At 44.8% G+C, this 70,311-nt stretch overlaps 5 protein-coding genes across 12 annotated transcripts; 2 read left to right on the top strand and 3 right to left on the bottom strand.

The window, feature by feature from the left end:
* The first annotated feature begins 14,473 nt into the window (after positions 1-14,473).
* Positions 14,474-20,768, top strand: LOC147974655 (AMSH-like ubiquitin thioesterase 3). Its single transcript, XM_087517650.1, has 14 exons — positions 14,474-14,955; positions 15,147-15,211; positions 15,303-15,396; positions 15,552-15,725; positions 15,864-15,970; positions 16,431-16,536; positions 16,628-16,674; positions 16,785-17,109; positions 17,263-17,352; positions 17,431-17,493; positions 18,072-18,146; positions 18,897-18,959; positions 19,991-20,043; positions 20,484-20,768. Exons 1-14 carry the CDS (start codon positions 14,827-14,829, stop codon positions 20,662-20,664), a joined length of 1,572 nt encoding a protein of 523 aa, XP_087373776.1. The 5' UTR covers positions 14,474-14,826; the 3' UTR covers positions 20,665-20,768.
* A 2,242-nt stretch (positions 20,769-23,010) lies between these two features.
* LOC125530956 (GDP-mannose transporter GONST1) lies at positions 23,011-27,506 on the top strand. Of its 2 annotated transcripts, XM_048695366.2 has the most exons (10): positions 23,011-23,427; positions 24,303-24,470; positions 24,614-24,839; positions 24,952-25,091; positions 25,586-25,715; positions 25,909-26,007; positions 26,193-26,347; positions 26,632-26,748; positions 26,831-26,928; positions 27,021-27,506. In XM_048695366.2, the coding sequence occupies exons 1-10, from the start codon at positions 23,423-23,425 to the stop codon at positions 27,077-27,079; spliced, it is 1,197 nt and encodes a 398-aa protein (XP_048551323.1). In that variant the 5' UTR covers positions 23,011-23,422; the 3' UTR covers positions 27,080-27,506. The 2 variants fall into 2 exon arrangements, with proteins under 2 accessions (XP_048551323.1, XP_048551324.1); XM_048695367.2 differs by lacking the exon at positions 23,011-23,427 and having other exon boundaries at positions 24,337-24,474.
* A 1,164-nt stretch (positions 27,507-28,670) lies between these two features.
* LOC125530957 (EPIDERMAL PATTERNING FACTOR-like protein 2) lies at positions 28,671-29,937 on the bottom strand. The gene is made up of 2 exons (XM_087519530.1): positions 29,416-29,937; positions 28,671-29,301 (listed from the first exon to the last, which is right to left on the bottom strand). The coding sequence occupies exons 1-2, from the start codon at positions 29,495-29,497 to the stop codon at positions 29,006-29,008; spliced, it is 378 nt and encodes a 125-aa protein (XP_087375656.1). The 5' UTR covers positions 29,498-29,937; the 3' UTR covers positions 28,671-29,005.
* Positions 29,938-32,064: 2,127 nt separating this feature from the next.
* Positions 32,065-37,346, bottom strand: LOC147974656 (putative lipase ROG1). 2 transcript variants are annotated; one of them, XM_087517651.1, is made up of 10 exons: positions 36,612-37,346; positions 35,683-35,750; positions 35,425-35,495; positions 34,832-35,092; positions 34,172-34,332; positions 34,027-34,082; positions 33,859-33,911; positions 33,660-33,783; positions 33,292-33,389; positions 32,065-32,471 (listed from the first exon to the last, which is right to left on the bottom strand). In XM_087517651.1, the coding sequence occupies exons 1-10, from the start codon at positions 36,821-36,823 to the stop codon at positions 32,400-32,402; spliced, it is 1,176 nt and encodes a 391-aa protein (XP_087373777.1). In that variant the 5' UTR covers positions 36,824-37,346; the 3' UTR covers positions 32,065-32,399. The 2 variants fall into 2 exon arrangements, with proteins under 2 accessions (XP_087373777.1, XP_087373778.1); XM_087517652.1 differs by having other exon boundaries at positions 35,683-35,745; positions 36,612-36,785.
* A 133-nt stretch (positions 37,347-37,479) lies between these two features.
* LOC147974657 (zinc ion binding protein) lies at positions 37,480-40,325 on the bottom strand. 6 transcript variants are annotated; one of them, XM_087517657.1, is made up of 10 exons: positions 40,101-40,325; positions 39,902-39,978; positions 39,460-39,538; positions 39,273-39,347; positions 38,981-39,153; positions 38,840-38,911; positions 38,339-38,472; positions 38,119-38,242; positions 37,889-38,009; positions 37,480-37,759 (listed from the first exon to the last, which is right to left on the bottom strand). In XM_087517657.1, the coding sequence occupies exons 1-9, from the start codon at positions 40,227-40,229 to the stop codon at positions 37,937-37,939; spliced, it is 936 nt and encodes a 311-aa protein (XP_087373783.1). In that variant the 5' UTR covers positions 40,230-40,325; the 3' UTR covers positions 37,480-37,759; positions 37,889-37,936. The 6 variants fall into 6 exon arrangements, with proteins under 6 accessions (XP_087373783.1, XP_087373781.1, XP_087373782.1 ...); XM_087517655.1 differs by having other exon boundaries at positions 37,908-38,009; positions 38,828-38,911; XM_087517656.1 differs by having other exon boundaries at positions 37,480-37,771; positions 37,908-38,009; positions 38,828-38,911.
* Between the last annotated feature and the right edge of the window lie 29,986 nt (positions 40,326-70,311).

A 70,311-nucleotide genomic window follows, 5' to 3' on the forward strand; every position in this document is an offset into this window, starting at 1 on the left:
TCACATCGAGTATGACTCCATCAACCCCGTTCTCTTGAACGCTTCCACGCGCGATCTACAAGGGTATGTAGATGCACTCCTCTCTCCCTCGTTGCTAGATGACTCCATAGATTGATCTTGGTGATGCGTAGAAAATTTTAAAATTCTGCTACGTTCCCCAACGGTGGCATCATGAGCCAGGTTTATGCGTAGTTACTATGCACGAGTAGAACACAAAGCAGTTGTGGGCGTCGATATTGTCAATTTGCTTGTCGTTACTAGTATTATCTTGATTCAGCGGCATCCTGGGATGAAGCGGCCCGGACCGACCTTACACGTACGGTTACGTGAGACTGGTTCCACCGACTGACATGCACTAGTTGCATAAGGTGGCTGGCGGGTGTCTGTCTCTCCCACTTTAGTCGGATCGAATTCGATGAACAGGGTCCTTATGAAGGGTAAATAGAAATTGGCAATTCACGTTGTGGTTTTGGCATAGGTAAGAAACGTTCTTGCTAGAAACCTATAGCAGCCACGTAAAAACTTGCAACAACAATTAGAGGACGTCTAACTTGTTTTTGCAGCAAGTGTTCTGTGATGTGATATGGCCAAAGGATGTGATGAATGATATATGTGATATATGAGATGATCATGTTCTTGTAATAGGAATCACGACTTGCATGTCGATGAGTATGACAACCGGCAGGAGCCATAGGAGTTGTCTTTATTTATTTATGACCTACGTGTCAACATAAACGTCATGTAATTACTTTACTTTATTGCTAAAGCGTTAGCCATAGTAGTAGAAGTAATAGATGACGAGACAACTTCAAGAAGACACAATGATGGAGATCATGATGATGGAGATCATGGTGTCATGCCGGTGACAACAATGATCATGGAGCCCCGAAGATGGAGATCAAAAGGAGCAAATGATATTGGCCATATCATGTCACTATTTGATTGCATGTGATGTTTATCATGTTTTACATCTTATTTGCTTAGAACGACGGTAGCTTAAATAAGATGATCCCTCGCAATAATTTCAAGAAAGTGTTCCCCCTAACTGTGCACCGTTGCGAAGGTTCGTTGTTTCGAAGCACCACGTGATGATCGGGTGTGATAGATTCTAACGTTCGAATACAATGGGTGTAAGCCAGATTTACACACGCAATACACTTAGGTTGACTTGACGAGCCTAGCATGTACAGACATGTCCTCGGAACACGGAAGACCGAAAGGTCGAGCATGAGTCGTATAGAAGATACGATCAACATGAAGATGTTCACCGATGTTGGCTAGTCCGTCTCACGTGATGATCGGACACGGCCTAGTTAACTCGGATCATGTTTCACTTAGATGACTGGAGGGATGTCTATCTGAGTGGGAGTTCATTGAGTAATTTGATTAGATGAACTTAATTATCATGAACTTAGTCTAAAATCTTTACAATATGTCTTGTAGATCAAATGTCCCACGTTGTCCTCAACTTCAACGCGTTCCTAGAGAAAACCAAGCTAAAAGACGATGGCAGCAACTATACGGACTAGGTCCGGAACCTGAGGATCATCCTCATAGCTGCCAAGAAAGATTATGCCCTAGAAGCACCGCTAGGTGACGCACCTATCCCACAGAACCAAGACGTTATGAACGCTTGGCAGTCATGTGCTGATGATTACTCCCTCATTCAATGTGGCATGCTTTACAGCTTAGAACCGGGGCTCCAAAAGCGTTTTGAGAGACACGGAGCATATGAGATGTTCGAAGAGCTGAAAATGGTTTTTCAAGCTCATGCCCGGGTCAAAAGATATGAAGTCTCCGACAAGTTCTTCAGCTGTAAGATGGAGGAAAATAGTTCTGTCAGTGAGCACATACTCAGAATGTCTGGGTTGCATAACCGCTTGACTCAGCTGGGAGTTAATCTCCCGGATGACGCGGTCATTGACAGAATCCTTGAGTCGCTTCCACCGAGCTACAAGAGCTTTGTGATGAACTTCAATATGCAGGGGATGGAAAAGACCATTCCTGAGGTGTATTCAATGCTGAAATCAGCAGAGGTGGGAATCAAAAAGGAACATCAAGTGTTGATGGTGAATAAAACCACTAAGTTCAAGAAAGGCAAGGGTAAAAAGAACTTCAAGAAGGACGGCAAGGGAGTTGCCGTGCCCGGTAAGCAAGCTGCCGGGAAGAAGCCAAAGAACGGACCCAAGCCCGAGACTGAGTGTTTTTATTGCAAGGGAAGTGGTCACTGGAAGCGGAACTGCCCCAAATACTTAGCGGACAAGAAGGCCGGCAACACTAAAGGTATATGTGATATACATGTAATTGATGTGTACCTTACCAGTACTCGTAGTAGCTCCTAGGTATTTGATACCAGTGCGGTTGCTCACATTTGTAACTCAAAGGAAGAGCTGCGGAATAAGCGGAGACTGGCGAAGGACGAGGTGACGATGCGCGTCGGGAATGGTTCCAAGGTCGATGTGATCGCCGTCGGCACGCTGCCTCTACTTTTACCTACGGGATTAGTTTTAAACCTTAATAATTGTTATTTAGTGCCAGCTTTGAGCATGAACATTGTATCAGGATCTCGTTTAATTCGAGATGGCTACTCATTTAAATTCGAGAATAATGGTTGTTCTATTTATATGAGAGATATGTTTTATGGTCATGCTCCGATGGTGAATGGTTTATTCTTAATGAATCTCGAGCGTAATGCTACACATATTCATAGTGTGAATACCAAAAGATGTAAGGTTGATAATGATAGTCCCACATACTTGTGGCACTACCGCCTTGGTCACATAGGTGTCAAACGCATGAAGAAGCTCCATGCAGATGGACTTTTAGAGTCTCTTGATTACGAATCATTTGACACGTGCGAACCATGCCTCATGGGTAAAATGACCAAGACTCCGTTCTCAGGAACAATGGAGCGAGCAACCAACTTATTGGAAATCATACATACTGATGTGTGCGGTCCAATAAGTGTTGAGGCTCGCGGTGGCTATCGTTATGTTCTCACCCTCACTGATGACTTGAGTAGATATGGGTATGTCTACTTAATGAAACACAAGTCTGAGACCTTTGAAAAGTTCAAGGAATTTTAGAGTGAGGTTGAGAATCAACATGACAAGAAAATCAAGTTCTTGCGATCAGATCGTGGGGAAGAATACTTGAGTCACGAATTTGACACACACTTAAGAAAATGTGGAATAGTTTCACAACTCACGCCGCCTGGAACACCTCAGCGTAATGGTGTGTCCGAACGTCGTAATCGCACTCTATTGGATATGGTGTGATCTATGATGTCTCTTACCGATTTACCGCTGTCATTTTGGGGCTATGCTTTAGAGACTGCCGCATTCACTTTAAATAGGGCTCCGTCGAAATCCGTTGAGACGACACCGTATGAATTATGGTTTGGGAAGAAACCTAAGCTGTCGTTTCTAAAAGTTTGGGGATGTGATGCTTATGTCAAGAAACTTCAACCTGAAAAGCTCGAACCCAAGTCGGAAAAATGCGTCTTCATAGGATACCCTAAAGAAACTGTTGGGTATACCTTCTACCTCAGATCCGAAGGCAAGATCTTTGTTGCCAAGAATGGGTCCTTTCTAGGGAAAGAGTTTCTCTCGAAAGAAATAAGTGGGAGGAAAGTAGAACTTGATGAAGTATTACCTCTTGAACCGGTAAGTGGCGCAGCTCAAGAAAATGTTCCTGAGGTGCCTGCACCGACTAGAGAGGAAGTTAATGATGATGATCATGAAACTTCAGATCAAGTTACTACTGAACTTCGTAGGTCCACGAGGACACGTTCCGCACTAGAGTGGTACGGCAACCCTGTCTTGGAAATCATGTTGTTAGACAACGGTGAACCTTCGAACTATGAAGAAGCGATGGCGGGCCCGGATTCCGACAAATGGCTGGAAGCCATGAAATCCGAGATAGGATCCATGTATAAAAACGAAGTATAGACTTTGACTGACTTGCCCGATGATCGGCAAGCCATAGAAAATAAATGGATCTTTAAGAAGAAGACAGACGCGGATGGTAATGTGACCATCTATAAAGCTCGGCTTGTCGCTAAGGGTTATCGACAAGTTCAAGGGGTTGACTACGATGAGACTTTCTCACCCGTAGCGAAGCTGAAGTCCGTCCGAATCATGTTAGCAATTGCCGCATTCTATGATTATGAGATATGGCAAATGGACGTCAAAACGGCATTCCTTAATGGTTTCCTTAAGGAAGAATTGTATATGATGCAGCCGGAAGGTTTTGTCGATCCTAAGAATGCTGACAAGGTGTGCAAGCTCCAACGCTCGATTTATGGGCTGGTGCAAGCATCTCGGAGTTGGAACATTCGTTTTGATGAGATGATCAAAGCGTTTGGGTTTACGCAGACTTATGGAGAAGCCTGCATTTACAAGAAAGTGAGTGGGAGCTCTGTAGCATTTCTCATATTGTATGTGGATGACATACTGTTGATGGGAAATGATATAGAATTCTTGGAAAGCATAAAGGCCTACTTGAACAAGTGTTTTTCAATGAAGGACCTTGGAGAAGCTGCTTATATATTAGGCATCAAGATCTATAGAGATAGATTGAGACGCCTCATTGGTCTTTCACAGAGTACGTACCTTGACAAGATATTGAAGAAGTTCAAAATGGATCAGTCAAAGAAAGGGTTCTTGCCTGTATTGCAAGGTACGAGATTGAGCATGGCTCAATGCCCGACCACGGCAGAAGATAGAGAAAAGATGAGTGTCGTCCCCTATGCCTCGGCCATAGGGTCTATCATGTATGCTATGCTGTGTACCAGACCTAATGTAAACCTTGCCGTAAGTTTGGTAGGAAGGTACCAAAGTAATCCCGGCATGGAACACTGGACAGCGGTCAAGAATATCCTGAAGTACCTGAAAAGGACTAAGGACATGTTTCTCGTGTATGGAGGTGACGAAGAGCTCGTCGTAAAGGGTTACGTCGATGCTAGCTTCGACACAGATCTGGATGACTCTAAGTCACAAAATGGATACATGTATATTTTGAATGGTGGGGCAGTAAGCTGGTGCAGTTGCAAGCAAAGCGTTGTGGCGGGATCTACATGTGAAGCGGAGTACATGGCAGCCTCGGAGGCAGCACAAGAAGCAGTCTGGGTGAAGGAGTTCATTACCGACCTAGGAGTCATACCCAATGCGTCGGGCCCGATGACTCTCTTCTGTGACAACATTGGAGCTATTGCCCTTGCCAAGGAGCCCAGATTTCACAGGAAGACCAGGCATATCAAGCGTCGCTTTAACTCCATTCGTGAAAGTGTTCAAAATGGAGACATAGAGATTTGTAAAGTACATACGGACCTGAATGTAGCAGATCCGTTGACTAAACCTCTCCCTAGAGCAAAACATGATCAACACCAGAACTGCATGGGTGTTCGATTCATCACAATGTAACTAGACTATTGACTCTAGTGCAAGTGGGAGACTGTTGGAAATATGCCCTAGAGGCAATAATAAAATGGTTATTATTATATTTCTTTGTTCATGATAATTGTCTATTATTCATGCTATAATTGTGTTATCCGGAAATCGTAATACATGTGTGAATACATAGACTACAACACGTCCCTAGTGAGCCTCTAGTTGACTAGCTCATTGATCAAAAGATAGTCATGGTTTCCTGACTATGGACATTGGATGTCATTGATAACGGGATCACATCATTAGGAGAATGATGTGATGGACAAGACCCAATCCTAAGCATAGCTCAAAGATCGTGTAGTTCGTTTGTTGTAGCTTTTCCGAATGTCAAGTATCATTTCCTTAGACCATGAGATTGTGCAACTCCCGGATACCGTAGAAGTGCCTTGGGTGTGCCAAACGTCACAACGTAACTGGGTGACTATAAAGGTACATTACAGGTATCTCCGAAAGTATCTGTTAGGTTGGCACGAATCGAGACTGGGATTTGTCACTCCGTATGACGGAGAGGTATCTCTGGGCCCACTCGGTAATGCATCATCATAATGAGCTCAATGTGACCAAGTGGTTGATCACGGGATCATGCATTATGGCACGAGTAAAGTGACTTGCCGGTAACAAGATTGAACGAGGTATTGGGATACCGACGATCGAGTCTCAGGCAAGTAACGTACCGATTGACAAAGGGAATTGTATACGGATTGATTGAATCCTCGACATCGTGGTTCATCCGATGAGATCATCGTGGAGCATGTGGGAGCCAATATGGGTATCCAGATCCCGCTGTTGGTTATTGACCGGAGAGTCATCTCGGTTATGTCTGCATGTCTCCCGAACCCGTAGGGTCTACACACTTAAGGTTCGGTGACGCTAGGGTTGTTGAGATATTAGCATACGGTAACCCGAAAGTTGTTCGGAGTCCCGAATGAGATCTCGGACGTCACGAGGATTTATGGAATGGTCCGGATGTGAAGATTTATATATAGGAAGTCAAGTTTCGGCCATCGGGAAAGTTTCGGGGGTAATCGGTATTGTATCGGGACCACCGGAAGGGTCCCGGGGGTCCACCGGGTGGGGCCACCTATCCCGGAGGGCCCCATGGGCTGAAGTGGGAGGGGAACCAGCCCCTAGTGGGCTGGTGCGCCCCCCTTGGGCCTCCCCCTGCGCCTAGGGTTGGAAACCCTAGGGGTGGGGGGCGCCACCCTTGCCTTGGGGGGCAAGGCACCCCCTTGGCCGCCGCCCCCCTTAGGAGATTGGATCTCCTAGGGCCGGCGCCCCCTAGGCACCCTATATATAGTGGGGGGGAGGGAGGGCAGCCGCACCCAAGCCCCTCGCCTCTCCCTCTCCCTCCCGTGACACTCCTTCGTCTCCTTGTGCTTAGCGAAGCCCTGCCGAGATCACCGTTGCTTCCACCACCACGCCGTCGTGCTGCTGGATCTTCATCAACCTCTCCTCCCCCCTTGCTGGATCATGTTGGAGGAGACGTCTTCCCAACCGTACGTGTGTTGAACGCGGAGGTGCCGTCCGTTCGGGACTTGGTCATCGGTGATTTGGATCACGTCGAGTACGACTCCATCAACCCCGTTCTCTTGAACGCTTCCGCGCGCGATCTACAAGGGTATGTAGATGCACTCCTCTCTCCCTCGTTGCTAGATGACTCCATAGATTGATCTTGGTGATGCGTAGAAAATTTTAAAATTCTGCTACGTTCCCCGACATATATATATGATCATACCTAGATATTCTCATAACTATGCTCAATTCTATCAATTGCTCGACAGTAATTAGTTTACCCACCGTAATACTTATGCTCTTGAGAGAAGCCACTAGTGAAACCTATGGCCCGGGGTCTATTTTCCATCATATTATTCTTCCAACACTTAGCTATTTCCTTTGCCGTTTATTTTACTTTGCATCTTTATTTCTCTTTATCATAAAATACCAAAAATATTATCTTATGATATCTATCAGATCTCACTCTCGTAAGTGACCATGAAGGGATTGACAACCCCTTTATCGCGTTGGTTGCGAGGTTCTTATTTGTTTGTGTAGGTGCGTGGGACTCGAGCGTGATCTCCTACTGGATTAGTACCTTGGTTCTCAAAAACCGAGGGAAATACTTATGCTACTTTATTGCATCATCCTTTCCTCTTCAAGGGAAAACCAACTTAGTGCTCAAGAGGTAGCAGGGCCCATCGCCCATTGCACACCTGCACGTTGCATGGGCGGCCGGAAGTAGACCTAGCCTCCCTAATACAAGAGCAGGCGTTCCAGTCCAATCAGGCTCGCGCCGCTCAGTCGCTGACCTCAAGAAGGCTTCGGCTGATACCACGACATCGAGTGCCCATAACTGTTCCCGCGTAGTTGGTTAGTGCGTATAGGCCAGTGGCCAGACTCAGATCAAATACCAAGATCTTGTTAAGCGTGTTATTTTGAAGTAACCGCGGGCGCCGACCAGGGCCAGACCCACCTCTCACCTAGGTGGTCTCAACCTGCCTCGTCGCTCCGCCACAAAGTAACGATCGAGGGCCGCCAGGAACCCAGGCCCACCACTACCGGGATGGAACCACCTGCCCCTTCAGCCCCCACATCGGAATCACTTGCGGGTACTCTACGAGCCGACCCGACTTTAGTCACCACATGTACCACTTATTATGTATATAAGTATATACCCGTTATCACCTCCCAAGTGATCACGACTTGATAGTATAGCATGGCAGACGGACAAGAATGTAGGGCCACTGATGGAATACTAGCATCCTATACTAAGCATTTAGGATTGCAGGTAAAGGTAACAACAGTAGTAGCAAGGATATGCTATGCATCAGAATAGGATTAACGGAAAGCACTAACATGCTACACTACTCTAATGCAAGCAGTAGAGAGAAGAATAGGCGATATCGGGTTGATCAGGGGGGGGGCTTGCCTGGTTGCTCTGGCAAGAAGGAGGAGTCGTCGTCGATGTAGTCGATCACGGGGGTATCGGCAGCGGTCTCGGGGTCTACCGGAAAGAAGTAATGGAGGGGGAACACAATAAATAACAGAGCAATCAAAGCATCACAAAGCATAACATGGCAATACACGGTGCTAGGGGTCACCTAACGCAGTACTAGGTGATACCAGCAAAGGGGGGAAACATCCGGGAAAGTATTCTCGGTGTTAGGCATTTCCGGACAGATGAAACTGAGGGGGGTTGTTGCATGTTCACTATGCTAGGGATGTGTGGCGGATGAACGGGCCGCGTATTCGGATTCATCTCGTCGTTCTGAGCAACTTTCATGTACAAAGTTTTTCATCCGAGCTACGGATTGTTTAATATTAATTTCTAAAGTTTTAATTCATTTCTTTTAATTATTAGAATTAATTTAAATCGAAAAGCATTTATGACGTCAGCGGTCAAAGTTGACCTTTGACCAGTCAACTGATGGGTGGGTCCCGTCTGTCATAGACACATTACCCTAACTAACAGATTAGTTAGTTTTAATCAGATATTTAGGTTAATTAAGTTTAATTGGGTTATAAACTAGATTAATTAAGTTAATTAATTAATTATGTTTTTATATTACATTTTGTTTTTCACTTTTTTATTATTTTCTAGGGCGCTCTGGCCCATATGTCATAGGCCCAGCGGGGCCTAACGGGCGCACGGGCGTTGCAGGTGCCTGACCCAGGCGACGACCAGCGGGCGCGGAGGGGCGCCGAAGCAACGCTGGCGCCGGAGATGGCAGCGGCGAGGCCATGGCTGGGCGGCTAGGGCGCGGCTGCCGGCGCGCGCTGGCCTAGCGCGGGCGTGATCGGGCGGAGCCAGTGCGGCCAGGGTGGGAAGCGGGCGAGGGAGCTGGGCGATGCGAGGGCCGGCGGGTGCGGCAGGGCGCCGCCGAGGCGGGCAAGGGCAGGCGCGACATGGGGCGACCAGCGGCGCGCGGCGGTAGAGGAAGCGAGCAACAGCGGGCGGAGCAGGAAGCGGCGACAGTTGCTGCAGGGGCGAGGGGCGGGAGAGAGGGGCGCGACCTGGCACCGGTGCGGGGTTGCACGAAAGGGCCACCGAGCGCGCCGTTGGAGTGGGGGGAACGGCGGGCGCGGGGAACCGGGCGAGCTACGGACGGCGGCGACACAAGCCAAGCAGCATCAAACAAAGTAGCGGCAACGAGTACAAGCAGAGTAGCACCAAGAGCAGCGGCATCAACTAGGCGTAGCGCGGGCGTCAGCGGGTGGACGGGTGCGCGAGGGGGGGGACAACGGGTGGACGGCCGCGCGCTAGCGTGTGTGGGTGTGCGCATGCGGCAGCAGGCGCGCGTGGGTGCGGGGTGGCTCGCGCGACGGGGCTCAGGACGGGCGCGGTCATGGCAAGCTCGGGGATGGATGGCGGCGACTGAATCGAAGCGGGGAAAGGGGAACCGGGAGGAGGAGCTCACCCTGGTTCTTGTGGATGAGGTTAGGAGGTCGGGGGAGTCTCGCAGCAGCGGCAATGACGACGAGGTGGTGGCGGCCGTGCGGAGAAGATGAAGATGACGATGGCTATGCAGCGCCTCGGCTCGAATCGATGCCCGGAACGGACGAAGGTGACCTTGGTGGCCCTCCTGGACGTGCTCCCGAGGGACGACGATGATGGTGGCCGTGGTAACAAGGGCGAGACAATGGTGACCGCAGAGCTTTCAAGCTCGAAAACGAGCAGATAAGGAGGGGGTGAAGGGGGATCCAGGGGGCTGGACAAAGTGGGGGCTAGGGTTTCGGTCGACGTAGTTATAAGCCTAGGCGGGCGATGTGGAGGGCATCCACGGCCATGGTCGTCGTGGATGTGTGCCACGCACACGCTTTGTTCTGTAGCGGGAGGCAGGAGAAGGTTTGGGTGGGCTGGGCCGTGTGGCCACTTATGGCCCAGTGGCACCTTAGTTTAGGTCTGTTTCGCCTTTTCCCTTTTCTTTGTATTTTTAGATCCTATTTTGAATTAGGTTGGGCCATCAAATGATTTTTGTTATATATGAAACTTGGCACCTAATTCAAGCACAATATTTTAGAGTGGCACATAAAGTTTAGAGGCAATTGGAGTTAAATAAATAACTAATAATTTTGCAAAGGCCATTTTATTTACTGTTGGAGCATTTATTAATTTCCTAGGGTTTTATCTGTGATTCAAATGATGTTGGTTTTTACATGGTAATTCCTTAGTGAATATTTGCAACCTAACGAACATTTTTAATTCACTGTTTTATGAAACTATACTTTGACTTGTTTTTGAATTTGTGTTTGAACTAATTTTGAAACGAGTGTGGTTTAGCAAAATTTTAATTACGATGACCTGGCATCATTAATAGGGGTTTACTGTAGCTTAACTATCGGGGTGTCACATATTAAGGGTGCACCGGACCCTGGACCAAGTGCAGGACGCCGACGCCAATACGAGATTTTCTGGGAGCGAAGTGGTGAGCTACCCGAGTTGGTGCAGCAAGCATGGGAGTCAGCATGATCAATTGGGAACCTTGAACAACTACAGTCAGCCCTAAAGAAGACCATGTCTACTTTAGGCATATGGAGTAGGAAGAAGTTTGGTAATATCACCCGTGAGCTTGCCAAGTCCAGGTCACAACTCAAGGAATTGATGAATATGAACGCTGACCATCAGGATATCCGGCGAGTAACTGATAGAATGAACGAGTTACTATATCAGGAAGAGATGTTATGGCTCCAAAGGTCGAGAATAAATTGGTTGAAAGAGGGGGACATGATCACAGGAACACGAAATACTTTCAGAGTAAGGCAGTTTGGAGAGCTTGCAAGAATAAAATCCGTGAACTTGTTGATGATAGTGGGGTTGCCCATTCAGACAAGGAGATAATGAGAAAGATGGCTAATGAGTACTTCCAAGGAATGTACACGGCTGATCCTAACCTCATCCACACTCCGGTTTTGAGTCTGTTTGATGCATTGATAACTGATGATGATAATGCTAAGCTATGTGCTCCTTTCAGTGACAAGGACATTGCGGATGCCCTCTTTCAGATCGGACCGTTGAAGGCCCCGGGTCCGGATGGATTTCCTGCACGTTTTTTCCAGCACAACTGGAGTACGTTGCGGGACAGTGTAATCTCGTCAGTGAAGGATTTTTTCAACTCATGTGTGATGTCGGAAGGGGTTAACTCAACCTCAATCGTTCTTATCCCAAAAGTTCCTAATCCTTCAAAGTTGACCGATTTTAGGCCTATTAGCTTATGTAATGTAATCTATAAGGTCATATCAAAGTGTTTGGTTAACCGGCTGCGGCCAATTCTAGATGATATTATATGGCCGGAGCAAAGTGCTTTCATCCCCGGATGGATGATTACGGATAATGCACTCATTGCTTTCGAGTGCACCCATCATATAAAGCAAGAGAAAGATCCTACCAGAAGTTTTTGTGCCTATAAGCTCGACTTATCAAAGGCATATGACAGAGTTGATTGGGTTTTCTTGAAGCAAATGATGCAGAAATTGGGTTTCTCTCATCGTTGGGTGGACTGGATTATGACATGTGTCACTTGGGTGAGGTATTCAGTAAAACTTAATGAAACCCTTCTAGATTCGTTTGCACCGTCGCGTGGGCTACGGCAAGGTTACCCGTTATCACCCTTCTTATTCCTTCTTGTTGCTGACAGGCTCTCTGCCATTCTGAAGCATGAAGTTAATATTGGAAATATCACTCCTGTAAAAATCTGTAGAAGGGCGCCGGGAATATCACATATTTTATTCGCATATGACTCTTTACTGCTTTTTGAAGCAACACAGGATCAAGCCTTGAAAGTCAAAGATATATTGGACCTGTATGCAAGTGCTACTGGCCAGAACATTAATATAAATAAGTGCTCCATATTATTCGGACATGCATGCCTAGAGGCTGCCCAGAATGCAGTCCGAACTGTCCTTGAAGTTACTAAGGCAGAATTTGAAGAAAAATATTTGGGTCTTCCTACACCTGAAGGTCGAATGTCTAAGGGACGGTTCCAAAATTTGCAAGCTAGTCTCACTAAGAGACTTATACAGTGGGGATATGGGTGGCTGGCGCAACCGGGCCGTGAAGTTCTAATCAAGTCAGTTGCACAATCTCTCCAACATACATCATGGGCGTTTTTAAACTTCCATTCTCAGTTTGTGATGACCTAACAAGGATGGTTAGAAACTTCTATTGGGGCTCTAAAGATGGACGCATAAAAGTACATTGGAAGTCATGGGATTATTTGTTACAGCCAAAATGTAAAGGAGGGCTTGGATTCCGCGATTACAGACTGTTCAACCAAGCACTCCTCGCACGCCAAGCTTGGAGACTTATTGATAGGCCGAAGAGCCTTTGTGCTCGACTGTTAAAATCTCGTTATTACCCGGATGGTCAGATTGAGGACACGGTCTTTTCTGGTAATGCGTCCCCGTCTTGGCAAGCCATAAGTTATGGACTAGAGCTTCTGAAAAAAGGCCTAGTCTGGAGAGTTGGCAATGGAGCAAGCATTCGTGTATGGAGAGACAATTGGATACCTAGACCCCACTCTTTCAAACCGGTCTCTCCAAGAGGTAATTGTCGTATCCCCTATGTGTCTGAAGTACTCAATGACAATGGTTCGTGGAATATGAACTTGCTGCAGAATTACTTTTGGCCTTGTGATGTGGAGGAAATCATTAAAATTATAGCGTCTCCAAGGCATGAGGAGGATACAATTGCATGGGGACCAGGGAGGTTTGGACAATTATTGATGAAGTCGGCGTATGGGTTTGCTTTTGATGAAGCCAACAGAGAATCTCAACCTGCATTTAGCACTAATCCGGAGGGCTGCCGGACCATCTGGAACTTGATATGGAAAACGGATATTCCCCCAACAGTCAAAAACTTTGCTTGGAGAGTGGTCTCAGACTCCCTTCCTACTTGGGTTAATAAGCACAAGAGGATCTTGGAAATCACCAACATATGCCCGGTGTGTGGCGTGGAACCAGAAGACATCTTCCATCCGTTATGTCGCTGCCCTAGAGCACGGGAATTATGGATGTATATGTCGGAAGTTTGGAGCCTTCCACCGGTGGATACTGTGGCGAATGTTGGGAAGGAATGGTTGTTCCAAGTGCTACAACCACTACATGAAATAGAGAGGTCCATGCTTCTTATGACACCGTGGAGGTGTTGATTCATACGTAATGAGATAGTGCACAACAAGATTCCGCCGCCTCTTGAAGTATCGAGGAGGTTCCTTATTAGCTATTTGGAGTCGCTAATTGCTATTAAAATGAACACACATATGGATCCAGCCAAGGTGAAATCAATCATCTCTTATGACCGCATGTTACTTCAGGCTGATATAGCGCCCTCACCGGTCGTCCCCAAGTGGGCTGCACCACCGAAGGGGTGCGTAAAGCTTAACACGAACAGATCTTTTGATGCTGGCAGGGCAGGAGCATGTATGGTATTACGGAACCCTTTGGAAGGCTTAATCTTTTCAGCATGCACAACACTTTACTCGTGTCGTGAAGCTTTGGAGGCAGAGTTGTGTGCTTGCATGGAAGGGTTACCTCTAGCGATCCAGCGAAGTGATCGTCCAGTAGCCATTGAGATGGATTCACTTGTTGCTATAAAGTTGATCCAAGGGCAAGAGAAAGATAGGTCTATTTATGCTTCATTAGTCAAAGAGATTAGATATCTCTTATATCTTCATGAAAGTTGTATTACTCATGTAAACCGTACTCAAAATCAGGTTTGCGATAATCTAGCAAATTTTGCTCGTACGGAAGGAAGAACCATGACTTGGATTGGCTCTGGACCCCGAGAGTGCTTGAGCTAGTCACCGCTGATTGTAACTTTTTGTTGGCTTGAGTAATACAATATTTCTACGCGTAAAAAATATATTTCTAATGAGTTAATATGATTGTGTACTAAAAATTGGACTTTAGGTGGGGATTGAAGCAACACTTATAACGAAGAAAAATATCTTTTAGTAGTATTACAAGTGTAATAAACTGAGTTTCAATCAAAAAAGTGTAATAAACTTAATCACAGATTTAGTCACATTCCTCATCGCACACGGCATCCCTCTCGCCGCTTCCGCCCCTCGCCGGCGTCCTTGTCCCCCTCTCCTACTCGCGCCCCCTCTCTTCCTCGATCGGCTCATCCGGCAACTGCCCCCACTGACCGACGCGCCCCGCCGCTACCGCGCTTGGCGCTTCCTGCTGCCTCTACAGTTCTGCGCCCCACCCCCCACCCCCCACCTACTCCATCGTCTCTTCGCCGCGTCTCCGCCGTCTCCCCGCGTCTGCCTCTGTGGTCACATCCTCCCACCGTCGGAGCGACCCAGAGATCCGCCCGGACCATCTTCGCCGCAAAATCTCGCAGGAGGAGTCGGCACAGAACTAGGCGTCGCCGGATATGGCCATGGCATCACCTTGGCAAGCTGGGAGATACATAAACATTGAGGGGATGGCGCGCCCGGTCGCGGTGGACCACCGCATCAGCCTCCCCTACTACTTCCGCATCGCCGACAATCTTCTCCGCCAGGTCAAACCCTAACCCGAGGTTCAGAGTCTCTGCTCCGCGATCCCGTATTTTGGTGCTGATACCTCTGCATGTAACCGGCAGTTTCGGGTTCAGGGGCGCTGAATCCGTTTGTATTTGCTACGCAATCAGCGTACATACTGTCAATTAGCTCGCGGGCGTGTAACATTTGGGTCGTTTTATGTGGTGCACAGGCGAACATATATCGAGAGGAAAAGAACCTCATCGACCTGTACATTATCCTCCTGAGATACTCGAGGTGGGTGTGCTGTGTTGGTATATCTTATATTAGCTTGTTACAATATCTTAAGCTTGGTGTTGATGGTATGCTGATCTCTGTTTACTGGCAGCCTGTTGTCTGAGACGATCCCGAAGCATCGTGATTATCATGCTTTCAAGTCAAGAGAAAAGGAATTCCTGAAGAGAGGGCCGCATAACTCCGATGTATTACCTCTCTAAGCTTAATGAATATTTCTCCTACTGCTTCAGCATTTATTAGATTGCTTAATGAGTAACGTAGAAGTGTAGTATGAGAGTTTTTTGAATTTGGAATGGAAATATGTCAAATGCTTATGCTGACTAGCTCAAATTTCGTGCAGAAACTCTTGAACGTTATCAGTGAGCTAGAGTCTTTGAAGCCGATTGTGAAACAGCAAATTGCTGAGCTTAATAGAAGGGCTGCAGAAGAACGTAATGGTCCACATGAAACCTATGCTGGAAATGGTGCAAGCAGTAGGACAGATCAGCTTGCTGCAAGTCCATATATGGTGCAGGTATACCCTTTATTTCCCATCTTGAAGTTTTTATGCCACCTCTTTTAACAAAGGGTTATATAATGCATATTTCTTGGCATTTTTCTTATACTATTGTTTTATTTCTTTTTCCATGGAATTTACTTTTTTCTCATGCAGCCAGTGTTTGGAAGCTCAACAGGACCATTGCAGAAATCATCCTCTAGGTGGAACCATCAAGAGGCTTCGCCACAGGGTGTTGAACCTGATAGGCATCTAGTCAAATCGTACGTTTATCATTCAATCCTATTAATGTCCATGTTATACCAAGACCAATCTTATTTCGGAAATGGCCACAGGGTGTCGAGCCCTGTACGTGACTGATTCTGGAATCGGTGATTTGATATTGGTCTTGGTATTTCTTAAAAATAAGATTTTGTTTGACTGCATTTGGTTAACATGTATCTTCCTTTTCTGAAACTGTTCTCGATAATGAAATGAAAAATCGTCCCAATTGTTTTTTACATAGCTACTGAAAATCATGTTCTAATTTCTATTCATCTGTAACTCATCTAATCTCTTTGGTTATTTGATCCAACTTGCAATAGATGGGCCTCTGCTTCTTTTTACTGCTATAAGCACATGAACTGTCATATACAGCTGTTTACATACTGTATAGTCGTTGGCTAATGCTTTGGTTTAATAATTAGGGAGAAATAATTTGCTTCCTCTGTGTAACTTATGCAGATATGCCAGTTTGCCATATCCAAAAGATGAAACACTATCCAGACATTCAATACTAGGACCGAATGGGCTTCATGGCCAATGGACAAGGCCTGTTAGTGGTGTCAAGGTATAATTATTATGTTCTCAATTTGCTTTACATGTTTTATTTAATGACATGAAACTATTGATTATGAGTTTTATAATTGCTTGTTTTACAGGTCCAGTATCCAAGTTACCCCGAACTGAACCAAAGCAATATCCCTAGGTGAGGACTCGTATTATTCTCCATTTCTTTGTATAGATACCAGCCAATACAGCTAATGTAGGTATAACTATTTCTGATTATATGCCCCTTTTGTTCCATTGCTTCTGCAGTTTAATTCCAGCAATCTTGAACCAAAATGACTCACATGGTCCTAATACAACATCACTGGATGGATTGACAAATAACAATGGTGATATGCAGTCTGTTCTCTCACTTGATGATGGTCAATGGTCTTTACCAGTAAAAGAGCCAGCCTCTGTGTCTCCTGCTAGTTTCGAGGAAGAATTCTCGCAGCTGAATATCAGACAGCCTAACCCCCCACCAGTCCTGGCACAAGTACATCCTGAGCGTAGACCGATTTCTCCATCAAGAGTAGCTGATCCAAGACCAGGACTTGCTCCCTGTGACACAGGGCGTTTTCAAAATTTGCATGTGGTAAATAAACTAAATTCAAATTGCAGGTTCTTTACTTTGTCATGGTATTTTTCCAGATCCGTTGTGTTCTTAAGCATGATTATTTATCCATATTTCATCTGTAGCAAATGTAGACCTGTACCTCTTGACCGTTATGTTGTTTTACCTTGACAGCCGGTGGCATTAATGGAGTCTTTTCTGAGACTTGCTGAGGCAAATACTGCAAAAAATCTGGAAACATGTGGCATTCTTGCTGGTAACCTGGTATATACCTCCCCACAAAGAAAATAGAAGGAATATTATATTTGTTTACATCACTAACATTTCTATATGCTTATGTAGAAAAAGAGAACTTTTTATGTGACGACACTGATAATTCCTAAGCAGGAATCAACGTCTGATTCAGTAAGTTGTTTTTCTTTCTGTTTTTTATTTCTTTCATCAGATGTAAACCCTCAAGTCAATCGAGTCCTTTCTCTAAGCAATTTATCAGGTTGATGAGCCTTTTGTAATTCTTGCTGCTCTTATACCTTCTTCATATATATTCTGTATCCATAGTTCACAGGGACTGGTGATTGCTTAGCAAAACATTTGAACAATTTGGACTGACGCTCATGATTGTAAGCTCTAAACTGTACATGTTACAGAGCACCCTAACAAGTTTATATACCTTATCAGAAGAAAATGTGACCAGCGAAGGAGTTTCCTTTTATTAAAATAAATTGGAATGTAACTTTGATTTAGATGCTCTTTATGATTTACTGTCATATGGCTTGGAGTCTGAGGGCAGTGAGAACTGGAGGTTTCATGTCCATGCTTGAGTTTTAGTAAATTGATTTGATTAGTGGCTAGTGGCTAATGCTGCACCCGCTATAAGCTCATGCAAGGAGCCTATGGTTTTCTCTTCTTACTCCAAGTTTACATATTACAGTGCAGTACCCCAAATTTAGCATTTTAAGAAATAACTTGTTTTCCTTTTCCAGTGTCAAGCTACGAATGAAGAGGAAATATTTGAAGTTCAGGACAAAGGCTCACTTTTCACCCTTGGTTGGATTCATGTAAGTTCAACTTGACAAATTGTTGTTGACTGATCAAGCTATATTCAGACTTTTGAGTGTCCTGTTCATTTGTCCTGTATTTTAATGATTGTACCTAAACAAAATGTGAACTATAATTTGTCCTCCTGTTTTAGTTTCTACCAATGATGTCTATTTAAGACAGTGATCTAGAATGGCTAACTGTGACTACTCGGACTATTAAAGACAGCAAAACACACTTAACTATCATGACTGTCGCTACTCTGCTTAAGTACTGTGAAAAGGGTCCATATTGTGACTATATATATTTTGAAAGCCTATTCATAGTTGAATTTTACTCCCTCCATAAACAAATGCAAGACATTTTAGGTCATTAAAGTAGTGACCTAAAACGTCGTACATTTGTTTACAAAGTAGTGCCCATGTCCCCATCTGTGTTAAGTCCATTGTGCACTGTTCAAAAGCACCCAAGAAATTGCATGGATGTAGTACACATGGAGCACACCTACCAAATTCAAAAGTATCAGTCCTATGCTTAAAGAATTTGTGTCCTATCAAATATATTTGAGCGGATGGGGTTATCTATTGGGAACTTGTTGAGGCTAAGGTTATTGTTAACTCATTCTGTACTCTAAATTGCTACAGTTTAATACTCACTGGGAGTTTCGTGATGCTCAGTTGTGCCGAAAGCACCATTTGGTGTCTCTGTATCCTAACCTATGATATATTGACAATTAAACTCTTTTTTCACAATTTTATGTTCTTTTTCAGACACATCCGACACAGACCTGCTTTCTATCTTCCATTGATCTTCATAATCATTATTCGTATCAGGTAATCCCCATGTGCCATACTTCTGTTGTAGTAATTGTTGTTTGTATTGTGCTTTGCACTCACTGATGCCATGTCCAGCAACTAGTTGATCTGAGCCAAAAAAGGTTTCTCAATATATGGCTGTTGTTCAGTAGTGGCCCAAAGTCTCGGAATTTGAATGCACTATAGCAATGAAATTGGGTTGTAATTTCTCGATCAATAGAAAAATTATTGTTGTGTTTCTTGTATGATTTTGCTTGACACAAATATCTTGAAACTGGGTTCGTTGGGACGTTACATCCCTGAGATTGAGAGTGTAACAAGTGACTGCTGGCGGCTCCCTTTGAGATGATTCTTGTATTTTTTTCCCCTTTATTCATTATTTACTCACCTAAAGTAGAAGGGTTAGTGCTGAAGATAGAATTCAGCTAACTGTGATGTCTCTGTTACTGACTTATCTCTAATTCCTTAAGTTCTAACTTTATGGGCAAGGATTTCTATGCTTCGGCACAACTTCCCTGGCACCGGGCTATGATTGCAGCATTGGTAATGAATTTGTATACGGTAGTCATGGCATTTTCTTGTATGTTTTTGGTCCAGTCTGAAATGTTGTTGCTGAGCCAAAATTGATGAAATTCTTTATTGTTTCTGAAATCCTTATCACTAAACTAGTAGTAACTAAACACGTGCAATGAACGTTTGGGAGGGGTGCATCAGCATGCTATTCAGGAGGCAGTGGTGGGTGATTCGTAATTTACAATAAGCCTAGGGGTATTAGTTGTGTTGTGCTGCGCTGAAGATGGAATCAATATGGACCTTTAGACGTGGATAGCCAAGCGGTTAGGATGTTTTGGATCAGCCACAGCTGGTGCTTTTTATGTTAGTGGAGATGTTGTGAGGATCTACATACATACATCTTGCAGTCAAAAGCAGACCGTGCCAATATCATTTGTCAACTGCTTGCTTCTTACAAGTATATTTCATAAACTACTCCAGCAAATTCATTAGTATTCTTAACTTGATCCTGTGTTTGGCATTGTTGGCTTCAACAGGTCATGCTTCCTGAAGCAATTGCAATTGTCATGGCACCTACCGATACAACAAGGTATATGTTACATTGGACTCGCATGCAGTTTTTTGGGCAAATTAGTGCAGATTTTGTGGTTTGAATTTCCATTGCTGTATATTATTATCCTTCATTTCAGTATTTCTTAGCCATAGATTAACTAAATGCTATAATTTCCTTGATAGCTGGAGGAAAGAGTAGTTCCTAGTTAAGACCATGAATCTGCAAATGATTATGTAGACACGCACATGCTTTACGTTCCTCCCCTGCAGTTATTCCTCGGTCCTCAGTTTCAGTGAATCCGTTGAACCTAAAATAACAAGTACTACCAAGCAATGTTGCTTAATCCTTCCCGAAACAAATCCTTGGAAAATACGCATACTGTTCTTCATTGTCTTGAATAAATTATTTACAATAGGTGCTGTCTGTTCATCTGATTAGACGATCTCATGACAATGGTCTATATTTTCTCTGAGCAGGAAGCACGGCATATTTCACCTCACGGATCCAGGTGGCATGGGGGTGATCCACGATTGCCAGGAGACTGGTTTCCATCCTCACGAGGAGCCTCTAGATGGCACTTCAATCTACGAGCATTGCTCTCATGTGTACATGAACCCCAGTGTGAAGTTTGATATGGTTGACCTTCGTCGTGTGTGAGCCCGATTCTGATAGAATTATGCGTTTATACATGGTAGATAAGAAACTTGTACCTTGCTGCGGAACATAACAATGTACAGTACATATTGGAATTGATTGCTTTACGAGCTCACGCGTCATACGCCCTACCTATTTGCCTCTTTGGTAACCACTATGTAGAGTGAGTTCTCATGTCAATTTTTTTTCGTGGAACAAGGAGACATTCACAATTGATGATTGCTTGCAAAAAGAGAGAAACAAATATGTTGACTGATCTAAACTGTACTAAAACAACAAAAGGGGCACAGAATGCATGTCTAAACTACAGCTATATTTCACAAATGTGCATGTGGTTCTCTACATTGTTCTTTTGCCATAGGTTTCTTTGCACTTCGGTGATTTGCCCCTGTTTTCATTGCACTTGATATTTTGACACTCATTTCATAGATAGTTGTAGTTTGGTTTGGTAAACAATTGGTTTGGTCATTAGGATATCAATCCTGGAGCTTGGCATAAATTCACCCCGTGAAACATTGGCGGATTGAGGTGGTCAACCATGAGGAGGATGAAGAAGGCCACGGTTGGACGTTGAGTATTTGAACACGAGCTCACATGCTCCTTGATGAATAGTAAAATCCGTAAAATAGTAAAAAAAAATCTGAATTTCTTTTGTAATAAACATTGATGAAAGTTTTTACTTCGTGGAATTTTTTGTGATGAAATGAGGTCTGGGAAAAAAAACGATGCTCCAAAAAACTATTGTTGGGAGCATTTTGGAGCATCGATTTTGTTCTTTTGGTCCAGACCTCCACCAATGTTATTTCATCACGAAAATTTGCAGGAAGTTAAGACTTTCAGCAATGTTTATCATAAAATACAGTTTTTTCTCATCATTTTCTTGAATTTTACTGTTCATCAGGGAGAATGTGAGTTCGGATCAAAAGAGCTCTTCCGGCCACGGTCTCGCTTCCGGAAAATATCTACCGTGCCATCAATTAGCTTCGCTAACATCGGAAGAGAGATGGAGTCGCAGAGTGTTGCGGAGGCTAAGGCCCTGCTTCGAATCGGTGGATCTTTTTACACCATATTTATTCTACAAGTGTATTTGACTGGCTGTATGTAATTTCCACTGAGAAAAAAAAAACGATGGATGGAGGTGTGTATCTTTTACAGGTGTAAAGCGCTGGAAAACAACAATCCAATCAAGACCTAAGGGCATCTCCAACGCACGCGGTACATCAAAGCGCCCCCTAAATGTTTGAACCGCGTGGTTCGTCTTTTTTTTTACAATGCAACGGGTAGTCAAACGTCCGCACACACAGTCGTCAGACATGTCTGCAATTTGATGTGTCTGATTTGATACACGTCGCTGGAGTTGCCCTAAACATTTTGAGGATGATAATGTTAGGAGAGCAGTTGTAATTGCTCTGGCCTCACATTGCACACACTTTTCTTGATGAAACATAGCAAAAAACTTGGTGTTGCCGCGGAAAACATTTAGAAGTAGATTAAAGTGTATGAGAGAATTAAGATCCGTGAGGATATTGACGAACCGAGCAATCTTGATCCGGTGTAGTTTCTCCGTTCCAAAATACTTAAAATCTTATGTTTGACCAAATACATGTAGAAAAATACTCTGCCCCTGCGTAACAAGCAATGCTTTTATAAACTCGATCAAATTTAAAGAGATTTGACTCCAAACCTCCGGCATCTGCCTATCTGGTCACCCTGTGCATTTCAAAACCGAACCGAAAAACCATACCGAAAATAAACCGAACCGAACCGATTTTATGGTTTTTATGGTTTCTGGTTTCGGTATGGTATGAACTTTTCATACCGATTTGAACTTTGGTTTTTATGGTATATACCGAAAAACCGAACGATTAACCGAATAAACCGAAGTAAAAATAAATTTATATTTTTTGAGATGAACAACCATACAAGTTGTCATTTTTCTTGTACATGAGTCAAATTCACTAATAAACATGTAAAATTTTCTTGTAACATAGTCATTTTTCTCTTTTTAAAATGCTAAGCAAGTCCATAACCATCAACAGACGAATTAATGCATGCATATATACTTATATATATAATCATATACTATTTGTGCAAAATAGTATGTGTTTTGAGTCATAAATTTGCAAATTATTATTACGTCATTTTCAAATTTGCGTCAACTTTGGTTTTTATGGTATATACCGAAACCATACCGAAATAATTTAGTATATACCAAAACCGAACCGTATTTTAATTTCATACCGTATTTTTCGAAGTATTAATACCGTACAAACTAAAAAACCATATAAACCGAACCTAATAAACCGAACGCACAGGGTGACTATCCGGTACACCTGACGCTCTCGTGCCGTACCCAGCGGCGGTATGTGGAAAGCGTATGGGGTGATGCGTGTTCGCTCGCTGCCGCTGCCGCTGCGCCGTTGACCTCGCCAGCCGGCAGTTCCCCCCCCTGCAAGCTGCGACAGCCCGCCTACCGTACGGCCGGATAAACCGAGGCACTGGGTTTCGGTCTCGCTGACTCGTCAAGCCGCCGAGCCGAGCCAGCGGCGACCATTTCGCCTCCTGCTCCCGCTCCTCCTCTTCCTCCCCCCACTTGCTCCACGGACCACGGACCTCCCAGCTCCCTCGCCTCCACCTGTCCGCCCGCCTTCTCGCCGGAGCAAGTCGGGCCTGGAGCGTCTGCGCGCCCTCACCGCCGGATCCCACCTCTGCCCTCTCCAGCTCGTCGCCGCCGGACACCCCCAAGCTCGCGACCCCCGGAATGAGGTAACGCGAAGGGTTCCGCCTAATCACTCCCTTTCTTTCCCCCTTTATCTATCAATCACGCGGCCTGGTTTCCGCCCAACCAGCATGTCTAGTTTTCCACATATGTGTATTTCCCATGGATTGAGGGTAGGTTTGGGAGGGACCTGTAAGTTTGTGTATATGTTAAATTGTTAACCGTGGATTCGGTCGAGGAGGACTCATTTTGCTCTGTCCCTGCGCAATATGTCAGTATACAGTTTTTGTTTTGTTTTGGCCCTGTTCTAGGGTGCATCCCAAGTTCATGTGCTCTGTATGTGCTACGAGTGATTAGAGCGCCCAAAATGTCGCTGTTATGCTGCAACCCATAATTAAATGTCTGAATCACAGTGATGTCTGAAAAATATTTTCACAGGGTAATTTCACGATGCTTGAAAATTGGCTTGTTCAATGTCTCAACCGGGCTCATCTCAACTCCCTACATTTTAAAATGTGTCACGCAGGCAGAAAATCCTGAGCAAATATTGGAAGTAACCCTTGTAGCAGATTTTATTTATAGTAGGGATATATGAAAACTCTTGTGGAAACCGGTCCTTTTAGTTTGATTTTATGTAGAGTAGGGGCATGTGGTGACTCTTCTGGAAAATGCAAATGCTTATAATTTTGCTCCACTACGATGCATTTTTAAGTATATAGTATGAACATGCGCAGAACTCTTTTGGAAACTGTTAATGCTTATAATTTTGCTCCACTATGATGCGTTTCGAAGTATCATAGGTTTCATATGCATGCTTGACCAGAGTACAAAAATGGGACCTACTGTTAAACATAGTACATAAGAGATTCATGCATTAAATAATTGGATTATTGTTGATTGTGAGCACTGTTTTACCTTGTAGAATCCAACACTTAGGCAATCATGTGGATCCTGGCACCCCTACCGGGAGAAAATCACCGGAGATTACTACAACTAGTCCACTCGTGAACGGAGAAAAGAGTAAACTCTGGGATCAGATTGGAGGACAAGGTGCACTTGCAAGTCCCATGAGGAGAGAGATTGGGAACAGGCATGTAAGCTTCTCTTGATCTATGTGTTATTTTGCAGGCATTTATGGACCTCATTGTCGCCTCCTCAAATGAAAATATCAAGGAAGCATTTATGGCCTGAGCTAACACAATGCACTGTGCTTTTGTCTCATATTTTCTCCAGATCTTTGATGAGGTCCTTCTCTGTTGATGACGTTGACTTGGAAGATGTTGAGGCCTCAAAAGATAGAGATAGGCCGTCACACTTCCTCAGGCTCCCAAACATTCAGAATCAGTCTCTTCTATCTGGTCTTGCTTACTGTATAGCATCCTGCAGCATGATTTTGGTTAACAAGTTTGTTTTGTCTGGCTATGGTTTTAATGCTGGAATATTTCTGATGCTTTACCAGGTATATTGCTATGGCTGACCATATACTTCTTATGCAATCTTGTTTTCCTTCTCATAGATATTTGCTGCGTGGGTAACACTGATAGTATTTTCTTCATCATGTTATGCTGCAGAACATTGTATCGGTGACCATAGTTTCCACACTGTCCCTCTCCGGTGTTATCTCAACTGAACCACTAACATGGAAGTTAATCAAAGTTTGGTTGCCTGTGAACATCATATTTGTCGGAATGCTAATTACAAGCATGTTTAGGTATGTATCAAATTTTCAAATCATTTTGATCTGAGGACTGTTTTCTGCGCAGTTTATGCTGGTCTGTACTTATATCCTTTCGGTATCGGGGCATCTTTTATCAAATTTAAGCAATTATTTTATGTTTCTATTGTATAGTCTCCATTTCGGAAAATATGAATACTGCTCTCTATTCATTTGCCCCCACTCTCAGAGCCATGCATAAAGGAACACACATGGGATATAGCTTGTTCCTCCTTAAATTAGTATTGATGCTTAATAATGTTTGATAGCCCATAGATTTCATTTAAGGGTAAAATTTTGTTGTGCTGAGGCTCGTTTGCTCTTTCTCTGTTCATGTTCAATTAGTTTGTTCAGACTATGAAAATTTCTAAGTTTTCTGAACATTATGAGTTGAGCATTTCCATATGAGTTGTGAAGAAATTGTTCCTCAACTTGTAATAAGGAAATTCCAGATAAGCACTGCACATTTTAACATTTTCTGTACCTTTCAGTTTGAAGTACATCAATGTTGCGATGTTGACTATATTGAAGAATGTCGCCAATGTTCTTACTGCTTCTGGGGAAACCTACTTCTTTAAGAAGCAGCATGATAGACAAGTTTGGATTTCTCTAATGTTGATGGTATGTCATGAATTTATGAATGTTTGGGCAGGATTTGAATGCTTGAGGGGGCTTATTTTCTTCTTCTGTTGCTGAATAATTGCATGTAGTCAATTCATTGCTATATATCTAATCATAGATGTTCATGAAACATGACTTAAATTAACACACTATTGGGCCCTTAAAGACCTGACTCGTCTCTCTGTTTCTGTAGATAATCTCAGCCATTGCAGGAGGAGTAACAGATCTGTCATTTCATGCAGTCGGCTATACATGGCAGATCTTAAACTGTTTTTTAACAGCATCATATTCGGTATTGTTCTTCTCAATGCCACTGAAAATTTACAATATGCAGCCAATTATCAAACTGTTACTCTTCCCAAATGTTTTAGATTCTTACATTCAGTTCCAAGATTCACACTCTAGTTTATAGGACAAATATCTTCAGTTGTGAGGTACCTCCATATAAATTTTAACAAATGAACTACTTGCTTCCAGCTTACATTGAGGCATGTAATGGATAGTGCGAAGGAAGCCACCAGATCTGGGAATTTGAATGAGCTTTCGATGGTTTTACTGAATAATATTCTTTCACTACCATTGGGAGTTATCCTCGTGCTTGGTTTTAATGAAGTGGAGTACCTGTTGGAAACGTAAGCTTCAAACTTCACTCGTTCACTTGTTTTATGTTCTAGCATGAACCTAATAACTAAATGCAAACTGTGGTTCCTCCTCCAACATACAACTATTGACAGGAAAGTGGTGTATAGGCTTAAATGTGTTATCTGCTGGTAAAAAAATATTGCTTAAGCTCCTATCAAGATACAACTATTGCATCTCTAAAAAAAAGATACAACTACTGCAGCTAGCACATCTGACAGAACAATTAGTTGTAATTGCAAATGCTACTTGTGTCTTATGGGAAGTGAATTTGCAGGCCTCTCCTGAGGATGCCTACGTTTTGGCTAGTCATCACTGCTAGCGGGGTTTTGGGGCTCGCTATCAGCTTCACTTCGATGTGGTTTCTTCGTCAGACAAGCGCAACAACATACAGGTACCAAATGAATCTGATAAGCCTCTCAAAAGTCGTCGCCCTTCACTCTTCTTGATCTTCTAATGCCAACATTGAGCTGCAGCCTTGTAGGCTCCCTCAACAAGATCCCACTTTCCATTGCCGGAATCCTTCTCTTCAAAGTCCGCACGAGCATGGAGAATTCCATCAGCATTCTGTTCGGTATGTTTCGTCTATGACCATATTGCCTTACGGCTGCCGACATATACTGCATTTCACTAACGAAAGAAACCATACATGCCATCACCCCGCAGGGCTATTAGCAGGAGTATTTTTCGCCAGGGCAAAATTGCGCGAAAACTCCCAGTCGTAGATGTTCCATATCCCATTCCTACCAGAGGGCAGGATTGCGGTCATCATAAAAAAAAGCAGTCTGCTCCCTCAAACCAGACTGGGAAATTTGTGCAGGTGTGAGGTTGTTTCCCAGCTGGCAAGACAAGAGACAACGTCATGTTAGTTAGCCTGGTGCTTCGTTTTGTTTTTGCTCTCGAAGCCGTCCTGGATCTTCTCTTGTCGTCGCTCTTGTGGTTGGTTGGTGGATGGTGGCATATATACGTCCTCTGTAAGATACATGGTTAGATGCTGCTGAAATCCCAGGCAGTCGGGGATATAGATGATTGGGTAAATACACATACAGGTAGTAATTCTTGGGTTGGAGGTTCTCCTCTGAAACCAACTCGGCTGGGCAGATCGCTGCTGTATATTCTCTCATCTCTTTTGAGAAATGTCTTTCTGGTTTATCTCTTGTGCATTTCCCATTGCCGGTCGAGCGCATTCACCTCACTCAAGCAACACGCGTGTTGTGCCCTAGCTTGCCGTCTCTTTTGGTTTCTCTCTTCTGTATTTTGGTTCTTGCTTATAGTTTGTGTGGCCGACTTGTTTTGAGGTTTGACTGCTGCTGTGGGTGTGGCCGTGGCCTGGCCTCCCTCTTGCTGTTAAGCTGTGTCCTTACGCTTTGTCATACAGTAATAAATGTTCTGACTGCTCTCCTTGTGTGAAAAGAGAAAGAAAAGGAAAGGAAGAGTAAAAAATGGGGGCAGAGGAGACAGACGCTTGAATGCCCATGGACACGAGACATGACTTGTCACTCGCTAGACCTCGCCGAGAGGAGAGGAGGACTAGCTCGCGCACAGTCATACATTCACTCACTGGAGCAAAGTAGAGTATTGAATGTTGGCTCAGCACTGTCCTTTTCTCGCACTCAGGTTGGTAGGCAGGATTTTGCATATCTGCACGTGACAGTCAGGGCTCTTGGTTGAATGCAGACGCCAAGTTACTACTCTAGTAACCTTTGCTCAAGGCTTGAGTTAGCCATGCATGCACACCACACCACATCACAGGCTATAGAGGCAATATCCGCTTGTACTCTCTCACTGAACTTCAAATTCTGTAAAAATAAGAGATCATCAATGGGCAAAAACGAACTCCACTTCATTACCCTAACCGGGAGCAGAAGAGAGAAATCACACGATCAAACCACGTATCTTGTTGGCTGACGCGAGTAGGTAATCTTCTTATTGGAGTCCTCTGCTAGGGCCTGTCTGTGTGCAAGGAGATGGTGGCGAATCCCTGGGCCTGGAGGACATGTCCTGGGAGCGAATCACATGCTTTTGCTTACGGGCACAAGTTCTTCAGAGGAAAAGACAAGGCCACAGCAATGATGAGCGTAGCTCCAAGGGCTCCAAAAAAGCTCTTGTCTCGCTGTTTGGCCCCCCCTTTTCAGAGCCTTTATCATCTCCAAACAAAAAAAAGGACACGTACCATTTTTCTTGTAAATAAAACTCGATTTACATCCAACATTCATCTTTTTTGTTTTTCCAGACGATCCAGAAAAGGTCGCGTATGTTTAGTAGTACCAATGTGTTGACAGGACCTTGTTAGTCCATCAGAGCGACAACACGAAGTGATATCAGTCTCTTAATTACACCACCAAGCTTATAGTACAATATAGGGGAACTCAGAAGCAGCTGATCAGTTAGTGCAACACCTCCAAATTACTAGCAGCATGTAGTTGATCATCCAGCATCATCATCATCATCATCATAAACTCTATACCTAAACAAACTGACCAAAACTTGTCCCAACAACCACTCCTTGCACAGCCATGTACAGTAGTGTAGTTGATCTTAGCGCATGCAGCCTCTCCCAACAACTTACAGCAGCCATGTGATCTGTGATGGGATGGACCAAAGATGCCGGAGGCTCGTCAAGCATCTTCTTCTTGAGCAGGCGTCGGCCGTCACGGGTTGAGGATCGGCCTCCTGTCGGCGCACCGGCACTTCCAGTTAAGCGGCTTGTAGTTGGTGGAGCCCTCGTCGTCGTCCCCGACGCCCAAGGCTCCGGACAGGCGGAACTGGCTCCCCCCCTTGCCCCGCGGCGCCACCGGCACCTGCACCGCCTCGCACCGGCCGCAGAGGGCGCACCGCCCCTCGCACCGCGGCGGCCTCGACCCGATCCTCACCGCCGACATCGCCTCCGCGCCCTCCGCCACCTTTGGAGCTGCCTCCTTGAGCTGGTAATGCAGCGGCCCTCTACCTGCAAGAAAGCGCGCGATGGCAACATGATACATCAGCTAGAGGCAGAGAAAGCGAGGAAGATGCGGCGGTGTGGAGTAGTGGAGACGGTAAGAAGATCTTGGCACGCACGCACCTTGAGTAGTAGAGGCTAGGCCCTGGGAGGATAGTAGCAAAAGGAGAAGCAGGAGCGAGGAGTAAAGTAGCAGGAGCTTCATGGGGGAGGGCGGGAGTTCCCTCAGCTCGATCGGCTCGACTGGAGCTTGGAGGTAGTTAAGCACTCACTGATGAATGAATGAGGGAAGCAGCCGGGGAGTAGGGTACCGCTGCTAGCCTGCTACTTATATCAGGGATCGCGCTCACATGGGCAGGCGTTCCTTGTAGCTGTGGCGCTGGGAATAAATGGTCCACAGAGAGAGAGAGGGAGAGGGGTTGGCCCTGTCTATCTACAGCGTTGTGGTGTGGCAGCACCAGCACGGACGATGGCCATTGAATGTGGCTGAGCTCTGAAGCCATTAAAGGCTTCGTGCAGCGGCGTCAGAGCCAGCGGGAGGGAGAGGGGGGAGCACAAGAGTTGGGAGGAGAGAGAGGCGGCAGGAGGGCACAAGGGCTGGGGGCAGAGACAGCGACGCATGCCTGCCTAACCTCCCTCCCTCCCTCCCTCCTTCACATTGCACTGCATGCACGCCAGCAGGGGCACGGATTAGCGAGGTCCTTCGCTCCGGCCATGCGAGAAAAGAGGAGTACAGCTTGAGAGAGAGAGAGAGAGACGAAGCAGGGGAGATGAGATGAGATGCGATGCGACGGGGAGCAGAGCGCTTGCGTGGACCCGCCTGTGCCCCTGTGCAGGCCCTTCTTCCCTGCAACTGCAAGCGGAACGGGGATCGGAAAATAGGGCGGGCCAAGAATTTCAGCCGGACAGGCAGCTATAGCTGGGATGGATAACGATGCTAGTACTTGTTGATCTTCAGTTCAGTCCACACCCCCGATGGTGATGATGGTGATGTCAGATGCCCCGTTCTCTTTCTCTCTCGGTGCATTTCAGGCTCATGCGGTTGGCTTTTTCCTTTGTTCTGAAACGAGCCAAAAGACTTGCCATTTCGTTAGTTAAGAAGAGACCGATGGTTTCATGAGTTCCAAGCCAAAATAGAGCAGTTACCCGCGAGGTAAAATGGCATCTAATCCCCTGGCACCCGTCGCTACCCGCAACCTAGCCTCCTCAAGGACCCTATGCACAATGATCATCGAAGGAGTGGAGATGTTCCAGAAGACCATAGCGTTCCTCTCCTTGCAAAGCTCCGAGGAAATAAGCATAAGGAGGGGGGCTATTCATCGCGAGGACAACGATCTTGTTCCACCAATCTTTGACAACGACCATATATAGTCGGCCAATCACTTGTCCTAATATCGCCCAAGCCGATCCGTGCCTTGACTGCATTCCAAACCGCAGTCAGAATATTAGCATTGGAAAAGGAGATGGGCCATCGTTTCTTGAATTTGGTTGCAGAGGGGGCACATACCGAAATTTGGTCATCCCCTACGATGAAGTCAATCGGCCGTCCAAACTCTATTGTGAATGATCAACCAAGCAGATAACTTGCATTTTGGAGTAGCCCACGCCTTTCAAGCGGTCTTTAGCAGAGGCGTGATGAAGAGCCCCTCGAATTGCATCTTGTAGGCCATGGACGTCAAGAATCCGTTAGGCCCCGGCGTCTTATCACTTGCAGAATCAAATACCGCATGCCTAGCCTCGTCCATGGTAAAAAGAGCTCCGATGTCATTGAGATCACAAGCTGGGACGGGAATATGCTATTCCAATTTAGGTACTTATGTCGACGAGGCCCCTTCCTGACGATAGAGGAGAAGTGACAGTGGACAATGACCTTCTTGTGACTGTGATCGCCACCCATCCCACATTATGCTTTGGGCGGTGAATATTTTTTTCTCTCGCAACGATTAACTCTTAGGTGGAAGAATCTTGTATTTGCATCTCCTCCTTTGATATTTGTGATTCTTAAGTTTTGCCCATTTCTAGCCTTCTCAAACATAACCAAGCCAACCACCCGCCGCTTGAGCCTCCTTCGAAGGTCAAGCTTTGCCGGGCTCAAGGTTCGAGATTCTTGTCCAATGTCAAGGCGAAGAATTATCTTCAGGGCCATATAGAGTTGAACTTCCGCATTGGAGAAAAGAGCATTTAGTCTGATGCTAGTCTTCTTGAGCTTGTGGTGTAGCACCTGGTAGGGCTCAACATGGTTGTGATCCTCATTCCACATCTCCTGGAAACCAGGCATATTAATCTAAAAGTTCTCAATGCGGAAGCATTTGGAGCGCTTGATGCCATTTTCATTAGCAAGCAAAAGCGGGCGGTGATCAGAGAGGACGAGGGGGAGTGAATGATTTGAGAACCAAACTCCATGTCACAAAGCGCGCTCGCTCTGACCATTGCTCCAAGTACGTAAATTTCATGTTTTGAAGATGGGATCTCTTTTAACTCACACGAGTTAAGGTGTTTCTAAACCGGACGACACGGCTTGAATCCCCATTAGCGCAGTCATACACTGTGCATCCCAATAATGTCACAAGCAATAATCGTAGCTTCAGTATAGTAGTGGTATATAATACTGTTTTTTTCTGCTGGTGGTATATAATATACTGGTGTAGCCAGTCAAAGTGCTTGGGAAATTAAAGAGGTTTTCAGGTCAAGCTGGAGACATGCATGCACTGACGGCAAGAGAGGTCAATACCCGTAATTCTCGCTACGAGTTCTCTGCTCGAGACGCAAACACACAGCGGATCTTATCTTATTTTATTACACTGATGAATCAACAGCCTGTGGTCCATTAAACATTTACATGCATGCATGCACACTGAAGCATGGATGCAAGAGAGAAAAGAAAAGAACCTACGAGCCCCAGACAGACTTTACAGGAAGCCTACATAGGCCCAGCGGGTGGTTCTGCCTGTTCCACTGTAGTATATCTCCAACACTTTTTGCCCCTATCCTTTTCCTATCCAATTGAAATTGGTACCCAATAATCCAAATAGAAGAAGAGAAAGAAATTCGTATCCAGATAGAAGAAGAGAAAGAAATCGGCACCGCCACCACGTTATCGCTCCATGTTAGTAGAGAAAATGGTCGATCATGTGGAAGACCACATCAGCCCCATCAGAGTTGAAGAAATATGTCTTCACCTGCGACACGAAAGAAATGAGAAAGAATGCATGAGTTTTTTCAGACGGTGACAACTTGGTAAATTTGCTTCATCGACACACTTATCAATAACTGACTTGTGCCTTGCATATCACATTTCAGTTTTGGCATTGCAGCTTATTACACAAGCATCAACTCATACGGACAAGGATAGCTCTGTTTTTTTTTCCTTTTTGTTTTCAAGAAACAAAGTGGATAGAGCTACCCTGCTAGCCAGCCATGCAAGTTGGGCTAAACCTTGTGTTCCTGAGCTTGCAGCAACTTATAACGCATAGGTAGCAAAGCTATCCTGAATAGGCATAAAATGGAGAGAGGGCCTGCTGTTTTTGACAGCAAGGACTGCATCCGTATTTGGTCCATGATAACCTACCTACCAACTTAAATGGTAGCCTTTTCTAGCTCTTGTGTCGGTGGAGCCATACGCCCCACATGATCAACTACTACGATATCATCGGGTAAGAATCTGCAGCATTCCTAAAATCAGCAGTGCAAGCACTGACAGTCTTGCAGTTAATCATTAAAGTGTGACCATTCTTCTAATGTCTTGCACTGACATTCTTGTCCTAGACATAAGCAAATTCTATTGACTGGTAAAATAATTCTAGAACAAATGGCAATGCTTAAAGAAAATTAATGTAGCCAAGAGCTTTCAGTAGACAGATGCTAATGAAACTTCAAAATGTAGCCTTTCAAAGGGGGGCTCTTTTTTGGTGCCAACATGTAAAGTAATCACAGTGTAGAAACTTTTATCCAACAGACATGAAGAATAGGGACCAGAAGGCCATGGGGTTTATAACAAACCTGAATGGTGCTATGGGCAAAAATCCTTTGTCTACTTCTCTTGAAGCTAACATCTACCCTTTCCCAGGGAATTCTATTTAGGCTTTTCAGCATTACCTCTGAAATTGAAGACAGGTTAATTCAGTTACAGAACATATGATCTTAATCATCCTGGAGAAATGGAAGTATGGAATGGTATTGGATATAATACAAAACACGCTAAATAAAAACAAAACTTTAGCTCCAATGCAAACATTAACCAGCGTAAAGACTTCGTCATTAGAAACTCGGCATCTATGGTTTCTGCTGGTTTATCAAGTCCTTTGACAATAAACAGCACATCATCATGGAAAGCCTGGTACTACTATAACTCCAACTCAGTATCTTACCTTCCATTTCACTTGTAGTTTTTGCCTGATAAATCATTTCATCCGAAAAATCAACATCCCGAGCCTTTGGTTTTTCCACATATACAACATGTGGATATCTTACATCATCCACAAAATCTTCTTTCTGATGCCAGAGGATTTTGAAACATAAGAACCCTGTTACAGACCAAATATGGGCTGATAATAAATAGATCATTACCTTGGGAAGCTCATGTTGACGGCGTATTGAAGATGTCTTCCAGCCAACAACGACTGAACTTTTAGTCAAGGCCATAAAACAAAGTGCTTTAAATTCTGAATTGGTAAATAGATAGCCAATATGTTTATATTGATCTGCTAAGTACAAATATTCATGGCACAAGGATACAATCACCACAAACATTTGAGTAAGCAACACAGCGCCTGAAAGAACGAAGAGCTGATCTGCACAAAGAAACAAAGTATAAGATACGCTGAAATAAGGAGATCTATTTTTGTAGTTATTCATCGAAAACAACATTTATATGGCATACATGAAATGGAGATCCCCGTAATCAGTAACCATCTGAAGAAGTAATGGTGGCTTCTCATCTTCAACATCCTTTAGAAAAAGATGTTTTCCACTTCTCCCAGCAAGCCAGGACATACCAAAAGCCATCTTTTCCAATCTATAGGAACCACGGAGAAGGGGCATCTGCGTGTAGCAATCAACAATGGAGTCAATTAATCTGCATATCCAGTCAATCTGCCAGTTTGTCACACCATCGTACGAGATGCACCCACTAGAATCAGAAAGCTACTAATTGCCAGTGATGGATATTAGGAGGAAGAAAGTTGTGCATATTTAATACATCGAAACAAAAATAAGTAACACTGAGAGGTATGGTAGCAACCAGGTGAATGAAATGGAAAAAGGAACAACTTAAATCAAAATGGTGTAACTATATTTACATCAAACTAATACCTTTACTGAAGTTCATATTTGCCATTAATATACATAATTCATTAACTCAAATTTATCCACTTTGTATCTGAGCTTCCATACTCCTTCTGGTTTAATATAATGCAGGGATATGTTGGTTTGTCAAAAAAAAAGATATCTAGTTGTGCAAGCTCAAATTAAACCACAATAGGTTGCCATCTGGCCAAGGCTTGATATAAAGGCAGAATGTACTGCAAAATTTGTAAATAACCTGTTTATGTGATCTTGTGCCAAGGTGTGGTGTTGCAAAAGTTATAAAGTTCATGGGCTCCAAACCAGCAATCTTGCCTTGACCCATCGGTTGGTTGCTACGAGCATCATTGACATCCTTCTCATACTCCTCATGACAATCTGTTTGTGTAGTAGGCTCATATAGTAGTGCAATGGCGTATCTTGCAATCAACCCACCCAATGAGTGTGCAACAAAGGAGATCTTCTGAAGTTCTGGTCTACACTTAACAACTGAAATCACCTAAAAACACAAAATATAGGTTAATTTGAAGTAAGGAAGACGAGGCAGAGAGTAATAGGAGCTGATGTAATGATAAAGCATATAAGGGTGTGCTTTTCAGTAATCAGCGATGGGGGGATTCCCCACCTGGAACAGTAAGGTTGTTTATCATGAAAGAGAAGAGTAGAAAAAAAAATGTAGATTAAAGATCATTGAGGCTAGCTCTCCCCACCTGGAATAGTAAGGTTGTTTATCATGAAAGAGAAGAGTAGAAAAGAAAGTAGATTAAAGATCATTGAGGCTAGCTCAGCTCTGTACATTAAATTTTCCAACATGAATTTACCAATACTCACCTCCTCCGCTAATCTCCTTCCCATCACATCAACACCATCGAAAGTTCGAGTTGCTGAGTTGCATCCACTGCCTGTACCACACAACAGAACATTCCCATTTATTTTCTCCCACAGGAGATGTGCCATTAATGATAGTGTGACTACTTAATTCACTGTCCAAAATAGTGGTCCATTCCCAACTGAAAGAGTACTAGTTTTGGGGTTGAACGTACTTGCACATAAATAATAAAATACTTTAATTAATGCTGTTGAACTTACAATGAACAACCACATCCTCAGGGTGTTTTCTGATGAAATGTTTTGCTGCGTAACCCCAATTTTCTGCACTGCAGTAGAAAAGTCAAACATTTGAAAAAAAAAGTGGAAATAGATGTCTCCTCACAATGCAACTGCACTGCATGATAGAAACTAAGGTAAAATGGAAATAGATGTTTCCTCAGAACACATTGTAGAACTGCATGTTAGCTAACAACACATTCAAGAAACTAAGGTAAAATATAGGATTTTGCGCATTATTACATGTCTTGAACACTTGCACGCCCTTCTGTTTGTGAGTGCAGCTGGAACTCACAAACGTGCTGGAACTCACAAACGTAATAGAGTAATACTACTGCACGCTGGAACCTAATTAGAAGGTAAGAACTTAGAAGAAAAATTATGTATCAATTTGTGCAGGTCTACTGACATTTCACATGAACAAGTGTATCAATTAATATACATTTACAAGTGTATATTAAAATAAATTATGTTTCTGTGGATTCGAATGCTTAATTTTTTTTGAGGGAAGATTCGAATGTTTATATTTGTTTGAACCAAAGTTTTGACAAGATTAAGAGCAACTTCTGTAGTGTGAAAGTGTGACAAATACTCAGCTATCTAATTTCAATAAATAAATAAATAATACTCAGCTATATTGTTCCTCAGGGATCCAACATTCCAACAGCATCCACTGAAAGTTAGCCCTTGAATACTCATGATTTGCAATGGATTGTTTTCCTTTCCATCATAGGTTCATTAGGTTGACCGATAGATTCATTCAAAAACGATTCTAAAACTGCCAACTATTTTGTCCACATAGCCTTTAGTTCAAAAGTCAAGGAGCCAACCGATTGCGTGCGAGTGGTCCGAGGTTAGCGCCGAAAAGCAGTAAGAAACGGAGGGGTAAAAAAAGAGATGGAAACAATCACCTGCCGACGATCCCATTGACGGTCACGATCAGATGCGTGGGCGCCCGCCTGCTGGCCCCGTCTCCGCCTCCCTCGTCGGCGCCGGAGCCGGAGCCCGAGGGCCCCTCGTCGGCGGCGGACACCGTGAAGCACCCGGGCCGCGGGAGGCACGCCGCCGGCAGCCACCTCCTCCTCCTCCTCCCCTTCTTCTCCCCGCCCTCCCCCGGCGCCATCCTACTTGGATTTGACTTGGCCGCCGCCGCCGCCGCCTGGGGGAGTCGCCCAGAACTTTCCTCAGTGACGCCGGTGGCGCGAGGTGGGCGCCGATGAGGCGAGGGGGCGGCGCGGGAGCTCAACCGCCCGGTGGGTCGCTTCTGGTTCCTGCCTCTGTTTGTTTGTGGTTGTGGGTGTGGTGGATCACCACTTCACTCCGCGGACCGGCTCGCCTCACCGGCAGCAGCCTTTACTTTTTCTCTCTTTTTTCCCCCTTCTCCTGCCCTCCGGTGATGGGATCAAATCGCAGGGTGATGCGTCGTCGTCGTCGACATGGGTGGATCTGGTGCGATGATGCCTCCTAAAGCTCTCCTTTTTCTTCCACGAGAACCTGATATGCGCTCCTGTCTCTGCAATCCGTTATATGTTCGCCGTGTCGGGATAAAATCGGACTGTTCTAAGAGAGGGGACAACTACAAGTCTAGATGGCAATTTTTCCTTCTCTACTAGATCTGCAATAGTATAGTCGTTCGTTTGCCGTCGTGGATTTGGGCCGTTTGACTGACCGTTTCAGCTTTCTGGAACTATTATTTTATCATCAGGCGGCTTGGAATAATTGGTAAACTAATTCAAGGGTCGCCGTTAGGCGAGCAACCAAGGGAAATACTAATGCGCATTGACATTCAGAGATCCAAACCACTGTAATTATACCAGTCAGCAATTCCTCATTCGTCCCAAATCTAGAAGGGTGCGTAAGAGACACCAATTTTCAGTAATTAGGCTGGCACACTTCTTTCATCTCTAGAAGTGGACGCCAATTTCGTAGAAAGCAACGGGAATTTTGACCCCTTGCAGCTCCATTGATGACATCTAGATCATGACGACCGGCTCATCCACGTAGCGACCTAGATCTTCTTGTTTTCTTCCCTCTTCCTTTTTACTGGTCCGCCCGAAACCTGGAACCACACCTGCTTGAAGGTCATTATCGAAAAGCGCACGCTGGAAGGTGGAAACATGCTACTCCTACTATTATACAAGCATACACAGTTTCCATAACTTAGTTTATATCCAGACAAACCGCTCACATTAAGCCAACTTCAGCACCTCGATTTGTAAATGCGAAGAAGGCAGGTTCAGATGTCGGTGCTCTTCACGGCAACAGGCTCGCTGCAGTAGGGGCAGTTCCCGAACAGAACATCGAACGACCTGCAGAGAACAGATGACAAGAGCGATCAGAGATGGAGTACATTGCACATCAATCCAATGCGTATGGTGGGTGGAATAATCTCTTTAGGGTTTCATCGTTTCTACGTACTGCCTTGTCGTAGTAATGGTGCGCAGCCAGTCTCTCAGGCACACCGAGTGGAAGGCTCTGCTGCAGCTAGGGTTTTCGCACTTGTAGTCCGCCGCGCACCCGCTCTGAGTACCGAGTTCGTCATCTTCATTCAGGAGCAAAGACGCAAGATATTATGGTCAGGAAACTACATGATGGGCAGAAAAGGTTGCGACCAGAGGCGGAATAGAGATTGGCTCACCGACGGGCAGATGCGTCGCGTAACATATCCCACAATCAGCTTGCTGGTCATCTTTGATACTCACAGAAGGGGGTTGCGGCAGAGCAAAATCTAAGACGGTTGCCAGGTTCTCATGGAACTTTCCGTCAGCGCTCCTAGTATCAGAAAAATGATGTCTGTAACACCTCTCGCATGCCTCTAATGTAACACTAGAGAAATTTCAATTTCATTTATACACTCTCTAGTTTAATATTATTCCGCAAGAACACACTCATGGGGATTTCAGAAAAGAAGATACTAGGAGCAGCAGAGTTATGCAGAACTAACTTCAACAGGCTATAAAATATCTGAATATGACATATTTCAATAGCATATAATAGTACTACCTCTGTCCCTAAATATAAGACGTTTTTGTGGTTAAAATTGAACTGCAAAAACGTCTTATATTTAGGGACAGAGGGAGTAATAAATAAGTAGAAAAGGTACAACAGGTCACTTAATGCAGGAAACCTGACAATATACCATCTCTTACGATTTTTTCTCCAATTCTTTATCAGCCTTTCCAGTTTCCCATCTGTGCCTAGGAAGCGGCACCTGGAAAATTTGTTGACGATCAACAATGATGCTTGCATTTTCATGTACAGACTTGACATCTGAGCTTACTCTGGTAAGGAGTTGGGCTTGTGCGCATCAACATGTAGTAAAATATAGCAATCATCACCCAAAGCTATGCGACGATGAGACATAGCATATGTCGGCTTTGTAGGATCGACAACCCAAAGGGCCTTGTCAATGCCATCCATTGTAGACCAGTAATCTTGCAATACCTTCAGGTGCTAATTGTTTACACAAAACATATTAAGTTGATAGGTTATTACCCATAGATATGCAGCTCATGAGGTGGAAGTGTAAGAAGTGGAACTAATGAAAAGATGGGAAATAATATCTCCCCAACCGCTTGGAACTGGCAGAGAACATCCTTCAGTCTCGAGCTTTTTGACCACTGTAATTTGGGGAGATAAGGAACATCCTGTAAGAAGTAGACAGCCATATAGCTTGTGTGATCCTTCCGAAATATCTGACATTGCACAATACGGTGAAAACAGTTCTGACAGATGCTTTGAAAATTAGATGAAATGTACCGCAGCAATTGAAGGAGGGCATGCCGGGTAGTTCATGGGCAGTGTGATCTCCAGTAAATGTTGCCGTCGCTGCTCATCCCTGACAATCAGAGATGCCACAAGCCATAAGTTTATGTAATGCAAATGCAATCACAGAACAGAAACACTGCATGCATTGTCAAAGGAACTTCATGGTATCATCCTATCCAAGCTACAGCTCAAAGTTCTTGATAAACGGTAACCCGTCAACCTGATAAGGAACAACGCATGAAACTGCTGAACTTCAGTTAGGTTTTTTTTTGGGAGGGGGTAATTCGGTTAGTTGTTCGTGCACAGGTGCGCTAAGTCTGATGATCATAGTGTCACCGAACAACAATACTTAACTCCAGACCATCAAAACATCAAATGCAAAAAATTCAGGCATCACGGAAACGTCAGCCAGGCAAGGCGAGAAATCCCTTACACGACGCGGAAGGTGATGCACGACACGCCGTCGTCGCCTGTGGCGCTCACTAGCTGCCCCCACCCGACCTCTTCGATCTGCGAGCATGAAACGGTAACGCGGGATCACCTACCAGACTACCACGCCACTCGCAGGGAGCAGAAAGCGAGAAAACTAACGGCCACGCCCGGTGCGGCATTTCGTCGAACGGGTGGCGTACCTGCGCGAACACGGAGCTGTAGAACGCGGGCGGTCTGCACGGGCGCGGCGGCCCCGCTTCCCCCTGGCCGTCCTGTGCAGGGCACGAGTGAGCTCTGGCGTCGCGCGAGAGGGTGGCGGGTAGCACCATGACTCGAGAGGGCCAACCGCCGCCGCCGCCGCCGCCGCGCGCCCACCGTTTATGCTAGCCGCGGTTTTTTTTTCCCTTTTGGGCGAACGCACGAGGCTCCGGCATCCGAGTGTAGGGCTTGCCGGCCGGCCCAGTATTGCCTTGGTGGGCCAGTTCCGCACCTGGCCCCGCTGTGCAAGGCACAGCCCATGCACGAAGGCCGACCTTGACACGGGGGTTTAGATTCGGAATATCCTATTTTTTAAGAAATCTCGCCTGATTTATTTATTCAGAAGTAATTGTCATAGGTACAAGATTGGGGTCATGGGGGATGCCCAACCAAACATGTCTACTTATATGTAGATTACAAGCAAACTTGGCGAGATGGTGAGCTTCAAAATTAAAGTTCCTATGCTCGAAAATAAAAGTGCAAGTGATAAAACTATTACAATGGTTCATTATTTCATGTACCAACGCAGCATTGGGGCCTCCTGTTCCCCCATTGATATCATTAACCGCCTCTTGGCAGTCCGCTGCCACGCAAATTCTCTGCTGTCCCAGGTCATCCGCCAAAGCAAGAGCCTCACGGCATGCAAACGTCTCCAAGGTTAGAGGGTCCGTGATCCCATGGTAAACCATCGCCGAAGAGCCCAAATAGTGCCCCTCATGGTCGCGGCAAAGGGCAGCAACTGCGCCTCCTCTCCGCGATCGTACCACAGCCCCATCAACATTAATCTTCGCGATGCCACTTGGTGGAGGAAGCCACCTGTTCGGTTGTGGTGGTGCAGCAACAGTATGTTGCTGCACTCGACCAGCAACATTGTACTCCAACTCGTCAATGTAATTATTGATAAAGGATGTTGTATGATGGGGGCTTTGAAATATGGATTCATAAATAGCCTTCCTTCTAACATACCATATTGACCATAGCGTGATGACCATCCTTGTGAAACTAGCATGGTCCAGTTTCTCATTAAGATCAAATAACCAAATTCTTGCGTTGGATTCCTCATTCTCAGCCATGAGAGACACCAAATTTTTGTCCGACAACGCCCACACCACCAGGACATCGTGCATGCTACCAACGCATGTCTCCATGAGTCCTCGCAGCCACAAAGCGGGCACACATCTCTATCTGACATATTTCTTCTCTTCAAGACATCAGTTGTGGGGAGTGAGTGATGAGCTAGCCTCCAAAGAAAGATCCTCACCTTCGACGGGATTTTAAGTCTCCACAAGGATGTCCAAGCTTTTTCGTCTTTCTCGGTGTGAGATGAACCGCTATTTCCGTTCAGCCACTCCTCCCTCTGCATTTTTGTCTTAAGCAAAAACTTATAAGCCGAACTAACACTGAACTTGCCTTTCTTGTCCGAGTACCATGCCCAAAAGTCCTCAACATTGCATGTACAAACTGGGATTTTCAAGATAGCATCAACATCTGTGGGCAAGAACACTGACCGGACTGTGGTCTCGTTCTAGGAGGCTGTCGCCGGGGAGAGCAACTCCGACACATACCTGGGAGGCTGAGCAACCAGTGATGTGATGGGCCGTGGCGTCATCTCCTTCGGTATCCAGTTGTCGCTCCATATCTCCATAGTTTGACCAGTGATGTGATGGGCCGTGACCTATTTGACCTGCGTCCAACTGTACCTTCTGCATAGCTGACGATCGAGAGGATCCTAAAAAAAGCTGACGATCGAGCGGTGACTTTTTTGAGAGCACGCCTAGGTGTTTCATAGTTTCATAGAAGTTAGAATTTCACTTATAGGAAACTAAAAAGACAACACCCGCAAAGTAAGCTACAATGCAAAAAAACATGTTCTAATCTGAAACGTCAAAATCATGTCTCGACCGACGCCAGACACCTCAGAAGACCAAACTTCCGCAGAACTTCACTTGTCGACACACCATCCACTCTCATCGCCTAAGAGGAAGTTGTAAGTGGGTGGAAGGACACGATCCAATCCGAAAAAGACGCCGTCTTGGATGCACCGACGATGGGCGTCCATAGCACCACCGAGGATCAAGCAGGACAACGACGAACAACGGAGGAGAGCGACTGGGAACCACCCGTGTCTCCAAACACAAATCCTCCCATCAAAGGAACGACGTCGCCGCGGCCGCCATTGTGTCGATCCAACACACCGAGCGGTGATATGGGCCGGCCCATTAACGTGTTGTAGCGTCTCCGGTTTTGGGGAACCATCTAGAGTTTCACTGTCGGTTTTTTCTGGTTTCAGGACCCTTTTTTGTTTACCGGTTTTCCTGTTTCTTTTGGTTTTTCACGGGTTTATCCTTTTTTGTCCTTTTTCTTTCTTGTCCTCCTTTCTTTTTTTCTTTTCCTTTTCCTTTTTCGTTTCTTTTCTATTTTCAAGTTTATTTTCCTTTTTTAAAGTTCAAGTTTCATAAATTGTTTGGAAATTAAAAAAATCTCACTTTTTAAAAATGTTCAAATTTTCAAAAAAAAGTCATGTTTTAACAATAAACTCCAAAAATGTTTGCATTTTCTAGAATTTGTTTGGAAATTTGAAAAAATGATCCTATTTTTTTAAATTGTTCAGAATATTCCTGTTTGATTTTTTCAAAACTTTTCAAGAAATGTTTGGCATTTCCAAAAATGTTCCCAATTAAAAAAAATCAAAAAATTTAAAAAATGTTCCAGTTTTTTTAAATGGGAGTTTCAAAGAATGTTTCCAGTTTTCAAAAATTGTTTGTAAATTTCAAATAATGATCATGTTTTAAATTTTGTTTGGAAGTTTAAAAAATATTCGGAAATTTAAAAAAAATGTTTTTCCAAATTTTGTTCACAGGTTTAAAAAAATGTTTGCGTATCCGAAAATCTATTTTGGAATTTGAAAAATGTTCCAGTTTTTGAAAAAAAATTCATGTTTTCAATTTTTCGGGTAGTTTAAAAAGATCCCCACTTTTCAAAAACTGTTTGTCATTTTTCAAAATTTTGAGTTTTTCCAATTATTATTCATAATTTTTGAAAGTGTTCACAGTTTCGTAAAACATTACTCCCTCCATTCCCTTATACAAGGCCACAAATTCAAATTACAGGTACTCCCTCCTTTCCAGTTTATAAAGCTCAATTCAAAAATCTCACCAACCAATGTAGATGATGAGTGGTGGAATATTTTTTGTAGTTTACAAAAGCACCCAATTAATGCTCTTGTTTTCCTCAAAAAATTATGTTTACGAATGCATTAATTGCAATGCATGCATGCATAAAGTGCATACATTGGTCAGTTTTTTCTTAATACTTGCATGCAATGATTTAATGCACCTTGAAGTCTGAACATGTGATAGGGAACAACCAAATTGAGTCTTATAAAATGGAAAAACTAAAATTTTGAGATAAGCCCTTTAAACCGGAAAGGAGGGAGTACCTAGGTAAAATTTAATGACTCATTTGCAAGTCAACACTTCTTCTTGTTAACTGGGATCATTAATATGCCCGCATGCATGCAAAGAAGGAATGAGAAAAAAGTAGCACAATGTCATTATGACTACATGCATGCACGTATTAAACAATTTGCTAGTACGAGAAAACATTACTAAATTTTTCCTCAGTTACTGTTAGTGGCTTTGTATAGATGCAAAATGTATTTTTCATAGTGACCTTGTATAAGGGACTGGAGGGAGTAACATTTTTTTAGAAAAAAAATTGCATTCAAAATTTATAAAACATTCGGACCTGCGCTCGGTTTGGTTCTTAAGTTTTTCTGCTGCAATGTACGTAAGATAGCTCGCTAGCTCAACTGGCTAGCAGCAATACGCCTGAAGCACCCGGTGTCGGGTTTGATCCCTGCGGAGCACAATCTTTTTTTTTCGAGCGCTACTGTTTCCATTCCATACTGGTCACTAGCCACATGGGATGACCCAGTCAGGAAATCCACCTGTGTGTGCAGTCGACATTCTGCCACAAAGCGCGACAGATAGGAGCTCCCTATAGATTCACGGCCCATTCCGCTAGCCTGCGTCACCTGCCCGTTGATTGAATGATTCACACCGCGAGTATGATTCGCGTGAGAGCCATATCTTGCCTGAAGCGCATGCATATTGGCTGGTCCATTAACTCAGCTAGCTGGCTCGCTTCCCAAGTCGCTCGTGTCGCTTGGTCGTTGTTTGACGTATATGTTTTTTAGTCCCGAAGAAGCATAATGTTGAAGAACAAAGAAGGAGTAAACATGAACCTAAGTTTATGAAACTCAATGTTGATGCGGCTTTCCATATTGATGGAGTTGGTGCTACAGTTGCAGTACTAAGAGATAACAAAGAGAATTTTCTAGCATCTCAATGTTTTTATATTTCCCATGTGGCGGATATAGTTACAACAGAGGCTCTGGCTATGCAAGATGCAAACTCACTAGGGTTTTCTCGGGTGGAAGCGGAATCGGATTCCTTGACAATAATAGAATATCGTTGTGTTCGTTCGTGTAATCAAGCGGCGTATGTGCTAGCTAGCAATAATTTTTGTAATAAAACTTCTAGTAATTGGACAAACGAGGCCCGGGCATGTCTTCTCCAAACTTATGGACGATGTAATTCCAGTTAATCCATAATAAAGCTAGCCATGTGTGGCACCCCGGCTCAGAAAAACCGGAACGCTCCGTATTCCAGCCCAGAGATTGAGGAGAAGTCTTCTGGAATACGACACTGCTTAGCATAGAACAAACCAGCTTTCTATTATTACACGAATATGAATACAAGGTCTCCGATATTACAATGGATAACATCGGCACGGCGACACTACGCCATCCTCAGTTGCTCTATGCAAGCAGCAGAACAACTCGAAGCAGTGGAAAATCATCTAGCAGCGGAACAACGACGGCGACGGTGAACTCCACTCTACAGGGACTCTGACTGGAACGCTGATACTAACTCGCACGAACGGGAACAACACCAAACAAGCAAGCAATCCAGACACGACCTGCAAACTAGCATGACACGCCAGGTCAGTACATTGAATGTACTTGCAAGCCCACAATAACTAGAAGCATTCAAGGCAAACAACAGCATGGCAATTACAGGTTAATCAGGAATTATCATGAGATCATCAGGATAACATAACATGAACATAATATCGCTAGAACAATATGATCATGGCATGAACATATAAATCTGATGATACTAGCATGCGACATGATGACACTATATGCACCATTTATTCTGTTCGGGTTACCTCGTAGCCATCACATGCATCACTTACCAACCTCGGACATTACACGATCATCTCAGGATCAAATCAAGCTTGGTATAAATAATACCGTAGTAATCATCAAATGACCACAAGGAGCTTGATCTTTACCCATGATTCTCGCACATCACGAATATCCAACAACTCGGTATCCTCAATACCACGGTGATCATTCCGGCGATCACAACCATGACCAACACTTGGTCTTAAACGGTGATCTTTCCGGCGATCACAACCAACTTATCTCATCATCGAACCGGGGTTGTCATTAATCAAGTTATTATTAATACTGTTGACTCATGGTGTGACCGACACGAACTGGGCCCTTATCCGCGGGCGCGACTATCGATAGATTTAATATATACTCTGCAGAGGTTAACACACTGTACCCACACTACAGAACCCATGGCCTTGCACTCCCATTCGGGTGGACCAACAGCGTTCTGACAAAACCGATCTACTGCCATGACACTCTCCCGGCCACTCCGACACACTCCCAACTGGGCTAGTCCTGGGTGGCCCCGTGTCTACCAAAGACACAACGACCACCGTCGTGGCCAACGTCCCTCACAGGGACCAGATCCATAATAACAACAACGGGCACACAAGGTTATGTCCACCTACCTGATCAGGGTAGCGCGCGCCCATGACCTTCCCTAGTTGGAGGCACCGGCAAGAGGCACGACAATAGACCCAATTAGGACCTTCCCATAAAGGTAAGCGTGGTTGCACTGGTCAGTTCGATATGGTGGCACCATGACTCAGCCAACAGTTGTTCAAGTTCAATTTAATCCGGTTAAACTTGAATGCAATATGCTGAGCCATGATAAAATAACATGATGCATTTACAAAGCATGAGCATGATATCAACATAAGCACGGGATGCAACATAACTATCCATCGTATCAACTATGAATAATCTCCAACTGAACATGGCATAATGACGAGCATAAATATTACAAGTGCAACACTACTCATAGCATAACATGACCACTAGCATCAACCGTAAATACCATGCAAGAACTCATCAATAACATTACCGAGTAAAAACTTAACCAAGTAACATCAAAGGAACAACGCATATTAATAGTACTCTGTAACCGACGTTAGTCATGCACCGAAGAACATGACCAACCCAACATGTACTACTATCAAGCATGGCAATATGAAAGTAATACTAGCAACTTGTAGGACATGATAACCACGTGCATAACCACATAGCAAGTAAGTAAGCACTAACCCAGAAGCATTACCGAAACAACGATAACCATATTTTAAACAAGTAATTATTTAATAAATATTCAAGTTGAAAACCATGGCTACTGCATGACTATCATTCAAGTGGGTATTGTGGCTTGCCTGGGGGTGAAGAAGGCACCGGGGAGCAGTGCGGTGAAGCCGCGGAAAGATTTGCCGGAAACAGTTCTCTCTCGGAGGGGCTGTTTACGTGCAAGGGCAAAAAGGTCATTTCCAGAATATTAACACATGATGAAAGTGATACCAACAGAACGGGCTCGACGAGACGAAGAAGTGGGCTTTGGAATCACCTCATTTGGAGTTGTGGTTAAAAAGTTATAGCTGTTTTTCTGCCAGGGACCTATTTGTAATGAAATCATCACAAACAAGCCCTCGGCCGGAAAAACAGAAAGCGCCTTCTCAGGAAATACGTTTTCCATAACAGAAAGCGTATTTTGGCTCGAAGAAGAAATAGAATACGCTTTCGATAAGCGAAGACGTAATCCAGTGGACCACGCCTCCACTTATCCAGCGTGGCAAAGGAGGGGACGGGGCCGTCTCGCTGACGCGCGGGTCCCACGCACCTCTTCTATCTCCTCCTGGCTCCTTCTTCCTCCTCCCTGACGCGCACTGAGGCAGAAGCGAGGCCGGTCGCCCCGACAATGACCACCGGCGGCTCCGGCCACCTCCCGCGGCGTTCTGCCCACCGGCGTGCTCAGGGAGGAGCGGCGCATCCATCCATGGGGTTCACGAGCCTCGAGGACGAAGGAGGCAGGCACACCTCGGGCTGGGGCGGACGGCGTCTCTGGTCGTTGCAGAGCCCGCGGCCAGAGGCCATCGGAGGAGGGGAAAAGATGCTGGGGTGGCTCCGGGGTGAGGATGGAGGTCTCTGGTGGTGGAATGAGGGAGGGAGGAGCTCGATGTTGAGCGAATTTATGCCGAGGCCAAGGCGGGCACGGCGGCCATGGAGGGAAGCGGAGAGCTCTATGAGCTCGGGAGAGTAGTGGGGCGGGGTCCTGGGAGGTCGAGGAGTGGCTTGGTGAGGTCGAGGGCACCCGGGGCTGCTTAAATAGCCAAGGGGAGGGGTGTGCTAGGCTGGCGCCACCGCGGACGCGTGCCCACGCGCATGAGCTCGGAGGTAGACGACGATGGAGGCACAGGGAGAAAGCTCACGGGGAAGAGGCGGCCAAGGGAGCGCAGGGAGGATGACGACGGCGACGAACCGAGCCAAACCGACATTGTGCGCCCCTGGGCACGCGGCGGCTTGTGTCAGTGAGGAAGCTGCCAGAGGGGGAGCGGGGTCCAGCTAATCAGCGACGACGAGAGGAAAACAATGGACGTGCTCACACGCGCTAAGACGACGAGGGGGAAACGGACGAAGCAGAAACGACACCCTGGACACGGCCACTGCGCACAGAGCGCGTGCACAGGAACGCCATTGTCGTGGTCACCATGTGAACCGGGGCATTCAATGCTATACAGCACCCAAAAAGTTGTCTAGCTGATAGTTCATCCAGGGGAGGTTGCAACTGCGGTGGTAGTTCGATAAAAAGGGCTCTGGTTAAAAGGTAATCACCCTCTGAAGTTTACTGCAGTAAACTTGGTCGTGAAACAGTACTCAACCGAGGTGAGATTAGAGCCAAATGAGTTGTATTGGGTTATTAGCTTAGGAAGAACTACCATACTGGGGGGTTTGGCAGGAAATGGACCAAGATTTAATGCACTTGCATTGCAACTGCATAATCTGGTCTAGAAACTTGATCAGAAAGGTGCACTCACATGGAGTGTCAAATTGAGCTCAAATTGGGCAAGGCAGAGACATTTGGGCCTATGAAGATTCTCAAAAAGTCTCATACCAATTGGCTAAGCCAAACTGGTACTTGCTTCACAAACATCTCCTTTGGACAGAAACTTGCAAAAATTTTAGAGGAATAATGGCTTGATGAACCATGCCCAAAATGGGTGGAGGTAGGTTATATGGATAATAGAAGGCCTAGAACAATTGAGAGCCATAATGAAGCAATATAAAATATACTTGCTTCACAAACTGAAATTTTGGACATAAGCAAAGAATTGAAGATGAGCTCACATGGAGGCATGACATGAGCTCTACTTTGGTGGAGGGATATGATATGATGATATGAGGGACCATGCAAAATTGCAACTCATTTGGATATGCCTAGCTTGCACCTCCTTCACAAAGCTTCTTTCTGGATAGAAACTTTGGAAAATCACAATTAAATAAATACTAGGAAAATGAGGTTTCATTTTGGCATGTGGCAATTATATGTAAAGGAAAAGGTGTCCAAGGAGTTTGAGGTCAATTGGGAAAAGTAAAATAGCACTTGCTTCACAATGTGCCATTTAGGGCAGAATAGGAAATGAATTATTTGAGCATGATGATAAACATGACAAATGAAATATTTTGCCATATTTGAGAAAGATATGACCCAAAAAATTTATGAGAATTATTTTGGGAATTTTAGGAGTGATGGAAGTAAAGGTTGCTTCACAACCTGGGGCAATTTGAGTTATTCCTTTAATAGAAAAGGAATATTCCCAATAAAAAGAATATTGGGATTTGGGCTAGGATGAAAATGACAGGGTCTAGGGAAGGATTTGGGAATGACAAGCCACTCTGGAAACAAAGAAGAGGGCATCTTCTTCAGTTTCCAGACCACAAAGCCACCGAAAAAGGAAATCTCAGGCAAAAACCTCAAAAAAACAAAAGAAAAAAGAAAGGGCCAAAAATCAGGCTGTTACAAACCTTACCCCCTTAAAGAAATCTCGTCCTCGATATTTGGTTGCTCAGGGAACAAGTATGAAGATACTGACTTAAGGAAACCGTTTTCAACTCGGGTATCCTTTTTATTATTTTTGTTCCCACTAAATTTTTATCTGACTGGTCCTGGGGTGGTCTGATTCACTGTATCCATATTCTGACAAATACTACTTGGCTGGTTCATGTTTATACAGGCTCCCATTTCTTTTAGATCTGTTGACTTAGCTGGCTGTGATTGATTCTCACGACTGAAATATATGTCGGTCTCTCAAATCCAAGAGTTATTTCCGCTGGGTGTGTCATCCGGCACTAACAATCTTTCATGAAGTGGTGATCAGATTTTTCTAGTGGACACCCAAGCTCTAACTCCTTGCATTGGGTTTCTCCACTAAATGCAGGTCCTTTGGGTTTCAAACAGTGAGTTGGGTCATAACCGCTTTCCTGACAGATTCTGGCTTATCGCGGAAGTTTCTGAATCATCTTAACTGGTTCCACTGTCTTGAGTATTGGATCCGTACCAAATATTTGAAAGTCGCCTGCATCACTGGTCTTGCTCCTTCATTATTGTTTTCTTGGTCTGGATCCTTGGCTGAAAAGCTGGCTCATATTGCTTCTTCGTATCACCATAGGTATTGCTGGTGCAATTTTTTTGGCAATCACAGCTTATCCTCATTTTTCTGACAGGGTACCCCATTAAATGGCAGGTTCAACACCCCTCATGTTCTGACCGCTGGAAAATGATCATCCGAACCTTTGCAAAAAATCGGCAAATAAATCAGTAGCCACAAGAATGGTCTTTACAACTCAGATCTGGGACATTACTGAAATAACTTAACCACGGCTCAGGACAACCGAAAAGCAGCTCAGAACATGAGACCGGGTTGATAAGAAGAAGGTGGCAGCTCCTTAAAATAGCCAAAAAGCAGCTATAGGGCTATTGTCACAAAAAGAAACTCAATAGCTGTACGAGACGAACGAAAAGCAGCTCAGAACTCGTGACAGTCGTTGAAGAGAGAAATAAAAATCGGCATCCACCCGGATAGCTAAAAACAGCTTAGATCACAGGCGTGGTGCTGTCATTGGAGAAAAAGGGGACAAGGGCTCACCAGGATCATTTTCCAGGTTCATAGGTACTTGCATTGAGCTCATTGATGTCGTCAATCCTCATAATCCTTTGTCACACTGCGGTGTATACTGGCTTTCTCCTCTTAACCATCCTCACGTGGTTGTCAGATCCTCATCCAAGTGACTTGTAAGATCTTGGTGGTATGCTCACCGCATATATATGAGAATCTAATTCCCGAGACAGACGTGTATTCTGACTGATTCTTGCTTCTGACCAAAATGTTGCGGATCTGGTTCTTGGGATTCACTGCCATATGCTATCAATTCACAGTGTACTACCTTGTACCAATGTCTTACCGAGGAAGATTGGCTAGCTTGTGCTCGAAACTTCCATCGGACAGCTTGCTGAAGAAGACTAGGTATCGTGCTTCAGAAGCTTACCCCCTTAAAGACTTTGCTGGGGAAAGACTCGGTACCTTATGCTGGAAGCTTTTGCGGTTGCTTACTGAAGAAGGCAGAGTACCTTGTACGGGAAATCATCCATGTATCATACTGAGGAAGATAGATGAATCTTGCCTTTGAAGCTTCTCAGGTATCTTGTGAGGGAAAATTGGGTTGCTTACACCAGAAGCTTCTTATTGTGATATGCGGACCAATTTCCACATATATAACCATCTTAAAATTTTTGTTATTGATTTCTTGTACGAAATGGGGTTTTGCAGGACTATCCTCCTTTCTGAGTACATGCCATATTTTTGCTTGCTTCCAAGTACATCGGGTTCCAAAATCATCCTCAACGAAAAATTAAACTTGTATATGAGCCATACCTTTGATAATATTCTGTCAACCTTGCACACAGTTTATCTTCTTGCTGATTTGATCATTTCTGCTATGAGGAGTGCACGCTGAGGGAGACTTGACACTCAATAACATGATCAGATATCCCCCAATCTGAATGCAGCCGGATGAGAACTCCATACTTTTGTAAGGAGTGCATGTTATTGCAAACTTTATATTGACATTCCATCCAGGATTTCTTTTGTATTCAGACGAGCTATTTCCAATTTCACTTCACTCTGCTGACAATTCCATTCTGTTTAGCTGTGTTTCCAAATATATGCATTTCTTGTTGACTCTTCGGGTTCGGTGTCGGCTGACGAGCAACTTTAATAGGGGAAAAATTTGTAACAGTGAAGGCCCAAAGAAAGAATCAAAAGAAACGACTAAAACAAAAGCACACAAGCATACTACTAATATAATTAATCAAGCAATCATCACATATTACTGCTACTCACACTATAATATGCATGCACACCTAAGCACACAAATCGCACGGAAACTCCGGTATTACGGTCTAATATGCTGTGGCGGTGTGCACGAAAATTATATCCATGTGTGGAAGGAGTTGGCGTAACCGAAGCTACACCAAGCACTGGCTGAACAGTGGCTAGATCTGGATGGATACACATGTGAGGACGGACTTGACGATCAAGTAGCGAGACACAAAAGTCACGACCACATCATCATCAAGCGTACGAAAGGGATTCGTACACGTCCAAAGAATAGAATGACTGGGTAGGGTAGCGGTGGAAAAACAAGGCTCGCTGGCATTGCCCTTTTCTGATAACCAAGATTAGTAAGGGTTGCCAGAGGGACGAGATGGATGGCATGATTCGGGATAGAAACAAGTCTATCACCGAAATAATATGGGTGGGTTGTGGAAAAAAATATACGCGATACCTGAGCATAATTCCTGCAAATGGTGCCTGGAACTCTGGGTATTAGGGCATCACTCTGCTGGGATAGAGATGACGTCGAACACCAAAGAGCAGACATGCTAAGAAGGAGGGTGCAGGCGGTGGACCGAAAATGATGCCTCCTACACTCACAAGATCAACCGTTAGTGCCAAAATAATAATCTATATGCATGCTATGCGACAAACAAATGCAACAATCAAGTGCAACAAACCAACTGGGGGCTATACTACCGCTTTCTAACGTTCGCGCGGGCTAAGGCATCCTACAGCCAGACCTGCTCTGATACCAAGCCTGTGGCACCCCGGCTCAGAGAAACCGGAACGCCCCGTATTCCAGCCCAGAGATCGAAGAGAAGTCTTTTGGAATACGACACTGCTTAGCATAGAACAAACCAGCTTTCTATTATTACACGAATATGAATACAGGGTCTCCGATATTACAATGGATAACATCGGCATGGCGACACTACGCCATCCTCAGTTGCTCTATGCAAGCAGCAGAACAACTCGAAGCAGCGGAAAATCATCTAGCAGCGGAACAACGACGGCGGTGGTGAACTCCACTCCGCAGGGACTCTGGCTGGAACGTTGATCCTAACTCGCACGAACGGGAACAACACCAAACAAGCAAGCAATCCAGGCACGTTCTGCAAACTGGCATGACACGCCAGGTCAATACATTGAATGTACTTGCAAGCCCACAATAACCAGAAGCATTCAAGGCAAACAACAGCATGGCAATCACAGGTTAATCAATAATTATCATGAGATCATCAGGATAACATAACATGAACATAATATCGCTAGAACAATATGATCATGGCATGAATATATAAATCTGATGATACTAGCATGCGACATGATGACACTATATGCACCATTTATTCTGCTCGGGTTACCTCGTAGCCATCACATGCATCACTTACCAACCTCGGACATTACACGATCATCTCAGGATCAAATCAAGCTTGGTATAAACAATACCGTAGTAATCATCAAATGACCACAAGGAGCTTGATCTTTACCCACGATTCTCGCACAACATCATGAATATCCAACAACTCGGTATCCTCGATACCACGATGATCATTCCGGCGATCACAACCATGACCAACACTTGGTCTCAAACGGTGATCTTTCCGGCGATCACAACCAACTTATCTCATCATCGAACCGGGGTTGTCATTAATCAAGTTATTATTAATACTGTTGACTCACGGTGTGACCGACACGAACTGAGCCCTTATCCGCGGGCGCGGCTATCGATAGATTTAATATACACTCTGCAGAGGTTAGCACACTATACCCACACTATGGAACTCATGGCCTCGCACTCCCATTCGGGTGGACCAACGGCGTTCCGACAAAACCGATCTACTGCCATGACACTCTCCCGGCCACTCCGACACACTCCCAACTGGGCTAGTCCTGGGTGGCCTCGTGTCTACCAAAGACACAACGACCACCATCATGGCCAACGTCCCTCATGGGGACCGGATCCAGAATAACAACAACGGGCACACAAGGTTATGTCCGCCTACCTGATCAGGGTAGCGCGCGCCCATAACCTTCCCTAGTTGGAGGCACCGGCGAGAGGCACGACAATAGACCCAATTAGGACCTTCCCATAAAGGTAAGCGTGGTTGCATTGGTCAGTTCGATATGGTGGCACCATGACTCAGCCAACAGTTGTTCAAGTTCAATTCAATCCGGTTAAACTTGAATGCAATATACTGAGCCATGATAAAATAACATGATGCATTTACAAAGCATGAGCATGATATCAACATAAGCACGGGATGCAACATAACTATCCACCATATCAACTATGAATAATCTCCAACTGAACATGGCATAATGACGAGCATAAATATTACAAGTGCAACACTACTCATAGCATAACATGACCACTAGCATCAACCATAAATACCATGCAAGAACTCATCAATAACATTACCGAGTAACACTTAACCAACTAACATCAAAGGAACAACGCATATTAACAGTACTCTGTAACTGACGTTAGTCATGCATCGAAGAACATGACCAACCCAACATGTACTACTATCAAGCATGGCAATATGAAAGTAATACTAGCAACTAGCAGGACATGATAACCAGGTGCACAACCACATAGCAAGTAAGTAAGCACTAACCCAGAAGCATTACCGAAACAACGATAACCATATTTTAAACAAGCAATCATTTAATAAATATTCAAGTTGAAAACCATGGCTACTGCATGACTATCATGCAAGTGGGTATTGTGGCTTGCCTGGGGGTGAAGAAGGCACCGGGGAGCAGTGCGGTGAAGCCGCGAAAAGATTTGCCGGAAACAGTTCTCTCTCGGAGGGGCTGTTTACGTGCAAGGGCAAAAAGGTCATTTCCAGAATATTAACACATGATGAAAGTGATACCAACAGAACGGGCTCAACGAGAAGAAGAAGTGGGCTTTGGAATCACCTCATTTGGAGTTGTGGTTAAAAAGTTATAGCTGTTTTTCTGCCAGGGACCTATCTGTAATGAAATCATCACAAACAAGCCCTCGGCCGGAAAAACAGAAAGCGCCTTCTCAGGAAATACGTTTTCCGTCACAGAAAGCGTATTTGGCTCAAAGAAGAGAGGAATACGCTTTCGATAAGCGAAGACGTAATCCAGTGTACCACGCCTCCACTTATCCAGCGTGGCAAAGGAGGGCCCGGGGCGGTCTCACTGATTCGCGGGTCCCACGCACCTCTTCTCTCTCCTCATGGCTTCTTCTTCCTCCTCCCCGACGCGCGCTGAGGCAGAAGCGAGGCCGGTCGCCCCGACGACGACCACCGGCGGCTTCGGCCACCTCCTGCGGCGTTCTGCCCACCGGTGTGCTCAGGGAGGAGAGGCGCATCCATCCATGGGGTTCACGAGCCTTGAGGACGAAGGAGGCAGGCACACCTCGGGCCGGGGCGGACGGCGTCTCTGGTCGTTGCAGAGCCCGCGGCCAGATTCCACCGGAGGATGGGAAAAGATGCTGGGGTGGCTCCGGGGTGAGGATGGAGGTCTCTGGTGGTGGAGTGAGGGAGGGAGGAGCTCGGTGTTGAGCGAATTTATGCCGAGGCCAAGGCGGGCACGGCGGCCATGGAGGGAAGCAGAGAGCTCTATGAGCTCGGGAGAGTAGTGGGGCGGGGTCCTGGGAGGTCGAGGAGTGGCTTGGTGAGGTCGAGGGCACCCGGGGCTGCTTAAATAGCCAAGGGGAGGGGTGTGCTGGGCTGGCGCCACCGCGGACCCACGCGCATGAGCTTGGAGGTAGACGACGATGGAGGCACAGGGAGAAAGCTCACGGGGAAGAGGCGGCCAAGGGAGCGCAGGGAGGATGACGACGGCGACGAACCGAGCCAAACCAACATTGTGCGCCCGTGGGCACGCGGCGGCTTGCGTTGGTGAGGAAGCTGCCGGAGGGGGAGCGGGGTCCAGCTAATCAGCGACGACGAGAGGAAAACAATGGACGTGCTCACACGCGCTAAGACGACGAGGGGGAAACGGACGAAGCAGAAACGACACCCTGGACACGGCCACTGCGCACAGAGCGCGTGCACAGGAACGCCATTGTCGTGGTCACCATGTGAACCGGGGCATTCAATGCTATACAGCACCCAAAATGTTGTCTAGCTGATAGTTCATCCAGGGGAGGTTGCAACTGCGGTGGTAGTTCGATAAAAAGGGCTCTGGTTAAAAGGTAATCACCCTCTGAAGTTTACTACAGTAAACTTGGTCATGAAACAGTACTCAACCGAGGTGAGATTAGAGCCAAATGAGTTGTATTGGGTTATTAGCTTAGGAAGAACTACCATACTGGGGGGTTTGGCAGGAAATGGACCAAGATTTAATGCACTTGCATTGCAACTGCATAATCTGGTCTAGAAACTTGATCATAAAGGTGCACTCACATGGAGTGTCAAATTGAGCTCAAATTGGGCAAGGCAGAGACATTTGGGCCTATGAAGATTCTCAAAAAGTCTCATACCAATTGGCTAAGCCAAACTGGTACTTGCTTCACAAACATCTTCTTTGGACAGAAACTTGCAAAAAATTTAGAGGAATAATGGCTTGATGAACCATGCCCAAAATGGGTGGAGGTAGGTTATATGGATAATAGAAGGCATAGAACAATTGAGAGCCATAATGAAGCAAGATAAAATATACTTGCTTCACAAACTGAAATTTTGGACATAAGCAAAGAATTGAAGATGAGCTCACATGGAGGCATGACATGAGCTCTACTTTGGTGGAGGGATATGATATGATGATATGAGGGACCATGCAAAATTGCAACTCATTTGGATATGCCTAGCTTGCACGTCCTTCACAAAGCTCCTTTCTGGATAGAAACTTTGGAAAATCACAATTAAATAAATACTGGGCAAATGAGGTTGCATTTTGGCATGTGGCAATTATATGAACAGAAAAAGGTGTCCAAGGAGTTTGAGGTCAATTGGGAAAAGTAAAATAGCACTTGCTTCACAATGTGCCATTTTGGGCAGAATAGGAAATGAATTATTTGAGCATGATGATAAACATGAGAAATGAAATATTTTGCCATATTTGAGAAATATATGACCCAAAAAATTTATGAGAATTATTTTGGGAATTTTAGGAGTGATGGAAGTAAAGGTTGCTTCATAACCTGGGGCAATTTGAGTTATTCCTTTAATAGAAAAGGAATATTCCCAATAAAAAGAATATTGGGATTTGGGCTAGGATGAAAATGACAGGGTCTAGGGAAGGATTTGGGAATGACAAGCCACTCTAGAAACAAAGAATAGGGCATCTTCTTCAGTTTCCAGACCACAAAGCCACGAAAAAAGGAAATCTCAGGCAAAAACCTCAAAAAAACAAAAGAAAAAAGAAAGGGCCAAAAATCAGGCTGTTACACCATGATGGCCTTTCCTAAATTTTTTTACTTGTTTTAGCACGGTTTTCTTCGTTTTATTTCTCCTTTTCCCTCTATATTTTGTTCTTGATTTTCCTTTCTTTTCTTAATCTGTTTTTCTTTGGTTTTTGTTATTCCAATGATTTCTTCATTTCTTTCACAACTTTTATTGGTTTTTTTACTTTACTTATCTTTTTTCTTCATTTTTCTTTGTTCTTGCTCGGTTTCATTGGACTTTTTTGCTTTTCTTTCTTTCTTCGTTTTTCTTCTTTTTTGTTTCTTTTCTTGGTTTTCTTCGATTTTCTTTGTTCAGTTCTCGAGTTTCATTGTTTCCATTCTTTTTCATTGGTTTTCTTCGGTTTTCATTTTCTTTTTGGGTTTTATTTGTTTTTATTTTTCGGTTTTATCCATTTTCTTCGTTTGTTTGTTGATTTTTCATCAATTTATTTTTTGTTCAACACATTCTAACATTTTTGCAGCAAACATTTAACATTTTTTGCATACAACAGGAATATATTTTGTATAAATGGTTAACATTTTCAAAATACATGATTAACATATTTTTTAAACTTATATTTTTTGATTTTTTACTTTTTCTACACATTGTACATTTATATATATATATCTAAAGAAAATAGTTTTTGACCATTTTTTAATACAAGTTTACCCTTTTGTAATATATGTTTTGATGTATATTGCTTCATACACATTGTACATTTTCATATATATCAGGAACATTCTTTATACACATAATGAACATTTTTCAAATGCTTGGTTAACATTTTTTAATACATGCTCAACATTTTTTCTATACACATTATTTAACATTTTCCTAATGCTTGATTAACATTTTTCAAATAAAAGTTTGACTTTTTTAATACATGGTCAACACTTTTTCTATACACGTTGAATTTTTTTAAATGCTTGAAGAACATTTTTCAAATATTTAACATTTTATAAATGCTTGATTACAATTTTTAATACATGATAAACTTTTTTACACACAATGTATATTTTTGTATAATTTTTTCGTATACATGAGAAACATTTTCATTATACACATTTAACATTTTTCAAATGCTTGATTACTATTTTTAAAAATGTTTTATGTAAATTGTTTTTTGTAATATATTTATTTAGAATATTTGGAAGTATAAAGGAAAGTAAAAAAGGAAAGAAAAACAAAAAATGAGGTCGTAGCCTCCCGCACGCATGGGCCGACCCATTTAGGGAGGTGCTTGACGCGAGAGCACGTTAGGTCTCGCTATAAGCGAGACATGGCGCTGCCTACTGATACGTCTCCAACATATCTATAATTTTTTATTGTTCCATATTATTATAGTATCAATCTTGGATATTTTATATACATTTACAAACAATTATATATCATTTTTTGAGACTAACCTATTAACTTAGTCCCTAGTGCCAGTTGCAGTTTTTTTGCTTGTTTTTGGTTTTCAGACTATCAGTACCAAATGCCATCAAACTTTTTTCGAGATTTTTTTTTCTGCACATAAGAGATCCTGGAAGCTTCGGGAGGGGATGAGAAGATGGGGCAGTGGCCCACGAGGCACCATGGCGCGCCTGGGGGTAGGACGCGCCCTGGTGGCTCGTGGGGCCCACGTAACTCCGTTTGACCTAACTCCGCCTCTATAAATTCTCTAAAATCAGAAAACCAATGGAGGAGTCCACGAAATACTTTTTCCGCCGCCGCAAGCCTGTATTCTCGAGAGATCCCATTTGGGGACCTTTTTCGGTACTCCGCCGGAACGGGAATTAATCACGGAGGGGCTCTACATCAACCTTGTTACCCTTCCGATGATGCGTGAGTAGTACCACAGACCTACGGGTCCATAGTTAGTAGCTAGATGGTTGCTTCTCTCTATTTGATCTTCAATACATTATTCTCCTTGATGTTCTTGGAGTTCTATCCGATGTAATGACTTTTTGTGGTGTGTTTCTTGGGATCAGATGAGTTGTGAGTTTATGATCAGATTATCCATAAATATTCTTTGAGTTTTCTCTGAACCCTTTTATGCATGATTGTTATAGCTTTGTATTTCTCTCTGATCTATTGATTTGGTTTGGCCAACTAGATTGATTTATCTTCCAATGGGAGAGGTGTTTTGTGATGGGTTTGATATTGCAGTGCACAATCCTAGTGATAGTAGGGGCCATGACACGTATGTATTGTTGCCATTAAGGATAAAAAGATGGGGTTTATTCATGTGTGAGTTTACTTTGTCGACATAATGTCATCTTACTTAAGGCGTTACTTTGTTCTTTATGAACTTAATACTCTAGATGTATGCTGGACAGCGGTCGATGTTGGGGAACGTAGTATTTCAAAAATTTCCTACGATCACGCAAGATCTATTTAGGAGATGCATAGCAACAAGAGGGGAAGAGTATGTCTACGTACCCTCGTAGACCGAAAGCGGAAGCGTTATGAAACGTGGTTGATGTAGTCGAACGTCTTCGCGATCCAACCAATCAAGTACCGAACACACAACACCTCCGCAATCTGCACACGTTCAGCTCGGTGACATCCCTCATACTCTTGGTCCAGCTAAGGCCGAGGGAGAGTTACGTCAGCACGACGGCGTGATGAATATGATGATGAAGTTACCGACGTAGGGCTTCGCCTAAGCACTACAACGATATGACCGAGGTGGAATTCTGTGGAGGGGGGCACCGCACACGGCTAAACAATCAACATGTGTGTCTATGGGATGCCCCCTTCCCCGTATATAAAGGATGGGAGGAGGGAAGGGCCAACCCTCTCTATGGCGTGCCCAAGGGGGAGTCCTACTCCCAGTAGGAGTAGGTTCCCCCCTTCCCTAGTTGGAGTAGGAGAAGAAGGAAGAGGGAGAGAGAGGGAAGGAAAGGGGGGGCGCCCAATTCGGATTGGGCTTGGGGGGGGGCGCCCTCCACCTGGCCGCCTTCTCCTCTCTCCCACTAAGGCCCAATAATGCCCATTGACTCCTCGGGGGGTTCCGGTAACCCCCCGGTACTCCGGTAAATGCCCGAACTCATCCGGAACCATTCCGATGTCCAAACACAGCCTTCCAATATATCGATCTTTATAGTCACCCAGTTATGTTGTGACGTTTGATAGCACACTAAGTGTTCCTCCAGTATTCGGGAGTTGCATAATCTCATAGTCATAGGAACATGTATAAGTTATGGAGAAAGCAATAGCAATAAACTAAACGATCATAGTGCTAAGCTAACGGATGGGTCAAGTTAATCACATCATTCTCTAATGATGTGATCCCGTTCATCAAATAACAACTCCTGTCCATGGCTAGGAAACTTAACCATCTTTGATTAACGAGCTAGTCAAATAGAGGCATACTAGTGACACTCTGTTTGTGTATGTATTCACACATGTACTAAGTTCCCGGTTAATACAATTCTAGCATGAATAATAAACATTTGTCATGATATAAGGAAATATAAATAACAACTTTATTATTGCCTCTAGGGCATATTTCCTTCAGTCTCCCAGTTGCACTAGAGTCAATAATCTAGATTACATAGTAATGATTCTAACACCCATGGAGTCTTGGTGCTAATCATGTTTTGCTCATGAGAGAGGTTTAGTCAATGGGCCTGCAACATTCAGATCCGTATGTATCTTGCAAATCTCTATGTCTCCCTCCTTGACTTGACCGTGGATGGAATTGAAGCGTCTTTTGATGTGCTTGGTTCTCTTGTGAAATCTGGATTCCTTTGCCAAGGCAATTGCACTAGTGTTGTCACAAAATATTTTCATTGGACCCGATGCACTAGGTATGACACCTAGATCGGATATGAACTCCTTCATCCATACTCCTTCATTTGCTGCTTCCGAAGCAGCTATGTACTCCGCTTCACACGTAGATCCCGCCATGACGCTCTGCTTGGAATTGCACCAACTGATAGCTCCACCATTCAATAAAAACATGTATCCGGTGTGTGACTTAGAGTCATCCGGATTAGGGTCAAAGCTTGCATCAACGTAACCGTTTACGACGAGCTCTTTATCACCTCCATAAACGAGAAACATATCCTTAGTCATTTTCAGGTATTTCAGGATGTTCTTGACCGCTGTCCAGTGATCCACTCCTGGATTACTTTGGTACCTCTCTGCTAAACTAATAGCAAGGCACACATCAGGTCTGGTACATAGCATTGCATACATGATAGAACCTATGGCTGAAGCATAGGGAACGACTTTCATTTTCTCTCGATCTTCTGGAGTGGTCGGGTCTTGAGTCTGACTCAACTTCACACCTTGTAACACAAGCAAGAACCCTGTCTTTGCTTGATCCATTTTGAACTTCTTCAAAACTTTACCAAGGTATGTGCTTTGTGAAAGTCCAATCAAGCATCTTGATCTATATCTATAGATCTTGATGCTTAATATATAAGCAGCTTCACCGAGGTCTTTCATTGAAAAATTCTTATTCAAGTATCCTTTTATGCTATTCAGAAATTCAGTATTATTTTCGATTAACAATATGTCATCCACATATAATATCAAAAATGCTACAGAGCTCCCACTCACTTTCTTGTAAATACATGCTTTTCCAAAAGTCTGTATAAAACCATATGCTTTGATCACACTATCAAAGTGTACATTCCAACTCCGAGAGGCTTGCACCAGTCCATAAATGGATAGTTGGAGCTTGCACACTTTGTTAGCACCTTTTGGATCGATAAAACCTTCTGGTTGCATCAGATACAACTCTTCTTTAAGATATCCATTAAGGAATGCAGTTTTGACATCCATTTGCCAAATTTCATAGTCATAAAATGCGGCAACTGCTAACATCACTACAAAAAAAGACACATCCGTGACATTTTGGGCCAAACGAATTTTTTTTCTGTCATACATATGACACTTTTATGATGATAATTGTGACAAAACCCGGTATCATCATAGATGTGGTGTGCTCCTACTTCTATGACAAAAAATCATGACAGAAAATGGGCTTTTCGTCCTGGGCGGGCCGGAGACGCAGATGCATGACATTCTTTGGGCCGTCCATGACGGAAAAAACCGTGGTAGAAGCGAGGGGGAGGAAAATTTCGGAGAGTTCCCGGTTACGGTGGGAGGTCGAGGGCCGAGCGATGCGCGTTTCTCTCGTGCACGTATGCGCATGTGTGCGAGGCGTTGGCTCTAACTGAACCCGAGCGATTGCACTACAGGCTAAGCGTTACTGAACCCGAGTGATCGATCGATGGCTATTAACTGAACCCGATCGAGCGATTCCTTCGCTACTGCTGCTAACTGAAGCCGATCGATTGGATGAACAATGAGCATTGCGCGGGGGGGGGGGGTTGGATGAACATGACCCCGTGGTGTGGAGGGCTGGATGAACAGTAGATGGTGGAGGGGTGCCCGTGGAGGGGTGGTTGAACAGGACCCCATGGTGTGGAGGACTGGATGAACAGTAGACGGTGGAGGGGTGCCCGTGGAGGGGTGGTTGAACAGGCCCCCGTGGTGTGGAGGGCTGGATGAACAGTAAACGGTGGAGGGGTGCCTGTGGAGGGGTGGTTGAATAGTAGCTGGTGGAGTAGCGCGCGGTGGAGGCTGGATGAACAGGAGTCCGTGGAGGCTGGAGGAGGTTGACGGTAGCCCGTGGAGGCTGGAGGAGGTCGACGGTGGAGATGAATACTATCCCGTGGAGTCCCGTTTTGCGGTACGCCACACCCCTCCCGATGAACAGGACCCCCGTTTTGACCGTAGGAGGTCCGTTTCATCCGTTTTGCGGTACGCCACACCCCTCCCGATCAACAGGACCCCCGTTTCGACCGTAGGAGGTCTGTTTCGTCCGTTTTGCGGTACGCCACACCCCTCATGATCAACAGGACCCCCGTTTCGACCGTAGGAGGTCCGTTTCCTCCGTTTTGCGGTACGCCACACCCCTCCCGATCAACAGGACCCCGTTCCGAACGTAGGAGGTCTGTTTCCTCCGTTTTGCAGTACGCCAGGCCTCGTTTCCATCGCCTGTTCCGTCCAAGCCCTCCCGATGAACACGACCACGCATTCTGTTCCTACCCAGACGGTTGGCTCCCATGCGTTCCGTTGCCTCCCGATGAACACGACGCATTCCGTTGCCTCCCCATGAACACGACGCATTCCATTTCCTCCCCATGAACACGACGCATTCTGTTGCCTCCCCATGAACACGACGATGACGCTGTTTCTCCGTTCCGACCCAGCCATGTACACGAGCCCTGGCCATACGTATGCGCGAGTAGGCGTTCGAGACCCCGCCCGTATGTACACATACGTGGCCGTATTTTCTTTCTTGCACCCTGGCCGCTATACGTACGTGTACATGCTACGTGCGCGCCTCTACATCGACCAGTATGTACGTACACGTTCGCGACCAGAATGACAATGCTACGTATGCTTCGACCAGGTGGGTCCCGACTGTCAGGCACTTCCTTGCCTGCGAAAATGTAGCTAGTGGGTCCCAACAGTCAGGGGGCGAATCGTTTTTTTGCCCAGACGCACTTCCTTGCGTGCGAAGATGTAGCCGGTGGGTCCCAGCAGTCAGAGGGGCGAATCGTTTTTTTTGCCCGGACGCACTTCCTTGCGTGCGAAGGTGTAGCTGGTGGGTCCCAGCAGTCAGGGGGCGAATCATTTTTTTGCCCGGACGCACTTCCTTGCGTGCGAAGATGAAGCTGGTGGGTCCCAGCAGTCAGGGTGAAATGTTTTTTCCGTGAAATACAGTGGCCCATCTGGTGGGTCCCAGCTGTCAGGTGGAGGAATCATTATTTTCCGCGTAATAAGGAGGCACTTCCTTGCTGCGGCCGTGGACCCAGTTGTCAGCCTCTCCATGTACAGTCCACGTCCGATGGAAGTCGTTCGTTGACCACGTTGACCAGGCCACGCCGAGAGCACCACGGCGGTGGATGACGGCGAGGCCTAGGAAGGGGACAACACGGAGCCAGGGAAGACGCGACAGTGGAAGCCTGCGCGGAGAGGAATACGAGGGTTCACTGGTTCGGCTGCGGTGTGAGGCTGCCGTCGCCACAGGGCCTGGCCAGCGGTGGGAATAGTAGGGGGTGGAGGCCTCCGCGACAGCACAGCCAGCCACGGGAGGCAGGAGCATGCGGCACGACCGGCGCTGCTTTGGGCGGCTGGAGCAAGAAGACCAGAGGTTGAAGAAGCACTACGACCGTTGGATGGACATCGTGCGGTCACTGGAGCTAGAATCGTTCATATTGACTAAGTTGACAAAGCCCTCCGTCCCCGTCAACTTAGTTGGCCCACAAGTCATCCTCCCACTATGGTGGGTCCCAACTAGCAGGGGGTATTCATTTTTTGTGCGTAATAAGGAGGCACTTCCTTGCGTGCGAAGATATAGCTGGTGGGTCCGACATGTTAGCGGGGGGAACATTTTTTTTTCGCGAAATACAAAGGCCCTTCCGGTGGGTCCCGGCTGTCAGGTGGAGGAATCATTATTTTGCGCATACAGTCCACGGCCGATGGATGTCGTTCGCTGACCACGTTGACTAGGCCGCGCCGAGAGCACCATGGCGGTGGACGACGGCGAGGCCTAGCAAGGGAACGACACGGAGCCGGGGAAGACTCGGCAATGGTTGCCCACGCGGTGGGGAGTACGAGGGTTTACTGGTCCGGCTGCCGTCGCCGGAAAATAACAGGAGGTGTGGGTGAGTAGAGGAATGGCCTGGCCAACAACGAAGTAGGGTGGGGCGGTGCGGCCTGTGCGGCAGCACAACCGGCCACGGGAGGTGGGAGCAGGCAGTCCCACCGGAGCTGGTTTGGGCGGCTGGAGCAAGAAGATCAGATATTGAAGAAGCAGCACGGCCGTTGGATTAACATCCAACGGTCACTGCTGCTAGAATCGTTTGTGGACTAAGTTGACAAAGCCAAAGTACACGTCAACCTAGTAGACCCACAAGTCAGCCTCCAAATCTGTCCCAAACAGCATACAACCCGAAATTTCTAGCCAGATTCAAATTAATTTTAAATCTAAATATACCTTAATTTAAATTCAATGAAATTTTACCCGCACAAAAACAATGAAATTTAAAATATCAAAATCCGAAAGAAAACAATATTTTGGAACTAATTGCCTGTTTGCTGTATTTTTTCATTTTACAGCCCATTTATTATTACTTATAGCCCATTTCTTATTACTTATAGCCTATTTCTTATTACTTATAGCCCATTTCTTATTACTTATAGCCCATTTCTGGGCAAAATGCATCCCTCCTCGTCTTGAAAGATTTCCGGCCCAGCAGGGCATAGAAAAGCAAGTAGGCCTACATTGGTTATTCTGCAAAAAACAAAATAGCTGGCTAGCCATTTTCAAAAAGGAAAAAAAACAAACTGGGCTGGTCATGTGCTAAACATATGAAATAAAAGCCTGGGCTAGACGGGCCACGGGTCCCGCACAACCCAGTTGATACCCTTCTCCGTCCCGAAAAAACAAAATTACTGCGCACGCTGCTGGGTCCCTACTGTCATCCTCATCATGTACAGTCATCTCCTCATTCCTCTCGGTTGTTGACCATGTTGACAACACCAGAGGACGGCGTCACGGCAAGCGAACCAAGGCGTAGGACGATGGTGAGGCCTCAGACGGGAACGAACAGGAGCCGGGGAAGATCACAGCCAGCCGTGGGAGGCGGGAGCAGGCGGTCCCACCGGCGCTGGTTTGGCTTTGGCGGCTCAAGGAAGAAGAGACTGAAGAAACGCGACAGATGTTGGATGTCAATCCAACGGTCAAGGTTGCCACAATCGTTTGTTGACTAAGCGGACACCAAGTAGCATACTTTTTTATATATAGGAAGAAAACTGCGAGGAAAATGCGTTCGTCTGCCGTCCTCCTCACAGGAAACGTTCGCCACATAAGTGACTAGCACCCTTGGTTTTCAACCGAGAGGTCTTGGGTTCGAGTCCCAGGAACTCTCAATTTTGTCCTCCTTCTTTCCTCGCAAAAAAGGGAAAGAAAATCAAAGACTTGGGAAGGCGTACAGAACAAGCTAGTGTACCAGTAAAGAGACGTTGCCGAGTTTTAGAAAAAAGAAAGACGTGCTCCTGTAGCTGGTTTGAATCCAAACCTAGACTATGACTATATATGGTGCTATGCTACTCTGCAAGTAATGAAACTGACATATCCAACGTTCGCTTCTCCTCTTCTCTACTTACTCTTCCTAGCATCAGAAGCTCTGGCCGTAGCAACCATGTCCGCTGGCTGCTCGTCCACCTGCTCTTCAGCAAGCAACAACCGGATATGCGCCAAGTCACCACCCGTACCATCGCCTGTGGGTCTCATCACACCCCCGCCGGCACGCGCACCGCAGCCGATTGCTCATCGCAACCCGCTGCCGTTGGTGTGGTGACACTGCTGCAAATCACGCAGAGTCATTCGTCGCGTCTCAACCACAATCCGCAACCCTGGCCGAGTCTTCTACAAATGCTTGAATCATGGGGTAATAATATCTTTAAGTGTTGTTCTGCTGCTTTCAGTTGCTGATTTTTTTAATAGTTTGGTTGATGATCTTCCAATTTGATTCGTGCAGAAAAGGGAAGATTCGTGTGATTTGTATTTCTGGGAAGTTGCTGATGTGGGGGAATGCGACTACGCTGATTATTTGGTTAGCCGAGGAATCCCAATACCAGCAGGTTGGGGTGTTGGACAAGTAACTGAAGGAACGACAGAAGAGGAAGATGCAGAGCAGAAGGTTAAAGATGCTGTTCCTCTGATCATGGCCAAGCAACAGCTGCTGAACGGCCTTGACAGCAATGAGGAGATGAAAGAGCTTGTGAAGATAATGGGCAAAATCGATGTGCTCTGTAGGATGATTGTCTCTTTATTTGCAGTGTATGTAGCACTCGTGATGTATTCAGTGGCTACGACATGAGCACTTTGCTGAAACTAGTAATGAATGAAACCTGTGTAGCAGGTTGGGCGTAGTGTTGTGAACATCTAATGATTTCTATTAATGGAAATCAGGGGGTATCCCTTTTGCTCATATAAATAAATAAATAGCAGAGGCCCTGTTGGGTCAGCTTTGTTCTCATTCAAAGACGTCGAGCAAATTGTAGTCCAACAACAAACTATGTCATCAAATTCAAGTATCACAGCCAAAGATGAGTACAACTAAACAACAATGTCATCACGTTTTAGTTGTCTTACAATCACCAAACACAAATCAGCATACATAACAAGTGATGTTCTCACAACAAAATACTAAACAACATGTTCATCAGGTTTCAGTTGTCATAGCAAACACAATTTCACATAGTAGATAAAAAACGTCTTCTGACAGACAAATACGACAAAAGCAATGTAATCATCATCCGCAGCAGCAGCATCAACATATTCGCCATGTGTATCTGTCTGAACCGTAATTCCCCACGGTGTCATCTTCTTCTTCGTCCTCAACGTCCTCGAACGTTGGCTTCTTCTTGATCAACTCTTGTATGTCCACAGCACGACAGGCAATCTTTTCGCCGGCGTCATTGACGTGACGGTTCTCAAAGATATTAGGAACATCTGTGTTATCTTGTACATCAGGAGCAGTGTAAGCATCATCTTGTTGTGCAACTTCATTAAACGAATTCCTCTGCTCAAACCTTTGCAATACTCTCCAGTCATCGCTACGTGCAAATGTGTCTTCAAAGAAAAATATTTGTGTTGCTTGATTTGCCAAAATAAAAGGCTCGTTGGTCTGGTATGCCGCCTTGACATTGATGGATTTGAAATAATCATGAGCTCTGGGTTTTGCAATCCTGCAAAACAGGTTATACCAACGACAGCACAACAGAACCACACACCGATGATCCTCGAAACTGGAGATATACTGCAGCTGAACAATGTCTGTTATGTTAGCATACATTTATGTTGTCTCTTTGTCATACGTATCCGTGCTCATGATGGCACTGCTTTGTGTCTTCCCGCCTTCGTCTCGTGCAAGGGTGTTGTAGCGCACATCTCCAACAACGCAAGATTCATAATGTCTTACCCGAGTATTAGGACCCATTGCTAGTGAGTAAAGGGCATCATCAACTGCCCGCCCATCCTCCCGCATCTTCTTAACCTATGGTTAGAAAATAGACAAGCTGATCATCTTATGTACTCAATATATTAAAAAAACCGACAGTGCACTTCAAAAGCTTACATGGTTCTTGAACCATTTCGCAAATCCTGCCATAACCAGTTTGTTAATGTTTCTTGGATTTTGCGGCAGTAACTCCTCTTTGTAGATGCTGCACAACATAGTGATCGCGTCAAACATCTAAATATATAAGAATGTGCTGCAAGTTTAGTAGATTACGATGTATAAGCTGCAGTACTGCACTTACTTGATATAAGGTAGTATCTTAGGACAGTTATTCAACACATACCAAACCATTTTGTCCAAATCTTTAGGTTTGTCCTCTTGTCGACTCTTCCCTGTAACTCGAACAGAATAATCGAAAACATTGAGCCCGAGATTGTCTTCACCCACCTCTTTGCTAAGCTGTCAGCTGTTTCAATGTATTTTGAGCAGAATGTCAACGCTTCTGTAGCAATGTAGGCCTCTGCAATGGAACCCTCGGGTCTAGCTCTGTTCCTAACATAGCCCTTGAAAGTGCCTAGCCACCTTTCAATAGGGTACATCCAGCCATACTGTATTGGACCTCTAAGTAGTGCCTCATCAGGTAGATGAACAACCAAATGCACCATCACATCAAAGAAGGCTGGAGGATATATCTTCTCAAGGTCGCATATGATAGTTGGTATCTTGTCTCTAAGACGCTCCAAAGCATCTATCCTGATATTCCTACTGCAGAGTTCCCTGAAGAATTGTCCCAACTCTGCAACTGCTCTGTATAAGTTAGGGCGGCCCAATCCTCTAAGGATAACAGGTAAAACCCTTTGAAGTAGGACGTGGCAGTCATGAGTTTTCAACCCTTGTACCTTGTTTCCATCTGCACTGACTCTCCTTTCAGGGTTGGAAGCAAATCCATGTGGAATCTCACACGTGACAGGACCTCACAGAATTCTTTTCTTTTTACCTTGTCCAAGACGTACACAGCTGGTGCCATATCCCGTGGTTTACCTTCATCTTGCACCTGCAAATCCTTTCTGATACCCAAGTGTGTCAAATCAATCCTAGATTTTAAGGTATCTTTCGTCTTGCCTTCAATATTAATAAGTGTGTCGATAATGCTGTCACATATATTTTTCTTGATGTGCATCACATCAAGATTATGCCGCAGATCCAAATCTTTTCAATACTCCAAGTCCCACAAAGTGGACCTACGGGTAAACAATAATCTCTCCTCTACCCTGCCACGCTTCCTTTTCCCGCTACCATTACCAGGATGGTTTCCTGGTGTAATATGCCTGACCTTCTATAATTCCACTTGCAACTCATCGGCGGTGAGCCTCTTTGGCGCATCACGGTTTTCATGCTTTGCATTGAACACATGTCTTCGGTATTTTCTAGGATGCGGCTTGTCCTTGGCAAGGAAACGGCGGTGTCCAATGTAACAGATCTTGCTAAGTACTGCGTATGACAGCGGATTCCTGTCACAGCGAACACATGCATTGTAACCATGTGTCGTTCGCCCTGACATAGTGCCCAAAGCCGGATAATCATGGATGCACCAAATTATAACAGCACGCGGAAAGAAATCAGCTGGTGGGCTGCTATATAGGTCTCGAGTGAGAACACCCTTCCATAGCTGTTGAAGTTCCTCCACAAGAGGCTCCATGAACAAATCAAAATCCTTTCCAGGACTTTTTGGACCTGGGATGAGCAAGGCCATCATGTAGTTTGATTCTTTGGTGCAGACATTTGGAGGCATGTTGTAAGGGATAACAAGCACTGGCCACATGCTATATGTGGCGCTCTGGTGGCCAAATGGGTTAAATCCATCTGAAGCTAAGCCAAGTCTAATGTTTCTCGGGTCAGCAGAAAACTCTTTGTGTTTATCATTGAAGCTTTTCCACTCACTACCATGAGATGGATGACTCATTACATTCTGATCTCTGTACTCCTAGTTCCTAGAATGCCACAGTACATCCTCTCTTGTTTCAGCATCATGAAACAACCTCTGCAATCTTGGTGTAATTGGAAAATGTCTCAGAACATTATGAGGAATCCTCTTCACAGCATCGCCATCTTTCCATCTT

Source organism: Triticum urartu, chromosome 4A, assembly GCF_056163025.1.
Source record: "Triticum urartu cultivar PI428250 chromosome 4A, HENAU_Tu73, whole genome shotgun sequence".
NCBI classification, from domain to species: domain Eukaryota; kingdom Viridiplantae; phylum Streptophyta; class Magnoliopsida; order Poales; family Poaceae; genus Triticum; species Triticum urartu.

Bases quoted from the DNA above. Each gene is read 5' to 3' on its own strand.
- LOC147974655 (XM_087517650.1), top strand. From the start codon at position 14,827: ATGGCCATGGCATCACCTTGGCAAGCTGGGAGATACATAAACATTGAG. The intron at 18,147-18,896 runs GTAAGTTCAACT...GTTCTTTTTCAG, and splicing joins TCACCCTTGGTTGGATTCAT to ACACATCCGACACAGACCTG. The intron at 18,960-19,990 runs GTAATCCCCATG...TGGCTTCAACAG, and splicing joins ATAATCATTATTCGTATCAG to GTCATGCTTCCTGAAGCAAT.
- LOC125530957 (XM_087519530.1), bottom strand. From the start codon at position 29,497: ATGAAGCTCCTGCTACTTTACTCCTCGCTCCTGCTTCTCCTTTTGCTA. The intron at 29,302-29,415 runs GTGCGTGCGTGC...GCTTTCTTGCAG, and splicing joins CCTAGCCTCTACTACTCAAG to GTAGAGGGCCGCTGCATTAC.
- LOC147974657 (XM_087517655.1), bottom strand. From the start codon at position 40,229: ATGGTGCTACCCGCCACCCTCTCGCGCGACGCCAGAGCTCACTCGTGC. The intron at 39,539-39,901 runs GTAAGGGATTTC...TCTGATTGTCAG, and splicing joins TGCATCACCTTCCGCGTCGT to GGATGAGCAGCGACGGCAAC. The intron at 38,243-38,338 runs GTGAGCCAATCT...TCCTGAATGAAG, and splicing joins CGCGACGCATCTGCCCGTCG to ATGACGAACTCGGTACTCAG.
- LOC147974656 (XM_087517651.1), bottom strand. From the start codon at position 36,823: ATGGCGCCGGGGGAGGGCGGGGAGAAGAAGGGGAGGAGGAGGAGGAGG. The intron at 35,496-35,682 runs GTAAGTTCAACA...TGTGTGGTACAG, and splicing joins TGAGGATGTGGTTGTTCATT to GCAGTGGATGCAACTCAGCA. The intron at 33,390-33,659 runs GTAAGATACTGA...CTTCAATTTCAG, and splicing joins AACTACAAGTGAAATGGAAG to AGGTAATGCTGAAAAGCCTA.
- LOC125530956 (XM_048695366.2), top strand. The intron at 24,840-24,951 runs GTATATTGCTAT...GTTATGCTGCAG, and splicing joins TATTTCTGATGCTTTACCAG to AACATTGTATCGGTGACCAT. The intron at 26,348-26,631 runs GTAAGCTTCAAA...GTGAATTTGCAG, and splicing joins GTGGAGTACCTGTTGGAAAC to GCCTCTCCTGAGGATGCCTA.